The 67,169-nt window shown below is 40.8% G+C and overlaps 1 long non-coding RNA gene across 7 annotated transcripts; it reads left to right on the forward strand.

Moving 5' to 3' along the window:
- The first annotated feature begins 961 nt into the window (after nucleotides 1-961).
- Nucleotides 962-29,750, forward strand: LOC120509395. 7 transcript variants are annotated; one of them, XR_005629248.1, is made up of 6 exons: nucleotides 962-1,095; nucleotides 17,053-17,179; nucleotides 18,764-18,892; nucleotides 21,128-21,153; nucleotides 22,407-22,552; nucleotides 27,084-27,199. It is a non-coding gene; the product is annotated as an uncharacterized LOC120509395 (long non-coding RNA). The 7 variants fall into 7 exon arrangements; XR_005629249.1 differs by lacking the exon at nucleotides 21,128-21,153; XR_005629250.1 differs by lacking the exon at nucleotides 18,764-18,892.
- Nucleotides 29,751-67,169: the final 37,419 nt, after the last annotated feature.

Consider the following 67,169-nt stretch of genomic DNA (forward strand, 5'->3'; position numbering starts at 1 on the left):
CCATGGGTACCTAGTGCAGAAGCCACATACTTTCTGGAGTCAAATAAGATGGGGTTCACCACTGTTTCTCCAAAGACTGGAAAGAGAGAGAGAGGAAAGACTCACTCTTTCAAAGCACGGCTGCAGAAGAGAAGGGTCCTGGTTTTCCATTGCCATCTCTCTTTTCTAAAAATGTGACAGAAAACAACTTGCTGGTGAGGACCAGAAATAACAATTTTACCCATGGGATCTTGTTGATGCTGTTTGTTTATCTGTCTCCACGGACCTGACCTGGCTTTGGTGGGAAGGGTGTGGGCATGCAAGGACACCTGTCCTGGGCTCACATCCATCACCTCCTGCTCTCCTGGGGCACAATGGATCCAGACCATTTGAACCCCAGGGCTCAACTGGAGCTTAAACAGAAAAATGGCACCCTCCTGTGGCAATGGTTAAAAAAAAAGAATAAAATAAATAGCTGTGACTAAATTCAGAGCAGGGTCTAATCCTATCAGCATGTGTTACCCCCGTGTACACCCACCAAAGGAGGCTTTACGAGGAATGAAGGTGCCCCTGTGCTTGTACAAAAACACTGGGATTTGAGAGCCGGGGCAATGCAGGGAGTGCACCAGAGCAGAGCCAAGGCAAAAAATCCTCCAAGGTCAGGCAGGGAGTCCTGCAGCGAGCTCGGAGGCAACTGTTCAGCAGCACGGAGCCACTCTGGATCCCAGAGTCCACATCCGGACAGCTTCAGAGCCTACATCCTTTTTTTGGACTTGGCTCTTTGTCAAAACCATAGGGTACAGTGCCTGCATGGACTTCAAAGGGAGGACACCAAATGTGATTTGGCCCAGGCAGTTACGACCATTTATTGCCAGCATCTTTCTCAGATACTGCTGCCAAGGGTTAAAATGTTTACATGCCCCCTGATTTTAAATGGACCGGGTAGCATGTCAAATGCCAACGAGAGGGACAGCTGGAGTATCTAAACCAAGAGCTTTGATCTTGGTATCTGTAAAAAAGAGGTCATTTAGTCTCCCCAGGAAGCACAGACATTTAGAAGGTCCCCGTACAACTCATGCAAGTATTTTATTAACAACAATTTCTGTTCACATTTAGGTAGGTTGTATTACTACTTACTTAAATTCCTCTTATATATACATGTATATGCATATATATGTATGAATATCTGCATTTTTTGTGTGTGTGTATGCATATATGTTCACACACATCTCATATACACGAATTTGTGTGCTTGTGTGGTTATCTGTGTGCTTTCTAACATCCAGCATTTCTATGCAGATGTACTGATCTAAGTTACTTGCAAACAAACTACAGTGATTTAAGCATTATATTTTATCTCTAAGTCAGTGTTTGCAGAAGTAACCTGAAAAATTTTTCTGCATGAGATGCTTTGAGTAAGCCTGCAATTGTAGCAAGCATGTGTGGTGTTTTCAAGAAGATGCAGGCATGAAACACAGACTTCATTGTGCTGTAATCAGGTCTGACATTGATTCAGAAGAGAAGAATTCTAAAATACAGTATTTCACAGGGGAAATATTTTTTTCTTTAGTGGAGGATTTGGTGGTTAGTTCACAATGCAATTAAAATAGCCACCAGATGTTTATGACTTCAGGCAGCAGTTAACTTTACTGTCTCTGATTGCTGTCCTTCGCTTCTTTGTCAGAATAAATAAGTATTTTTCTGCACTGGAGGAAAAAATCCTTAATTTTTAAACATACGGCAGGGGGGTGGGTATGTATTTCCATTTGGCAGAGCTCATGTTGTTCTGTGACAGACTTCTAAGAAATTATAATTTTGAAGTTAAAATAAAATCTCTCTCCAGGATGAAATAAACATATTTACTCAAATGTGAGATGAAATGTACAGTAACGTCATTATACTGAAGTGATTTGTGAGAAGCAGCATTGTAAAAGGCTGTGGCTTTCCAGAGCATATAATAAATAGAAAGATACTATTTTTTTTTCCATTGAATAATAGGATTATTAGTATGCAATTTTTTAAAAGACACATTTAAACAGACCCTGCTGTGCTCCTATTCTGGTAATTTTTTTAGAGTCTGTTATTCTTATTTGTTTCGGGGCTATTAATTTTGAGGCCACATTATGTTCAAATTATATTTGATTACCAGGCTCAGTAAGCGATCACAGTTTGTGTTCCATCACCCAAAGGAAAGTTAATAAATTAAGCTGCACACTAACATTTTAAGAAATAAATTATTGAAGTTCTGCAAAATAAATTTAAAAAAAAAAAGAAGTGAAAAAAGTTATAGCAACCTGCTGGGCACCGTTACTAAAGGAGAAGGAGAGCCCAGACAGGGGTTAAAGAGCCCTGAAGTGTCCTAATTTTAAATGTGTATTTCAGCTATTCAGTCACATCTGAGATGTTGTGTTGACAAAGTAATTAATAATTTAAGATTTTAAACTTATGAATACCTCAGATAATATGGAAATAGATAAGAGATTTGTATTCATGGGTACAAACCAATTCTAAACAGTTAAATAACAGTGTGATTTTCAGAAACAAAATTATGGCATTAGAAAAACCCCACAAAGTGGAAAGAAAATAATAGATAGTAAGAGAATATCTAATTTTTGGAATGTTGATTAGGTCTTGAAGGTCTATGCCCATGCACAGAAACTGGCAGTTTCTCACCTAAACCAGGCAGTGCCTTGGATCTGTGCTAATGGGGAACCCTCCAAACAAAGAAATGAAAGGATTTGAATTTGCTTGGCTCTGCTGAGCCCCGATTACTCAAAGATTTGATGTTCAGTCCCTTGGGGCATCCAGACGTGATCCCCAGAGCATGGAGCCACCAAGATTGCTGCTCCCCCTGGAAAGAAACCTCACAAGATTGCAGTGGGCTCGTTTGGGCCGTTCTGCACAAACACATCAGTGGCTGTCTGGGGTCAGAAGAGAGGTGAAGTCGATCCCCCCAGACTCCCTCACACTTCCCTGTCGAAGCCTGAAAGCTGCTGCAAAGCATTTCAGCTGGACACACAGGCGTTTTCCCCTCTGGAAGACTGTTGCTCTCCCTGTTCCCATCTCGCTGGGTTTCTCTGGCAATTGCTGATGCCAGGAGCTGAGATTTTGCTTGTGCTCATCAGCTCCAGCCCCAGAGGCTCTCAAATGGGGGACTCAGAAACACCAAAGTGACACAGGATGGGATATAGAAGGCTCTGACACCATCCAGAGCCACATTCAGCATTAACTCCTCAGTGTCTGTATTATGCCAATCATTCAGATTGAAAGAGAAAGTGTGGGTTTTTAATTTAAATTAAACTACACTGTGGTTTTAGGATATGCAAGTCACAGGGTGCTGGGTTTGCTGACGGTGTTCCAGCAAATTTCCAGTTCATGCCTCCTGCCACCCTGGAGTGTGGGACTGAGGGTGAGTAGGAAGGACTGCAGCAGGACAAACAGTTAATCACCCAACGACCAGAAACTGTATTTTTGTAGAATACAAGTGAGTCACTCAAATCAGGGCATCACGCCAAAATCGAGACCAGCAGGTCAAAAGCAAGTCACCCTTGTATTTCACTGCAGGCTGCCCGAGGTAATGGAAGGGTTTATTTTGCTCTGTCTCTGACCTTGGAAACTCAAATTAGACTCTGAATGAGCAACAGTACTCCTGAACATGCAGGTCTTCAACAGCATTATTTACAAAAAATTGATTTTATTTTTTTTTAACCAGCTTTTCATGACTTAATATTTCTTGGTAATACGGTTCAGGTGCAGATATATATCACAACAAAAATCCCTGTCCCAAACTGCTTTCCAGCCTCGTGTGTACAAACTGCTGTGTTTCAACTGCTGCTGTTCTCCCTCCAAAACCCAAACTTTGTAATATTTTATTTTTAACCTGCTGTAGGTGGTAGCGGGTGTCTAAAATCAGTGTCGACCAGTTTAGCAACATCTTCAGGTCAATGCTGCAGAATTGTCCCATTATCATGACTATTTTTTTTCCTTGCTTAGTTCCCTTGTTGCATTTTTATTAATTTCCACCACAGATTACTTATTGCAATCACGAAAGAATTATGTAATTTGATTCAAGGCTGGTATTTCCTTCTGTCTTTTCTCTTACCTGTTCTGCAAAAAGTTCCTTACTGTTTTATTAAAAGAATTTAAATAGCCACACTAGATTTCACAGACTGAACTTGTTCACTACTTACTGTGTTTTGTCCTGCCCTTCCTTCTCTCTGAGCCCTTTTTGCTGGTGCTTTTCAACCTCACTTCAGCTTTAGGGTCTGGGGCTTGCAGACGCTCAGACATTCCCCCTGTGTCAGTGGCACTGCTCAGATGTGCAGAGTAACTCAAGTACTAGAGCTCGTGGGGAGCAGGATGTGAACCAGCAGTGATCTGAGTGTAAACCAACCAAGCAGGCTCCAGAAAAGCTTTTCTGAGCCACAATGATTTCAATGTGCTAAAATTCACAAAATGCAAGGCAGATGTGCAGTGGTTGGGAAATTATGTTGGCCATGAGATAAGAGCTGTGATAACTTCTGACTCTCCTTTTGATGTTCTCCACTCAATGCCACACTGCTAGCAGGGTCACCTAATGCAAAACAATAAATAACCAGGGAGGCAAAATGCAATTGGGAGCCATTCAGCAATGGTTTGAAAAAGCCTGTTTTCAGCCCACTGGAAGTTGTAGCAAGGTTGTTTGTGTAACAGCCTCCCTGTTGCCCAGAAACAGCACATGAGACTACTGAGTGTCTGTAGAAACTCAGATCTGGTTTGTTTAGCTTGGATGTGCAGGAAAACTGATTTTTAAATGTTACTTCAGCTTTGAGTCAGTGATTACTTTGGTACTTTTACAAGTCTTGCCTGGAAATGGGATGTTAATTGTTGTTAATGAGTCTGTCAACCTGAGTAAGCTCTGCAGGGCAGAACTCACAGAACATAATTCCTCTACCATGTCTCCAGAGTCTGCACTGCAGACCCTGGTGTCTCCAGCATTTAAGAGCAACGGCACCAAATCTGCTCCTTCAGACCTCAGGGCTTTCTTCTCAGTCCAGGACAGTAGCCAGTTTCTGCTCCTCTCTCAGTCCCATGGGACTTTTGGAATGGAGCAAAGCCAAGGTTCAGCTCTTGCTGACATCTTTGGCACAGGGAGAGGACACTGGTGGGTATGGGGCTGTGGTATGCTGAATAGGGAAAGAAGAGTATGGGTGTGGAGCTGAGATCCATATTTCTATCTTGCTTAATCCATGGTGTATCAGTAAGTAAAGATGTACTGAGCTGCTTTATCCGGATGGCAGGGGTTTTTTTTCTGCATTGACATCTTCTGTTCCCGTTGCTTCAGTTAAATTTCGGGACTGTGGGATACTGAACAGGGAAAGTAGAGTTTGGATAGGGAGCTGGAGATCCATATTTCTATCCAGCTTAATCCATGGTGTATCAGTAAGTAAAGATGTACTGAGCTGCTTTATCCGGATGGCAGGGGTTTTTTTCTGCATTGACATCTTCTGTTCCCGTTGCTTCAGTTAAATTTTCATTGAACTTTCCTCTGCTACAGTACCTTAGGACCTATTTTTGCAGCATTTCTTTTCAATCCATCAATCATGTTTGCCTGTGGGGGATGTTTTGTAGTACTTCCCTTTGGAGCTCGCAGGTAAATTTAAAAAAAAAAACCCTAAAAACTACATTAAAATATTCCTATTTGGGATAGACAGAAGACAAAGTTTGAAAGCTAGTGAAGCTTTATATTTTGCTTAAGTGGGTGATACCTGCCTGAACATGTTATGGCCTTGTTCACATGGAAATAAAACAACTTCAAGACCAAGTTTTGTGTCATAGCTGATAACCCCATTTATCTGCCTCTCTCTCACCAGGCTTCTTGTGCAAAGTGTAAAGTCAAAATTGTCACACATGGCATTATTCCCCAAGTCACTCCAGCTATCCATCCAGCCACCACAAGGCTGTATTATGCCATGAATTTCTTAATCTCATCCTCCACTGGAAGAGCCAAGTAACGGGTGGGGTTTTTCAACCAGCAGTAAATGTCACTGGGGCTTGGCTGCTTCAGAACCAAAGGAAGGGCTAACGAGCTCAGAGACAAGAGCCCTCTTGGAAAATTCCCTGTGAGCAGCTGCTCAGCCACGGGAACATCGGATCTGGAGATCAAAGCTGGCAGGACATCCCATGAGGAGGAGGGCAGTGATTCAGCCAAGCACCCTTTTGGTCAGCAGCCCCTGCAGAGGAGCCCTGTCCATACTGCCCGTGCCCTGGGGAACAGTTCAGCTGGGCAACGTTGCATTCCTCACACAGAAATATTCTTTTAGTGTTATTCTAGATCAATTTTTTCATTCTGCACATAGTGTCCATATGTCTACGTGTATCCAAACTGATTTCTGCAAGAAGTCAAAGTTTTTTCTGATGGCAGTAAGGTTTGCCCACTCTTGGGCTGATGAAGCCTCATGTTCCCAGGGCTTCACCTTCATCTCACTGGTGGAGCATTTACTTCAGCTCAGTCATCCTCCAGAACTGGAGACTGAGGTGTCTTTTCATTGACCTACTGTATCATTTTCACTGTGCTTCTCCCTCATTTTGGGGTGGGATTTATCTTGTCTATCTGCTGTCTTCTCTAGGCTGAATTAGTCCCCAGCCCTGCTGGATGCAAAGACCTCTTTCCAGACTAAGGGTGATCTTGGCATCCAAGTTGGGCCAGGCATGTGCTGCTCTTTCTGGCCATATCCAAGTCTTCAAATAAAAAAAAAAAAAATTAAGCAGAGGGGTGAAAAATCAAAACACAAAATTCCTCATTATTTACAGTGAAGAAATATAATGTTGCATGTTATTGAAGCTGTAGTTAAAATCACCTGGGTTATTGCTCTTTGCACAGGTAACTCCTGCTCAGAATTTGTTTGCTCATTCCCCAGAAATTTTGGCCTCAGACACACAAAGACCCATTGTCAATTTGTCCCCTTTCAGTTCATTTGACATTGTCTTCGCAAAATAAAAAGACAGTTGAAAGGCACCTTTATCTCCTGTCACTGCTGCTATTAAGGGACACGTTCTGTGCAGTGTCCAGCCCACATTTTAAAGCTTTTAAAATATTCTTTGTCATTACGGTGCTACTATCGGGTTCAAAGCAAATTCAGCTAAGGTGGGATTTAAGAATTACAGAATTAATTAACAAGAGATCCATTTTGTAAAGAAAACATGGTAGAGGTGAAAAATTAATATGGCTTTTATTTTAAAAAGCACACTATTTACAGAGGAAGAATGTGTACTTATTTGCAAATCAGAGTTGCAGTACTGGTAATTCATATTATTTATTTCTTGCGGTGAAATTAATATTTTTCCCCTTAACAAATGCTACTAAAAATTGCAAATCAAGTGGCCAAACAACTTTTAAAATTCTGATAAAGATTTTTTTTTAAGTTATTAACTTTAAAGAAGCAAATCTTTTGAATCTCTAGATAAGAGATTTTTCCAGAAAAAAAAAATTACAAAAACTGATATCTGATTATGGTCAGATTTTACTCTTACAGTCATGATTAATCTATTTCTTCTGTCTTCATTGGCACTAAAATCTAGAAACAGCAACAAAAGTTACAATATCTGCCCCTGTGAATGGAAATCTTTGCTCTACAGAGGTTTTGTAGATCAGACTGGAATAATTTTCTACTTAAATTCATTTAACTACCTAGCAATTAAGGAATAGCTTTTCAAATGTGCTTTTTATATTTAATTTTATTTATATATTTTTAGATATGTAAAATTTTTAGACATGTGGAACAAGCAAAGTGAAAAATGGTCACAGTAAAGATTCACATGTTGAACTGTTGAATGTATTAATTATTTTGTGCCTTACTTTCATGTTAAAGTTATTTCTGTGGAAGATAAAAATATTTCAGGATTCTCATAAAGGTTGAACCTGGTCTAAATTAATAAAAGTTAGGTGAAAATTATAAATTATAATCTGATACAGGATAGTTTTATTTTCACTTGACTTTTAATAAGCAGGAAAAGAATTAAACTACACCAAAATTTTATACAGCCTTATAATAATTGCCAGAAAGGTGGGAGTGCCAAATGTAGAATTTATTCCTACATTCAATTGCTAACAATTTTATATATAATGTATGTAGTGTTATGTTATGCAAAAATGTTATAATTTAAAATTAGCAATATAGAACTACTCAAATAAAATTATTCTTATATACTTGTTCCAATATTTCTAAAGTATATAATTGATGTATTATTACAATTATTCTATTAATATGTAATAAAAAGACTTATTATATTACTATATTATATCAGAAGAAGAGTATTATTAAATTTATATTATCACACCAACATGTTATATAAATAAAATGTAACCACATAATTATGTTTAAATTGCTTATTACTTTTCAGTATTTTTCTACTTTTAATATCTATATTTTCAATATTATTTTAACTTATATTTTCACATTATTATTGTTATTGTTATTGTTATTATTATTATTATCCTCTTCAATTCTGAAGAATAGGTTAATTTTTTTTGTGGCCTGTGCTTACTATAAGCTTCTATGTCCAGATCACATAGCATCAATATTTTTTTCCATTCTATAATTCTATAATTTTAGGAAGGAACTTTTCTTTATTTTGTCACATAATCTTACCTTGACTGAATATATGTTGTACCCCAAATGGACTGGTTGTGTGCCATGTCGAGGTTTCCTGAACTTGCATAAAAGAAAAATATACTCTACACAGCTTTAGCCTTTTTCAGATTTTAATTTTTTTTTTACATTTGTTACAAATTATTTCAATATTATGGAGGAATGTACACACACCTTTCTATTATTTCACACTTACTCAGACAAAGAAAGATTTAACAGAAAACAAAATAAATCAGGAAAGGTTAATTTAAAAATCAAGAGGATTGAGCTATGTCTGCTTTCTTTTACATTCTTTAGTTAACCCTTACAAAGTCAGAAAGTATTTTAAAAATTGTGATAAATGGTCTTACTATCTCTGGAGAAATGAAAACAATTATGCACAGAGTTCTTAATTTCAATTTTTTTTCTCTGTGTTATTTTCCTTCTAAATTTTTGTGCAGAACATCAGTAAATTCAGTAACATCACAAATTTTTGCTTCTGAAAAAGAAAACCCATACCTCATTCTTAACACATTATTTAAGATCCTCTGCATTCTGTCTCCCTTTCCTGGAGGTATTCATGAATATATGACCAGCTATTAATGAGAATTGAAAATCCTCTGGCTCATCTTTGGTGAGCCCAAAGGCCAGTGATCACCTTAAAAGAAAAGTCCTAAAAATAGAAGCTTTCACTAGAAAAAAACATCAAAGCTCTTGATTAAATGATGGCTTTGAGTCTATTGAGGAAAGGAAATAGTGGCTTTGTCCTTCCTCTCTGAGGTCAGTCGCAACCATGGCAGGGTTCTCATTTTATCCCCATTTCCAGTGATCTGGACCACTCTGCCTGGACTTCATCCAGTGTCCTTTCAAGCCTGACCAGTATAAGGTGAATATCAATGCAAATAAATTCAAGGGCAAAAGCATGGGGCAGTGACATGTCCGCAAAACAAAAAATAAGGCTCTACAACAGCTGTGTGGTATCAGTTTTGCTCGATGCTGCAAAGACCTGGGGCATTACGCAAGCTGACAAGAAAAGATTTGATGCATTTGATAGCAGGTGTTTAGGAGGGATCAGTAATGTCAAGTGGCATCACTGTGTCAGGAACATCGAGTTTCAGGACAGAACAAGAAAGGAGAAGATTGTGGACTTCCTAACAAGGCAGGGACTTCCATGGTCCCACCACTCCATGAGCATGCAGTGAGGCTGGAGGGTAGGGGAAGGTCTTGGGAGCTGGGTTTGCTCCTCGTGGCTTCCCAACCCAACCTGAGACTCATCAAAGGCTGGGAAAGACAGTAGAAATCTCTTGTAGATTTTGACTTAACTTGTCTGCTGAGGATGAAAAAGCCTTGGGGGAGCAAGGACTGTTCTTCTGCTTCTCCAGGGTGTAGCATGTGGTCCTACAGGGAAAGAGGTGAATGGGGAAAGGAAAATAAAAGACATCTTTCTGCAGGACTGCTCTTCAGCAGGAAAATTCACATGAATCAACGATTTCCAAACCAGGTCTCTAGAGTTTTGTAATGAAAACTTAGGCCACACAGACAAAATGGGCTTTAACAGACTCTGCAGAGCCAAAATCTACAGCAGTAGGCTCAGTCGACTCCAATGAGCTCCCACAGATGTGAGAGCAGAAAAGTCCCCTGTTGTTCACATTTTCTCTCAGAAACAGCCTTTCTGCATGTGGCTGAAGAGCATCTCTCAGTAAAACCAGGCCCAAAGAAGATAACTTAAAACAGATGGGAGCAAGAAATACTGAAGCCAGCCCATATGGGTAGAGTGGACCTGTTTGAAGCAAGTGCAGCCAAATGGATTATGATGTAGTAATGTGTGAAAGAGGTTGCACTATTGTATGGACTATCTGTAAGTGGAATTTTTTCATGATTGAATCAAGAAAAGGAAATGTACTCTATCCAAATGTTAATGAGAACCATACTTCAAAAATATCCATGTTGAGTTCTTGTATCAAATAATGTCAAAAATAACTCACTGTCCAAACTAGGATCTTTTTTGTTATTTATTTTTAAAACCCTTACTGAGGTTTTAAATATTCTCCTTAAATCTGCAGGTGGTGAAGTTTTTTCTTTTTCCTTTTTTTTTTAAATTTACAATGTCTTTAGGTTTCAGAAAATGTAGGTAGCAACTAAAATAGGTCATTAAGATAAAAAAAGAAATCAAATCCATATTAGTGGTGTATATCTCTGGTTTTGAGCTAGAATGTTTTGCTTTACTTTTCCATGAGCAGTTTCGGATAGCCTTCCAAAAATAGACACAACTAAAATATAATACTTCTAGTGGTAAAAATGTTATTTCTCTGCAATATTCTGAGCTGTGTTTTAAAAGCCAGCACAGGAACACTAATCAATGATTCTACAAACAGAATCTATTACAAAATTAATTTTAAACCAACAATACTTACCCCAAGCTATTTTCAGTTGAATGTTTGGCTCCAGAGTTGACTAAAAGAAAGTGAAAATATTTACTCAGGCAGCTAACTGGCCTATCAAACATCCAGCATTTGGGAGATCTCATGACAGAGCAAACACTCACACGAGTGCGAGGACAGCACCACATTTCAGCAGCACCACAGCGTGCCAGGGCTCTGCAGAATGAGACCTGGGTAACACCAATGACATTTAGCAAATTACTGCAGAAAACTGATAAGGGCATGATCCTTTTTTGTGGTGAAGATCATGCATAATGCCTGCTGTGCCTCAGCACCTTTTCATAAATATAGAATGAAAGCTTGTGGCAATATGCTGACAGATGCCACAGGGCAAGCAGTGAGTCCCCCTGCCCTAGACATATAGGAGCTGTACCTGGAAGCCCTGTGGTGTAACCCTGTGGCTGATCCCACAGCTCAGGAAGTCACATAGCAATTGTGCAGGAACAGAAAGTTGGATGAAGTGCTGAATTTTGAAGGATGAGATTAACTCTTACTGTATTATGTGGTGAAAACACATCACGGCCTTGTTTAGGCAGTGTGTGGTCTAATTCTGCATGTAATTGTGTGTGTATGTGCATGCAAATATACATGGAGAGAGGCGGCTAAAGAGAAAGTGTGCTAAGAAGCTGGTTTTGACAAGTTTATAGAGCAAACTTTGGCATCAGGAGATGATAATTACTATTAAAATATCTTCCATGTGTGTCAAATGAGGGACTACGCCTGAAACAAGAGGAATTGAGAGAAGCCTCTTTCTTACACTAAGATTGGATCCTGACCGAGGTCATTTGGGGCCTTTCCCACCAAAAGACCCTGGAGACAGGACTCCAGCCAATGGCAGCTAGATAATGGCATGTGATTAATGCAGGGATGGACAGCGGCACGTGGATAATCTTCCAGAGAAAGCACACGGATCTGCTGCTGAAAGATGGGATGGGAAGGGTACCACCTTCCCTTTGCGTGTCAGCCCCAGGGGATTTGAGAGTTTCAAGATCTAAGAGATAATTGTCTAAAGAACTGTCAGACTCATGGAGGTGTTTCAGGGTCCCCCTGGCCTGGTCACACCATGATTGACCCTTTGGCTAAGTGTGTGTGACAGGGGTTGGCCTGCAGGGTTCACCACCAGGGGTCCATTTTCCAGGGGAACACCTAGCACAGCACAGAGGTATCACTTCAGCACCCTACAAACTCCAGGGTTATCAGTGGGAAAAGCACATGGATGCATCAGGGTCAAGAACACTTTTCCCTATCTGTTCAAGAGCTGCCTAATATTTGACCTGAATGTCCTGGAAAAATTTCATGATTATGGCTAGTAGAGGATTTCTTAAATATCTTTTTCTTTAGAAAAATTATCTAGATCTTCTCCTCCCTTTTGGTTAGGATAAAGCCTTCTGTCTCAACTCTAGGAGCAAAAAGGCCAAACCATTGTGCTAATACATTATGATCTGGATATATTTCAGATGTGTATTCAGAGGTGAAGTATACCAATACAAAAATCAGTGGTAATTGCAGTTTTGCAATTTTAGTATGTTGTTCATGTTATTTACTGTTATCCCATTTGAAAATTATAAGTGCGGGGCTGTGCAATTGTTTCATGCCATGGCCTCTGTTTTTCCTGACCACTCTTCTCCTCCACTCATGGGAGGGCAGGGGCAAGAGTGCCTCTGGGATTCAAAAAAAACCCCTGACTGTGCTTCTGCACAGAATGACAGCAGCCCTTTCTGGGAAGTGATTGCACAGCATTTCTTACAGAAGAGGCAACACAGCACTTTGTCTGGGTTTTTGTGGTATTCCAGATCATAGGATGGATGTAGCATGGCAGACTAAGTGCAGTGTCAAGTGCTAGAATTTCAAGTTAAGGTGCAATTGTCTAGGTAAGAAAGTCTGAGCATCTTGGCCACAGCCAGCTGTTTCCCAAACACTACAAACCCCTTTGACTGGGAACAGCTCTCTATGGACTCTGTTTTTGCTGGGGCAGAGAGTTAAGATCAAATCAATGAATGGCCTCATTTACAGCAAAAGATTTTTGTGGCAAAAGATTTTGCTGAGGGAAAAAAATCTTCAGAAAGAAGAGTGTGGGTCTCCTCCATGTCTATGTGTTCTCATGAACTTGGCAGAAGGAAGTAAAGACTAGACTTAGATTATGACTTATATTTATATAACTTATAACTGTTATAACTAGTAACTTTTCTTTTGTTAGAATAATACTGTTCTGTCAAAACAAAAATTCTTCTGATAAATTTAACTTGTTTAAGAAGATCATAGAAACTTATAAAACTATTTTATCTGTTATAGAAAGATGAAATAAAAGCAGTTCAGCAGAAATATTTCAGCTATACTTAAATGTGGTTGGCACAGGTGATGGGGAACAGGGGTGAAGGTTTTTTTCCCCAAGTTCAATTTCTAAACACATTCTTTTATTTCTGATTGAGAATGGAAACAGAATCTGAAATGGCAGAATTTTCCACGGGATAGAAACCCCGGTTTTAACTTAGCACTAAGACTAGAAATGATGATGAAAAGTTATAGCAAAACAGAATTTAAACACTCATAAAGAATAAATCCAGGCACTTCAGACCTCAAATAATTTTTAGGTGTAAGAGGAAACCTAAGAGTTATTCAAGTCTCTTTCAAGGGTGTATGTCCTAGAAGGTGCCATTTTTCTCTCTTGTACTGTCTATCCCTGCTGCTGGCTCAGAGGGACCATGGGGACTCTTTGGTACTGCATCATTTTCAGAGAGTACTTGTGAACATAAATTCCATGGAGCTTATGGAAAACGAGCAAGTTTATCAGTCCTCATGCACACAATGTGCTCAGGTAAAGAAGGATCTGACCTGTTGTGTCTGATTTCCATGGGGAATTAACAGACCTTGGTGTATAAATTGTTCAAACAACACCTGGCTCACCATCAAAGGTAGCTGAGGAGGGGACAGGAAGGGCAGGAGTGGCAACGTTAGACAGCAGAGTAACTTATAAAGGTTTCAAAGGGGGAATTTCCTTGTTGCAAAGAAAAATCTGGCTGGTCATGCAGGTCCTATGAATTTACAGTAGATGGAGGTTCATGCCTCTCCTGCACCAACACAAGTTTTATTCAAGGTGATCAGCAGAAAATCCCCCATGGTTGCTCCTTCACACTTTGGGTTATGTTGGCAGCCCAGTGGTGTGGCAGTGGTCAGTTTGTTGATTGACCCAACCCACCAGTGCTTGGTGGCAAAGGAAGCAATGTGGGTGAACATTCTCTACAACCTACTTCATAGGATCACAGAATGTTTTTTGTTGGAAGGGACCTTCAAGACTATCTAGTTCCACACCCCCAGCCACACCTTGCATCAGATCAGTTTGCTCAAAGCCCCTTCCAACCTGGCTTTGAACACTTCCAGGGTGGGCTTTGCAGCCAAATGCTACTTTCTGTTGTGTCCTGGCAATCAGAGACTGTTCCACAGGAGCTTAGGTTTTGGGTTTACAGTTCATCTTCCAGATACTGGTGTTTGGCATATGGTAGGAAAAGAAACCTTGTTCTTTCTCTTCTGGCTTCCCCAGTAACATTGACAATTTTGCTGCTTAGAAATTAATCACTCTAATTTGTGTTCAAAACCTCTGTATTTTTCAAGTTTGGAAATTTTCAGTCCTCTTTAGGACATTCACCATAGGACCTGAAGTGTTTCTCTCTACCTCCGAACCATTGACATTTTGGGGTCCTTCTTACATATATTTTGGACCTTTTCAAACTGAAAAATTCTACTTTACTTTCCATGAGACAGTTTTATAGCAGACCTGATCCTCTTCATCTTCAAAGCAAAACTGAAGAGGAAGAAGTAATTCCAAATCAGTCTATACAAAAAGAGCCATGTTATTTTTCTGATGTAGGGTTATTCATGTTGATTTTCACTGAAATACTGTGCATGGCTTTCAGTCCATTGTTATCGATGGCACTGTGATGAGATACCCTTTTTAGAGCAAGAATAACTTGCATGGTTTTATTCCTAAAACATGCATTCTAAAAAAAAAAAGTCTTCCAGGGTCAAAACTTCAGTGCTCCTAAACTACTTAGGAGCTTAGCTGATCTCATTGCTGTTCCCTCTGAAAGCTCAAAAAAATATTGGAAAAAAAAAAAAAATATATATATATATATATATATATATATTCCATAAACAACAACTGGGACCTGGGTCTTTATTGCCTTGCTGGGTCTTTATTGTCTTTCAAACACAGAGAGAACCCAAAACTCATGTTCAGATTTGCATTGCAGCAACACAAAGTGTACCTATGTCTGTGCCCTGGTGGGAGAAGGGATTGTGAGCCCTGGAGGATCACCAGGTTCAAAATAAAGGTTGCCTGTCCTGAGGATTCACAGTCTAAATAGTTCAGCAGTTGTAAAGGAGAGGGGGGTGCTGTTTTTAGTGAAATCCAAGGTGACAGCATCCTTGGAACGCGGCTCTTGTTTGTACAATGGAGCTTTTACACCAACATTTGCAGGGCTCAGCTTCTCCTCTTAAGCTTTTAAGACCTTGACCCGCTTTGCAGCGATCTAAAGGGCATTGGTGATTTTACTCCCTGAGTGTCTCCTGCCACGTGAAGCAAATCCCAAATGGAGTGTGCAAGTGCCTGTCTGGGACGTGGGTAAGGAGCACACGGCAGGGGGGAGAGGGTTTTGTCAGATGAATGTTGGGCTGGGCACATAACAAGTGCTGTGAATTATGCAGACAGCCAGAGGAGTGCCATGAGACCCGCACCGCCCTGTCACACCCTCTGCTGGTGCCCCTTCCCTTGCAGAAAGGGCTATTTTAGGAATGTTTAGGAGAGCTGAAAAATATTTAATTAGGACTATTTTTTACCATCCTGTTAATAAAGTAAGGGGCCCTAATTGCTTTGGTCTACCACGTGCCTCCATTCTGACCAAAAATAGCCTACTCTGTTCACAAGAACATTACAACTGTAAATTCTGATAACTTGAGAACCAGGAATGAGCATTGATATCTAAAAATGTCCCTTTTCGACAGCACGGAGAGACAGGGGCTAAATCTGGATATGAAGCTATGGCATTTTTTACTATAAACAAATGCTGTCAATGACTGAGTACTTTGATCTGATAGACCACGAGCCAGAGTAGATTTGTGGGGAAAGAATTCCAATGACAAAGCACTTGTGAGAGGGGAAGGGACAGGGCTCAGCTGGGAGCCTGTATGTTGCCAGATCAAGAAATTAGAGGGTGGATTGCAGATTAAGCTAGGAAAGAATGTGTTCTGAAGACATTCATCATAGCCTACCTAGAACTCAAGCTTTTTTTATATTTATTCACACCCTCAAAAATATATTTATTTATTTGTACATATATATCTACATATATTTATGTGAAAACATGTGATACCCTCCTGCCTGTATTGCCATGAAAGAGATTTTTGAAATATTTATAAATAAATATATGCTATTAATATCATATATATAAATAAATATATATATGATTGGTTTTATTTACTAGATCTGGGAGGGAAACCATCCCTACCAAGGCATACACCAGTAGCACAGTGGCACAATGGCACCCTCTGTTGCCCTGCATGATTCTTTTGATGGCTGCTCCCATGTGGATTTATTAACTCCTGAAAACATCTGTGCATCACCTTCTCCAAATCTGACTCCTTCCTGCCCAACTTCCTTGTTTGTTTGGAGTTTTCCTCTGTTATTTCACATCTTAACAAAATCCAGTTTGTTCTTCAAGCCTGTGCTGGAGGAGATGGCAAATCTTGAGATTAATGGGCAAGAGGAAGCTGTGAGAGGTTGTATTGTCACACTCACTTCGCGAATAGCAACCTTCTGTCCCCATTTTGTCCTCCCTGACACAGCTAATGACGGTTTCCTTCAACAGTGGCATTAAACACGGAGCTCAGTCCTGCAGAATAGTGATCATTTCTGGGAGATGCTGTGCGAGACGGCGCCCGGCGCTTCCTGGAAAGTGATTAGTCCTAATGAGATCGGGTTGTCCAACTCTCATGCCACTAATTAAATCACAACTTCTTCTTTTTTGCAGTTACACAAAAGCTTGATTCATGAATTAAAATACGTAGTGAATCTGATTGTGACTCTGATCCTCTATGTGTTCATAATTAAACAACCAGTTCCTTTATGAATTGAAACAAAATTCTTTCTGGGGCATGGTAAGTTTTCACTCCTAATCATACTCATTTACATCCATGTGACTACACTTTAATTGCTCGTTAATGGGATGACATGCAACCACCTTGTTCTTGCTGGACTTTCCTAATTATGACATTTTTGAACTTTAAGGACACCAAACTCTTCTCATATAGTCATTTTTTCTGTCCTTTAGCTTCCCACACTCTGTCATGTTACTAAGAATAATAAAACTATCTTGGTCTAACATTATAATTAATGACTGATTTTATTGTGTTAGTATAAGAAAAATTAGATATGTGCTTTCCACTATTGCTGATATGACTGCCTACTTTCCCCAGTGGAGTCTGAAAAAATTATCAAATGCTTTAATTACAACTGATCAGTTAGGAATGATCAGTCAGAAGTCATCAAATGTTGTCAACATCAGCAGATTTTAATTTTAAAAACCCCATGTTTTCTTTGATAGGAGTTTTCTAGATGAAATCTTTTACACTGAAAATCTACAAATCTTGATATAAAAGGGGAAGAAAAGAGACATTCATAGAGAAAGCAAAAATATGACATAAAAATCAGTTTGGGTTTTGCATGCACATAGTAATTTTTCAGAAAACATTCACTTGCTTTGATACAAAGAAGATGTTATCGAGAAGTCAAACTGAGTTTTATCCCAGGCCTCATAAAAACAAGCATGTTTGACAGTTGTGGGAAAGAAGGGGGCTCAAGATGGATCTATTGTTCATGCAGAAAGATCTCATTTCAAAAGTTAAATTACTCGTAATGATTCCATGTTAATTTGTTATTTGAATCCCCTGCAGTCCCACTTTCCCCAGACAGAGCTGGATGATGGGAGATGGTCAGGATGTTAGTTAAGCTTTTTGGCTTAGAGTAGATCTCTGCTGAAACAAGTTCTGATTGCTGCTGAACTAGATATGTGTTATTTTCTTTCAAAATTAAACCTGCATGTTTCAGAATTCAACAAAACCATTTCTTTTCTGATTTTTACTTCAATTTTGTTAAAAGAACACCCAACAACACAATGTTAAAATGCCAAAGAAAAGTTTCTCAGAAACAAAACCAAGCCCAAAATAGCAGTATTTCAAAAACAGCACATTTCAACAGGACGGAAATTCTTTCCCCTTCTTATTTTCTTAAACTAAAGTGCTGACAAATTCAATACATTTTCTGAAGTGTTTCATTTTGACCAAATTTGCATGTACTCGTAGAATAATGGATCCACTAAACTGATTATGAGTGGTTGAGGCTGAATGTTTTTCTTTTTTGGGTTAAGGCCCCTACAAGTCTACTGAGACTGACTTAGTCTGTCCTGAATAGAGAAATTATTCTAATAAAGACAAAAACTCCAAACCAAACAACACCCAGAATTGTTGTGACTCTCATCCAGAAAGGTGAGAGGTGTCTGGAAAAAATACAATACAGAGCCAGATACTAATGGGTACAGACAACTTTGAGCAGTGTTTGGAATTCCAAAGCACCATATTAAGGGAGATACATATGAAGAATAAGACTTCTGACTGATTGGAAGCTGGTGAAAGAAAGGCAAGAAAGGAACCCCAGTATCTACATGCCTGTTTGTGTCACTTCAGTGCCTGGTAAAGTTATGGAGAACATTATTCTGGGAGACACCAGAAGGACAATGCAATCATTGGTCACAGCCAGCACAACTTCATGAGAGGGAAGTTCTACTTGTCAACCTGAGTGCCTTTCATGAAAAGGTAACACATCTGGTTAAACAAGAGAACTCAGTCAATGTAAAATTTTGGATTTCAGTAAAGCTTTTAATACTATCTCTCATAGTGTCCTTCTGGAAAAAATGCCATAGATAGATAATAGATGCCATAGATAGATAAACTCACCATTTTGCTGGCAATCACCAACCATGTGAGGTTCAACAGGGAAAGTGCTGGATTCTGCACCTGGGATGGAGCAACCCTGGCTGTAGGGACAGATGGGGGAATGAGGGGCTGCAGAGCAGTGCCAGGGAAAGCAACTCTGTGAAAACCCTAACACAATAGGCCAGGAAACCAAAGCAGGCCACAGAGTGCTGTCTGTCCTTAAATAAAGACAGATTCATGACAGGTGACTCCTGTTTTCCCACTAGTTCACAAATATTTTGTTTAGCTACAGAGATTCCCTGGAAGTGGGGGGCATGTTGTCAGGTCAGAGGACCTGCTGTTGGGTTATATCATTGTTATGAAAGTCATGCTGCTAAGGAGCTTTGAGTTGTACCCCATACTGAGAATAGTCTAAATAATCTGTGACTCAAAGTATCTCTCATCAGGGATCAGTGTGAACACGAGCAATTTCAGCTGACCCAACAAGCTAAACACAAACATGTCAAGATCTCAATAGCACCAGAACATTTGTTTTCAATATCCTGAGTGTGAATTCAGGGCCAATGGGCAACATTTATTTGGTAATGGTTTTGTTTGCCAGATGTTTTTAAATCTAATTTTACTACAGAGCACATGTGAGTATGTACTGGAATTAAAATGATGATAGGAAAGAACCCAGTAGCCAACTCCTGGTTTATTGCAGCAGCATAAACTGATTTCCAAGACAAAAGCCATTATTCCACATTTGCAGGGTGTGAGATATGAACCCAGCCCATTCCCTTAAGGGAACATCTCTTGTAAACAAATAAATTAAACTTTGAGCCATTGAAATTATGTTTTGAGAGTGGTAGGGCAAGAGAGAGCACAGACTGTAAACCTCTGCTCTTTTGAGCTGAAGGTTGCTCCTTCCAGAGGGAAAAAACAAAGTGCACCTCACTACCCACTGCCCCTGGTGTTGAGGCTGACCATAACTGATCCTTCTGCAGCTGCCAGGAGCCCAGAGGGAATCATAGTCTGCAGGAGACACACAAAGCAAGGAACACAAACAGGTAAAACTGCAGGTGAGATCAGGCATGGAGATGCTTTGCCTGGGACTCTGGCAAGGCTCCCCAGCCATACTTACAATGCACAGCAGCAATGTGTTCTTTGATGTAAACCATTTTTTCAACAAGTAACTTCACTTTTTAATTATATTTTCATTTTGGACAGCAGTAATTGTCAGGGTGGACACATTAATATGGAAGCTGAATAATGCAGGGACCAGAGAAAGGCTTCTGACTTTAAATGAGCTGCACTTACTAAGTTCTATGTCCACATCAAAATTACTTTGCAAGGAAATAGAGCTGACACACTGTTATACTTCTATCAAAGTATCACATGCAATTTTATAGATAATTGCTGCTGCAACATATTCTGTGAAGAAACTAGATCAGGAATACTGAGACACAGCTCAAAATGATAATGTGTCTTTTCCCCCAGGTTGTGAATAGATTCAGAGCAGGAACAGTGCCAGGTTAAAGCAGAGCAAATATTTGCAGTGCAGTATTTTATTCACCAGAAAATTCCTCAAGTTTCTTATAGATAATTCTGGCTGAGAAAACATTTCTTTAACTGCAAAGTTTTATTTGAGTGCATTTTGAAGCACTACTGAGTGTGAGCACAGGAGGACAGATTGGGGTTATTTTTAGAATGCTAAGTCCTAGATAAAACCAGAGCATTCCTTTTTGCAATATATATTTTGTAAATCTTTGTAGATTATTTGTTAGTTGGTTCTGGAGATTGTATATGGAATGATTTGTCCATGATAGAAAAGTGCTTAAGCCAAAATCTCAGGTCCTGGAACTTTGCATACAGCTCTCCCCTTTTTCCTTTAATTGGTCATAACCCTGGGAGATCAATTCCCCAGAGTCTGGAGGGAATTTGGGTTTGAATTAAAGTAAGGTTCATCCACTGAATACATACTCTTATTTACCAAAGGGAGCCAAGCTCAAACCACATCATGTTGAACTTTGGCCATATATTTTATAAGATATGACTTCAAATGCAAGAAGTCATGCCAGCTTAAGAAAATACCACTCTTTCCTCCTTTCAAACAGATTTTCTTTGCTTTTCTAGGGTTTGCCCTCTTCGCTGCTCAAAGAGTAAGTATTCAGTTGATAAATGGGAGACCTCTTCCAGATAGAGTCCATCTTGGCTACACTCACACTATTAAAAAAGTGTAAATACAATTTGTAAGGGAATCCAAAATTTTCTAGGAACGCTTAAACCTTACAGGAGTGTCAAATTCTTCAGACTGAGCAGGGTCTGTCCAGATGGCTTAGTTGGGATATGCCTGCTCACCTCACCAGAGGAAACCCAAACTAGAACTTAGGAGGGTTTATTAGCAAATCCCACACACACTGAGTTATCCTTATAAATACCTAAGGAATTAATTTATAGGTTAGCCCAGAGTACAAAAAGAGGAATGCACTGGTTTTTCCACAGATGGTTATGTGAAAAAATATTTCTCCACCAGTTGTTATTACTTTGAGATAATATAAATTACTCCTGGCTTCTACAAATGGATTCAGTGGCAGATGTAGTCAATCAAGAAGGGCCTTGCTCTGGATTTTAGCAGCACTTTAGGACAACAAGCATAAATGCTTCACTGATATTTAAGATGGGATTCATTGATGTGGCCGTGCTATTTCATACACATAACTTAAAAGCATCTTTTTAAAAATAGACATTCAATAAGCTTTCTAGATGCAGAGGATCCTGCATAACCCCTTAAAGAACACAAACATGAAAACTCCACCAGAAAAAGCTCCTTTCTATTCCTTCCTGATATTATTTCACACTGAAGCTTGTTTAAATAATGCAGATTTTTTTTTCTTTTCTTAAAACAGTTATTTTCTTCAAACAAAAGATAGCACTTGGTTCTGTAACTCCCTGTAAGCTCCCTGAAGGTTGTACAATGCAGGTCTCTGATAATTCCTATGGAAAGTTATGGATGACAGAGAATCCACATTTGTAGTTCACAGCTTGCTGCCCAAATGTCTGTAGAAACAGTAAATTTACTTTTTCTACATTATTAAATGTGATTGTTGTATTTCTATTAAAAATGATGATATTGCAAAAAGTGCAAGGGGAAAAGAATCTCTTTACCACATTGGAGGTATTGTAGCAGGTTGATGTTTTGGGAAAAGGGGGATGAATTGCACCTTTCCTGGGAGCAAGAGCCCACCTCTATGAGGAGGCTGCCACAGACAGCTCTGTTGCCTTGGGTAGGAGAGGCAGGAAACTGGACTGCAACACCAGTGAATTGGAAGGTCTTAGCAGAGTCACAATCTAGACACTTGCTAAAAATATTGAGATTTTAGTCCCCAGAATTACTGAACAAGTTCTTCCTCAGTTTTCACAGCTGAGACTCATTTCAGGGGTCTGTGTCCCTGGCAAAGGAATATGGACAAATGGATGACCAGACCTGCACCCTGAAAATAATCTGCTCATGGAGACTGTCCTGGAATATGGGACTGGACCAGCTCTGTGATGGTCATGGTAAGATTTCACAGTTATACTCCAAACCAGCTGAAGCCGCTTCAGTCAAGTTCTGATAGCCAACATCAGCCCTTTGATGTGAACCACGGGGTGAGAATTGAGTGCCCAAACATTCACTGTTTAGTGAACATTTCAAAGTCAGCATTTTGCTAGAGCTGTTCCACAAGCTAAGATTTTTTAATAAAAATATGATCACCCCCTGTGCTAAAGTCTCCTGCAGCTGCCAGAGTGGGCAGTGGTGAGGGTGGCTCCTCAAGGGAAACCTGTGCAGCCTCCAGTATTTTCTGACTTTTATGCTTCTGCAAGGCAATTCTGTGACTACATGAATGTCATTTTTGTCATTTAATACTGTTGCCAACCCACAAAATTGTTAAGGGACTACACAGTGCAATTTAGCATAATTAAGACAATTACACAGTTAAGCACCATGAGCAGTCAGTAGCCAAAGTTTTTGCCCTAGTGTAAGGAAACCCAAAGGCTCCATGTATTGCTCCTGTGCACCCTTGGAGTTTTGATTGCTGATGAGCATGAGGATGATCATGGGGCACTTTCAGTCCTTTTTACCAAGGGGATGCTGTTGATTAAGGAAAAGGGGGATCTGAGCCCATTCCCATCACCCCATAGGTTACCACGTGGGAACTTGACCTCCGAGCGTGTTATTTGAGCCACGCTCAAGATCTCACCAAGAGAAGATACTTAACACATTTCCTGTGCATTTTACATCCATCTGAAATGTATTTAGCTAACTTTTGAGGTACCTTGCATGTTAAACCTTGAACCGCAGTTGTAACCTCTCCAGTTTCCCTTATTCACACAGTATTTGATTTGGATGACATATTTTTATAATATTTATTTTTCAGCCCATTTTGAGACTCTCATGTTAATGCCACAATAACTTCAGTCTACTGTATAATATTTCAGACATGGAGAGGAAAAAAAAAGAAGAAATAAAGAAAAAGAAAAACCAGCCGTCTGCATCCACTTAAACTACATTACAATAAAGCTCAGTAGAGATCTGATCAGCAGTTTTTTAGCCTGCCCTGATTTAATATGAAATAAATTAGTGGAAAACTTAAAGGCTGAAAGGAAATTTTTTGCCACTGTTTAAAACAGGACATGAATCCTTTAACATAATATTTACACACACTATATTAAATACTTTCTGCAAAGGTAAAATTTAGCACTGCCAGCTTCAGACAGACTGGGAACGAAATTTGTTTACACTTAATAAATCTGATTTTGAGAAGAAAAAGTTTTGTTCTTTTTTCCTTTTTTTCCCCCTCCTGTGTATACACTAGCATTGACAGAAAATCCTTATTTCAAAATATATAAATATACTGATTAAAAAACTGCTGAACACTTAAAGGAAAAGACACAATTTGTATTGTATTTAGTAGTATTTTCATCTTGGCCTTCAGACTTGCTATAATCTGTTATCTCTGGTGGTCCACAAAGCTTTTGAGATTCTTGAAGCACCATGGCTTTCAGTGATCTCTATATCCCAGCATAGCTTTTATTTGTGGTCATTGCTAGTAGATTTAGCATGAATTTTCTGACAATATACTCTAATATTTGGGAAGGAAGGTGTCTGTCAAGAAATATTAAATTGTCAGATGTGACATTTTCATCAGAAAGAACTGTCCAGTTTCTCCAGGGAAAATTTCGTGATCCAGGATTGAACTGTTATTCAAAACAAGAAGATGGATTTTTCCAGGGAAGACCCTATAGTCCCCAGCCCAGCTCTTTCAGAACATCTCAGAAGACAATATACAAATCTCCTGCTCTGCTGACCCAGAACAAGGACATGGCATTATAATCTCAGAGTCTTAAACCTTCAGCTTTATGTTGGGAGGGGGTGTGAGGTGGGTACGATTTAGCCATGTGGAGATGAGAACATTTTGAAAAATCAATAGCACTTTCATGAAATAGAAAAACAGTTTCCTACAGAGCTGCAATTAAAGTCATGCCCAATCCCTTGAAAACACATACCGTTTATTAAGGAAGTTACTAAGATGTGCCATAGCTCCCAGGCAGAGGTGAGAAAGAAGTTTTAACTCACCATCTACTTCTTTCATCTGAGATTTATCATCTAGCCAGACAACTTGGATCATTAGCACATCAAAGATCTTAAAACATCCCAGATGAAAAAAAGAAAAACTTCTTTAAAACCATGGTATTTCACAGATCAGCCATGTATTTGCAGATTTTAAGATCATATGGAAACTTTGCAGTCACCTTCTCTGACATCTGCAGAGCATAGCCCAGAGGAGGCTGCCCAGCAATTCCTAAATTATTTCCAATAAATTGTGGTTGAATCAGGGCATCTTTCTCGGAAAGACATTCAGTCTGATTTAAAGACTATAAGCAACTGAGAATCCACCACATTCTTTGGCAAGCTGCTAGTTACAAATAGGGCAAAATCTCACCAACAGGAATGGGAGTTTTGTCTGGACTCATATTTAATCTGCAGATTAAATATTCACAAAATGTAGAATTATTAAATATTCACAGGAGAAGTGGGTTGTAGTTTACTCCTTCCAGAAATCATGAGACTGTAATGATAAGTAAAGTAAGAAACTGGGGAAAGTATTAACAGGTCTGAAACTATTTTTTTAAGTCTGATTAAGGTGCACAAAATCCCTACAAGAGCATGAGAATGTTCATCCAAGACACATTCTTTATGGTTTTGAAGTCTAAAATCTTAGTGCTCAGAGATAGCATCTATTTAAAATACATGAGCAAACTAAGGCATAAAAAGTCTGTTCCTCTGACTTTGCTCCCAGGACAGGTCTTCTGATGCCAGTAAGAGTCCTAGAAAAACATGAGCAACACTCATTCCACTAGTCAGAAATTGTTTGTGTGGCAGGATTTCCAATAGAAAGCTGATTTTATCTTGCCATGACCCCAGTTTGGGCAAATAGTTTTGCTGTACTAACAGGCAGAAGTCCTCAGTTAGCCCTATGAAAAGCAGACAGCCATAATGTAAATAGAGTTTCTATTTACTCTGAAGTTCAGAAAATTCATTCCAAGAGAACAATAAATGTGGGACCACATGCATTGTTTACTTATCTTTAGGAACATTGTTATTCCCCAAACAGGCTGACTACTTCTCACTACTCTTGGTCAGCTCCTTTTGCAAATGCATCTCATCAGCTTCAGCTAATTCATCACTGTGGTTTGACAATAATTACTGACTCTCTTTCTAAAGATAATCTGTGTTTAAAGGCTCTGTTATATAATATGCTATAAGCCAAGAATATCTTGCAACATTTGGAAAGGTAGGGCAGTAATGTTCTGCCAGATTCCTCTCAGCATTTAAACATCATATTTTACATGCCAAAAGTTCCTTCAATTAATAATGACTTGTGAGTTTTAAGATGGATAATTTATATCTGAAAACAATTAGGGAAGGCAGTTTAGAAAAACTTATCTGTGTTTGGGGAGATGTTACGACAAAAAATGTCACTGAAAGAGAGAGAAATAAATGGACTGAAATTCAAGGATATATCCTGGCCCCTTGGGAAAAGTCAGTGATAGTTCAGAGCCAGTTTGCTTCAAAGATAATGCTGGAGAAAGAAAGATTTTTCAGAGACATTCCAGTAACAAATAAGTGAGTGAGTCCTTGTGGGATTGAAGAAGCAACAGAGAATAGCAGAGGGAAAGAAGAGGTTTTCAGATCAGTGAAAAAGAGCATCCTAAAAAAGGGAAAAGACATAAAGCTGAAAATCTGGGACAAAAATAAGTGGAAGTATATCTAAAATATACACAGGAGAGAGGAGAGAGGTTAGAGAAGAAGTTTAGAGCCTCAAGAGCATTAAGGGTGCCACCAGAGCTGTCAAGGAACTGGAGGCAAAACACCATCCTCCATATTTCTGTAGCTGAGCAAAATATGTCTGTTCAGATTGGACAGAAAACAAGGGTCAGGATTACAGAGATTCACCATGACAAGGACGTGTCAGGTAAAAGCACAGAACCCATCAGCTGCAGGGACAGAGAGCCTGTTTGGGGCCATTGGGCAGGGATGTGCAGCATCCCAGGTCATGCTGACCCCAGTGAGCACTGTCAGCAGACACCCCACACACCTGGTGGGAAGGCACACCACACATTTTCTGTAAAATCAAGGATCTGCCAAGGATCAGCAGACAGCTGTCCAAGCCCTCAGGTCAGCACAGAGATGTAGAGCTTCATATAATTCCTATTGCCATTAGAAAATAAACCATATATTATTTTTATTCTTGCTGGCATATGACAAAACACTATTGAGGGAGCACCCCTGGTTTCCCTACCTCACAGACAGTCACATTTTCACTAAAGGAAAGGTGTAACTTCAAATTTCTAAACTTCCCCAGTTGTTCATTTAATGACGCTGTTGTTCTCCTGTTGCCTGGCTAAATTAACTAATTCCTCTTTGATAGCTGCATAATTATCTGGCATATCCTGAACAGAGCAGTCCTGTTCATTATGGAAGCGGGGGGAAGACATGCAAGGACCAGTACCCAAAACCTGATTTCTTCAAATATTTCTCTTTCAGATGAATGGACAAACAGATTTCCCACAAGCTCAATTGAGGAAAGATTTGAAGGCTCAGAAAGAAGAGGCCACCACTGAAGTTTGCAGTGTCTCCTCCAGCTCAAATAAAATGAAGGGAAAAAAAAAAGGGTTATATTTGCTTATAACATAAAAGGTGGGACTGTCACCATTCTGATTAATTAATTTAGTTTTGCAGTTTGGATTAATTACAGTGAAATACCCAAATACACTTCATAGACACTAATATCTGTAGTTTTATGACTGCTGAATAATTAAGTACTACTTTTTCAGTTTCTCCAAGTGGGAAAAATCAGGTATATTAAGCCTTGGGCACTATCAGCCACCCAATAGGTCTGTATAAAGGCTTGTGATGGAATCAAAATATTTCATTATTTAGCTGAAAGATTCAGTCTCAAAGGGTACTACTATCTTTGGTATATGGATATTTCCAAACCTCTCTGAAGATGATGAGTTTGTAGCAACATTTTATTTAAGATAAAGGGAGAGGGGGAAAAAAAGCTCTTTTCTTTAAAAGTTCTTTTGTTTAACAACAGAAGTTACTGCTTGTGTAACTGATCTACATGTCTTATAGATCTGTCTTTGGTGGTTTGGCTGGGAACTGAATTAACACTTTAAAATTTTGCTAATGGCATGGCAGACCTGGATGTGTCTACAAAAGTGACAGAAACAACCAGTGGCAGGCAGAAAACACCACAAAGAAGACATATAAAATAAAACCACCAAAAAGGGGTGGAATTAGGAATTACTCAAGAAAGAATGTGGCTTTGTGAACAAAGACAGTGACTCCTACATCATTGCTGCAGGTCTCTGCAAACATTCTCCACAAGGAAACATGATTGCATTGAAGAAATGCAGGTCACCAATCTCTCCTTCCAGTGAAAACAATCTAGCACACCAGAAGTATTGGCTATGAGGCAGGCAAATATCACCAGAGGAATCAAGTTTCCCAGAAGAGAAAAGATAAGCTGATATCTGCAATCAAACTGGAACAAACAATGGAGGTACTCACACAGCTCAACAATGGCCAGAAAATAATTAAAACAAGATCTAAACAATTGCTGGAGCCCTCTATAAAGAATCTGAGTCAAAATTCCATAGTTTCCCAGAAAAGGCAGAAATATGACCATGTCTTTGGGGGCAGAATGAGTGTGTCTGAGCAGATTGAAAAACTGCTAACATAAATACAATTTTATCTGCACATGAAAAAAAAAAAATCCTGCAGAAAACTGCACTAAGATGAAATAATAATTAATGTGAAATTGTATCCTTTTTTTAACTACAGCCAGTATTAGAAGTTTAGGACAGAAGAGTGAAAAAAAAAGCCCTGTAAGATGATTCTTTCACCTCTGCTGCCATACATTCTGGTACTCAGCTGTGGAGGGACTTTCAACTTGACATAACACTGAGCAACAACAGATGATGTATCACAAAACTTCTAATTCCACACATTTTCTGTATTTATAATTGGGAGACCTTTTTTCACTGGAATCTATAATGCACTTCAGCTGACCTTCCAGTGCTCACAGAACTGGAAATAAACAACAAAAAAATAAAAAAACCAGCTTTCTAAATAAGTGAAAGATGGACTCATATTATCTAAAGGAATTTCACTCAGAGGGTGCTGGTGGCTCTTCCTACTCCAGTGTGAAGATCTTCTGTTTGTGAAGATCAAATGGGACAGAAGGCATGTGTCAGCTCTGGGTCAGGCTTTTCTGGAGGCACACACACCTCAGCCAGCCTCACATCCCAAAAGACTGGTTGGGGTTTATGTCTGAACAGAATCACCCTGAGCACTGTGAAAGCTGCTGCACACAGCGACTTTTTACCTGTAAATTCATCTGAGTCTGTTTGAGGTAAAAGATAGGTAAGGAGTTACAGCTGGGTGGGGAACATGAGAGAAGACCTTGACTAACAGGATGGATGTCCAAGGAGTCTTGTGCAATCTCAGTTTACACAGGCTTGGATTCAGACTAAGATACAAAACACTGACATAGGGATGCTTGCCCGAACTCAAACATCTCTCTTAAATCAGGAAAAAGGCCCAGGATAGCTCAGGACATGGAATAAGTTGCTGTGGTGCTCCTGCTTTCCAGTCAACAGTCCCTCAGTGGGAGGAGAAAGCAGAGAGGCTGGAAGATGGTATCCATGAGCCCTGATGCTCCATCCCTGGAATGTCTGCAGCAAAGGGATCAAACTTGGCTCACAGCTCTTCTGAGCTAACAGGGAAACAATGAAACTCCATTCTGCTCAGTTCTGGCGGTTTTTTTTCTTTTTCGTTTCTTAAGTGAGAGAGAGAAGGAGAGGAGAGAAGAGAAGAGAAAAACTGGCAAGTGCAGCAAATTTTAGAGAATGGACCAGATAAAAGTTATTGTTGTAAAATTTCTTTGTTTCATGGCCAAGACCATTATCTATCTCTGGCTGGCCAGACGAAGCATCATGTGTCTTCAGCAGAAGCTTCTCTTCTACCCAGGGAGCTGGACAGAGGAAAACAAAATTTCAGGAAGGAGCTGGCTTGAAAGGGCATCAGAGTTCAACTCAGCCTGAAGGACAGACAGTCCCTCTAAGGGACTCCTGTTCATGTTTAGGAGCATGGGACACCCTGTCTGTTGTATTGTGTTGGTCTTAAAAATAGAAAATGCCCCAAACATGGGGAAAATACATTAGAATAAGACCTGCAGTGAAATAAAGTGACAACTTTTAATGCTTGGGGAAGGAGCATGTCCCATCTGTGAGACCCATGGATCAGGTTTGGGTAACTAAGCCTGCCAGAGTTAGGATATTTTCTTGAAATCTAGATAACACCACAAAGCTTTCTAATGTCTTTGAGAAGAACTTGTATCTTCATTGTTGCTCTCTGATGGCCAAGCAAGTGTGCTGTCAATAGGAAAGTGAGAGCAAAGAAGCATGAGTTAGGTTAAACAGGTATTTGCTAAGAAATCCAATGGGAAGAAAAAAAATCTCCTCTTAGAGAAAGAAAACAAAGGTTCTACGGAAGATTCAGCTCTGCAAATGTTTTTCAACACACAGTTTTCTGTGGAGATTTTGACTTTACATACAAATCATAGAGAAAATGTGACTTTGGCACTGCCTGGTAAAGTAAACAAGCTCTCCTTGAGAAATTTATTCCCAGAAAAAAAAAATCAAATTCTGCTCCCAGTCCTTTCTGTTCATATCTTAACGCTGTCCTCTCACTGTGAGCACTAGCATGTGTACTTCTGCAAAGAAACAGGCAAACATAGGTACACTAATATTGGAGATGGCCCCTGAGCCTTTTAAACTTTGAATTCGAAGTGTTTCATCGGGTTTATTAAATTCTGTGTATCTAGAATTTCCGTGCTTGCCTCTGTACCAGCAAGCTGATCATGTAATAGTAAGGTTCAATAGCAGTTCATCTGGTTACGTGCATCAAGCCTCCCAAAAAAGACTAGGAACAGTATATTCCATTCCTTTGAATGGAAAAAAAAAACAACAAAATAACACTCTAAAAAGACAGTAAAATAAATCACAACACTTTCCAAAGTGCTGGGTAAACTCAGGTCCTTCATAAATTCTCATATGTGGTTCCTGAAAAGAAACACAAAAATGTGGATCTTGAACAAGCCTTCTAAATGACAAAACTGAAAAAATGCTCATTTCTGCTGAAGAAGAAATTTTCAGTTTATAGAAGGTTTCTCACACATGCAAACAGTGAACTTTTAGAAGAGGTATTTTGCTTGGTGTGGGCAGAGTTATGAGGAAGAACAGGCTGAATAAAGTTTGGAAGATGGCTCTGAATGCTGTGGGGTCACCCAAAAAAGTGTCACAGCACTATTTCAGGTTTCTGCCACAAGAGCCAAGAGCATCATTTCAGAGACTGAAACAGTTTTACTGGAAAGAAACTAGCTCCAGGAACCAAAATGAGCAGATTTTGGAGAAACAAAGGAGATCCACCAGAGACAGAAAGACCCATTCCACATGGTGAAAAGATAATCAGTCAAGAGGAAAGTCTGAATGATATTTGGCCAGATCAGTGGAAGCTAGAACAACCTTGGGGGGCAGAGGTGTGTCTGAGTAAATCCTATTTTAAATATTTAAATCTCTATCATTCCTAAATTACAGAGGGAACATGCTGTGATATGGACATGAGCAGCCAGGGCCAGTAACAGACTGGTCTCCAAAAGCTGCAGAGCATCAAAAAGGCCGTAGGTGAGGAAGCCCTTGCAGCACACCTGGACAGATATCAAGGGCACATTTTGGGATGGAAAAAGGCCTGGCAAGGACTTGAAACCACTGACTTCTGTTTTGTTATTGCTGCATCCAGAGTAATTCTTTCTGTCAAAGAAATACTAGGTTGTCATCTGGTTTTCCTGAGGTAAATAACCTTCAAGGCCCCCACTTGGGCCAGCTGTGTAGACCAGGATGCAGCAATGCTCATTGGAATTACACCCTCACCTGAAGGCCACGTTTGTAGCTGTCAGCACACAGAGATAGTAAGGAGAAATTAATCTTTGTGCCCAAAGCAGTCCATAGTATTAATAGTTCCAGGAGATTTGTAGCAAAAGTCCCAGAGGAGTTAAGCCCATGCACAGAGGGAGAAGCAAATCCAAAATCCTGCTTTCAGCCCACTGCTGTGTTTGATTCTGCCTCTCCCAAACAGACTCCCAAACCTACCCCACAAAGACCGAGTGGCTCACTGGTGAAAGTAAACACTCTGTTTGCACAAGCTTTTACATTTCACACTTTGGATTGAGTGTAAAAACTCACCCCTGAGAAACTCATAAACAGATGCACATTTGGAATCAACGAGCTCTGTGCTCACATTTCACTTCTTCATTAGACACTCACACTCAACTGCTCCGTCTCAAACCGATGGAATCCAGCCTTTGTGGTGTGAAGAATTTGCAATGAAATGCAGTCTGGGCCCACAGAGCATGACTCCAAGCTGAAGACAATTTGATAGATGGTGCATTGACCACACAAACGGGTTCAAAAGAAATCAGTTTGGCATTCTGGAGAATTTTGAAAGTATTTTTGATCAATGGTGTTTGGAAGCCTCAGGAACATTAATTCCACATCCAGTTTGCCAAAATGTCTACCTTAGGTAGAATTTATAAGCATACATGTCAAGATATATTTAAAATCCTTTGAGACTTCCAAGTACACGAATAACACACGTATCATTACTACCTTTTTTTAACATAACATCATATAAATCAAATGAAAGCGCCAGGCTTTCTCAACTAAGGAAAACCACTTCACTTAAAATCACAAAGGTAATACTTATTTATTAATGTACAATGTCCAAAATTCCTATTAAAATCTGTCAAGAACAGTTTAATGCAGCACACTTTCAGGAACTGAAATTAACACATTAACAACTTGCTCAGAGGTTAAATCCACCACTTTGCTATAACCGTATTTTTCATTTCAGAGGTTAGGAAGTTCCTGTTTAGTCCTTTGAAAAAGTGCAAAATTACCATGTTGAAAAATGGAAACAGCATCTGAAAGTGCCCACTGTCATTTATCAACTGTCTTGTGTCTAGGTACCATTAGGTGTTCATCAACAACGCATTTGAGGAGGAAAATTTATCAGAAGCATTTCCTCACACTCTCTGGGATGGTGCCTGTGAATGAGGAGATTATGAAATAGCTCATTAGCCAGTTATTGCTACCTGATGGGGACTGTTCTCAGCAACTGCAAATGGAATTCCCCCTGCATGGCAGATTATGGTAGTAGAGGACACAGGGAAAAAAAAAGGTCAGCATTGCCATTTCCATGCTTCCAGCCAGTGGCAGACTTACATGGCCAAAGGCTTGGCACAAGCAATTTCATTCTAAGTCAGTTGTTCTGAGCATATATTTGAGCATGCAGAGCGTCTAGAATGGTCACAGTTGAATTAAGTCAGGACTGAATTACTTTTTTTCCCACAACCTTATAAATTTACAGGAGTAATTCTGTGTTGATTGAGTCTTAGGAAACAGAAGAAATCTTGACTGTTGCTCCTTAGATAACCATCCAAACAACACAATCATAACTTCAGAGTCCATAAGAAGAAGATAAAAGATCTTGTTATTTCCTTGGCTGATGATAATGTCCTGAATGATAAGGAGCAGCACGTCATTCTGCAATTCATTCAAAATTGTTTCCTTGAGGCTGGACAACTGCAGTTGGATCCTGGTGCAATTCTTCATAACAATAACTGCATTTACCTTTCCTGTCAGGGGCACTCATTCAACACTTCTGAAAGGTCCCCTGACCACCCTGGGCAGCAGGCAAAGACCAGTTTTGTTGAAGAACACTGCTCATATCTGTTCATATGGAGGAGACATTCTCAGAGTAGGGACAGCACATCTCCTTCAGTTCTGCTATGGATGGCACCATATTGTCCCCAAAGGAGTATGGACTGTCCCTAGTACATGATAGGAGCATTCTCTTTTAATTTGGTACAAGAACCTTTGGCTTGGCCAAGGCTCTATCTGCTTCTGGGACAACTCTTCCAAATCTTCAGGCAAAATGACCTTTCCCTAACTCTAGCTCCTTCCTTTACTTCTTCCCATTGGGTTTCTTTATTTTGTCTTCCAAGTGCAAAATTCTAATATTTGGTACTCTTCCTCAGGCTCTCTGTTTGCTCTCCCATCTCTGAAAAAAACCACATTTCACCTTCTTCCTCTTGCTCATACTTTTGTCCACCCCCCATGTTACTCAGTTGTCTTACTCTTCTCATTTTCTACATCATTCAGTAATTCAAATCCTTGCTTAAGCATAAAAATCCCATTTCAGGCGTTTCCACTGTTGTGGTGGATCAATTAAAAAAGACCAAGGATAAACCAGAATATTTGTCAAGAGATATGAGCAAACCAGGAACTCAGCAACCTCTCCACTTCCTGCATGTGTAAATGAGATGAAGAATGTAAAAAGCTGTCTTGAGCTGAAGAGATGCATTGCAGATATTCAAGTAAGGCAAAATATTGTTAATAATCACATCTTCCCTATGAAAGCAGTAAAGAGCCTTTGTACAAAGTACAATCTGAATACTGTTATCTTGCTTTCTGAACTACTTCTGCACAGTTTTAGTCTGAATCTTCCTTTAGTATCACAGTGAGTTTGCCAAATTCAAAGACTCAAATTTAAGTGAGGATCCTGGGATCTGTGACATCTCAGAACCTGAGATCAAGCAGGAGAAAACACCATGAGAAAGAATTCCACGCCCCAAAACCATTAGCCCATCAGGTGAGGCACACTTAGTGGCATATTTAATTTTGACTTAAATTTTACATTAAGTCACAGAACAGCCCAGGCTTTGAAGGACTGCCAAGGCAAAAGGGACAGTTCTGCCTGAGCCATATTGTGCATGTCAAACAATGTTAACACTGAAAAGCTCATTGTTAGAGCCTTGCTGAGGACGTTAGCAAGAGGAAGGAAAATTGGATATAGAAGGAGATTACATAATTCTTTTGAGTTTGCAAAAGGAATTTGATTTGGCAAGTCTGAGCAGAAGAGATGTTCTCTGAATTGGAGGTTAGTTTCAACTAGTGGAAAATGTCAGTTTTGAAACAACAAAAATATTGTAATATGCTGTAAGTCTGTAAAGACATGTCACAAGTGAGAACTGGCAACAAGCAGAGTGATTCCCTGCTATATGTTACTTGGTGGCATTTAAAACAATTAAAATTATGTACCTCTGGAACCTTACTTCATCTTAAAAGAAATATAAATTAACTCTATCTATAGCATTCATATCTCCAAACCATTCTATGATTCTATAAATGTTTCTTCTCCTGTTTTGGTGTAATCAGGAACTATTTTTGGTGTTGTTTTGGTTTTGGTTTTTTTTTTTTTTTCATAAATATTGCACAGAAAATGGTAGTGGTAACTGCAAAGAGACAGTGTTTTACCTGTCACTGAGTAAATAATTCCAAAGTTTTCCATTTCCCCCAAAGATTTAAGGGCTGTTGGGGAAAAGGATATGGGAAGGAAGGTGACGGTAAGAATTTTCCAGTTAAGTTTTCTACTAGGTCATATTCCAGTGGGCAGAAGCACTGAGGTCTCTGCAAGGGAAATCTCTGCCTGGAGCTGATCACTGTGAAACACTCCAGGGGTGCATGGCACTTCCAGCCTTCTCTGACCGGCTTTATGGTCATGTCATTGAAGGCCCTTGAGGTTTTCAGACTGTGTAGAATGGCTTGGCTCACAAACACACATATTCCAGTTGATTTTTGGGGTAGTCATTTCCACAAAAGTTATATTCACACTTCCAGCAGAAGCAAGAAGGTTGGGGCTAAGCCAGGATAATCTATAAGAAAAACAGAATGAAGGATTTCTGGCTTCTCTGAAGAGGGAGGGTAATGCAAGTAAGGTGAGGATCTTCCCTGGTCTTGTGTCCTCTTAACATGTAGAGGAAGCTGGAATAAGATTCAAGGGCACTGTGTGGTTGGGGCAGAGGAGGACAGTAGTGTTAGAGATGGCAAATCATGTGTAGCAGTATGTTTTAATTTCTCTGCACTTCCAGTGAGCCTGCACTGCTTTTATCCATCACAAATCACACTTTGATCTATAGGAGTTTGGCTTGCTTTTCAATGTTTTAGGAACATTGCTCTAACACATAAATTATGGTTTTGTTTGTGAAGGAGCAGCAACTCAGATTGCTGTTGGGAATGGGCAAATCCTCTGGAACCAGTTTCAGAAGAAACTAATCCTAAGAAAAGCTTATCTAAAAGTTCAGCATTAAACTCTGTACAGGAGTTAGAAAGAGCTGACAGCCAATTAAATATACTGGAAACTGAAGGGAAATGTGGGGGTGGAAGAAAAATGGAGATATTTTGCTGTTCCCTGATTGTTGCCCCTGGAAAGTCATTCCATCCTGAATTTCTCCAATGCCATATCCTTTGTAAGGTTTCAAAACCAACATTCAAAATATATTTTTAAGGATAACCATGTCTGAAAGTTAAAGCCCTTTGGGGAAGAATAAAAGAGGGACTTCAAAGTAACAAAATGCTAAATCTGGCAACTTGTTTTTAATGGAAGCAAAAACCTGCACCATTTAATACTTTAAAGTGTAATAAGAAGAGAAATGTCACACGTAGAGTTCAATTTCTACCCATGGAATTGTGCCCCTGATTTAACAAATTCCAACTTAAATGCTTCTACCACAACTGAAAAATGTTTTACTGACCTCAAGCTCATTGTACAGCAGAGGTCCAACAGTATTGCTCGGACTGGGATCAAAGAAAATGATTTTTGATTTTCAAAGCAGCCAGCCCAAAGTGAGCTAAATCCAGCTGGCGAACGTTTTGCAGTTCAGCAAGTGTTGAACCCCCTTTTTTGTGGAGTTTTGTTCAGCATGGGTTTCAACATGCTGCATCAAGAGTCTATTTTAGCTTCAGAGGAGTCCCTGGTCTCTCCCTCACTGAAGAATATTGCTGCACATGGTGCTGCAGTGACCTGAGCTGGCTTAGATCAGACTTCAGCCTCGCAGGAGGACCAGGCTGAGCATTGATATTCAGCTACATTCACCCTTCTGGTGTTACAGCTTTCCTCTGGTCCTGAGCAACAACTTTCCACATGTAAGAATGCATGAAATCATGTAATCAGTGTGTTATTCCTAGTTAAATTAAGAGCAATATCTATTCTACCTGTATAGTTTTTTAAAAATATCTCTTTTTTCATTATTGTCTTCTCACCATTCAGCTTTTACATCCTCAAGCACCTGGTTTCAATAATCTGGACATGAAACATAATTCTGGATGCTGACACCAAACTGATGCATGTCCTAAGATATTGGTCAGGATCTGTCTCATAAAGTAACACTGATATAAAACACATATTACAACTATGTGCCAGGTTGTTTTCAGCTCTTCACAGTGGGAAACTGCTGTCTTGGATAACAGAATGTCTGCAAGTTATTACATTTTGATCATTGGACCTAATGGTACTTAACAGGGATGTTATGATTAATGCTCATTATGTGTTTTGGAGATGAAAGAGGCACCAAAATGTGATTTCTGATATGGTTGTTGAGCCAGCAGGGCAGACTGGTGAGAGCAGACTGAGCTGCAGTCAGGCATGAGGACTGATCAGCCCTGCCCAGCCTCTGGTTCTTCTTAGAGTGCAATTGCAGAAGAGTGCCAAGGACCCAAACTAAGAGCCAGGACACACAGCTGAATATTTCTGTTCTGGTTTAGCTGGCATCAGTGTCAGCTGAAATGCAATGTTTGGGCAAGGGAAGCACAGGCTGCAGTGACAAAAACACAGCTCAGAGCACCTGCGTGGGCACCTGAGCAGAACAGGCATTATGACACGAGCTTGCATGGCAGACCAGGGGTATCAAAACTCAAACTTGGATAATGGAAACCCTATTAATAAACAATGGGGTGTCACTGATCAGTTCCAAGTAAAATCATTGGTGTCTTTGGATTTAGGACCCCACAAGACCGACATGCAGAGCAGAAAGAAACCTAGGAGGTGTTTAATACACTCACATGTTTGAGCTCCTGTCACTCCCTGCTTGCAGAAGATCTGGGTGATCTCTGCTGACTTAAGATTCAAAGTTATGTGCACAACTCCAGGTGAGCACCTGAACATGTCTAAGAAAAAGCCAACACCCAGCCGATGCGTGCTTTATTGTATGAAGTTTAGTTTTCTCACTAAACTTATTAACTCAAACCCTCATTTATTTTCCTTTTGACAGAAGCTGTCAAGACACAGAATAGCCTGGCTGATAGGAAAAAAGAGACCATGCTCTATCTGTCCTGTTGAACCTGTGCTGCAATAAAGCCTGTCAGGCAAGAGTTATATGGCCAAAGGAGAGAATGAGGTCTGGAGACCAGGTCTTGCCTATCCCATGTGAGTACCCTGCTGTAGGTTACTGCCCACCTTCCTTAGTCATTCTCCCAGACATATGTCAACCCACTAATGGCTTTGGTCAAAACATTCACTTGAGACATGGCTTGCTAGTGCAGAACTCTTCACACAGGCTAAAGCCAAGACACCCAGACTGATTGACTGAACCAATGTGCTGCTAACACAGCACTGACAACTCAACACACTTAGAAAACAAATAGCAAAATAAGCTTGGCTTTCACCAAACTTCCTTTGTCCAGATGCCCTGGAGTCATGAAAAAAAGATCCACACAGAGCCTTTCCCCTCAAGAAACAGCTTATTGAGGCTTTAATGAGGAGAAAAGTCTCTCTAATTGAGGAGAGGAATAGAGGACGAATCAGGCAAATTCCCATCTGGCATTTACAGACATATCCACTTTTTGCTGCTCATAACAATTAGCATATCTGTGCCAATGACGATTTGCAAGTCTCTGTCTGTGCTGACTTTGGATGTGTCTCAGCTGCAGGGAGGGTGAGCTCCACAGCATTTTGCCATACTGAGTTCCCTAGTTATCCATTTTACTCTCATCCAGAAACCTGGGCAGACAATCAGGCATGTCTCTTTTTAGTGCATAATGAGGATGTGGTAACTGCAGCCTAAGATCCAGAGGTTGGGAAAGGATCCCACCGTTTGGGTGTATCCATTCAGTTTCTGGGTTTTGGTGAAAAGCTTGGCAAAAACTATGAAACTACAACATAGCAACACTACATACATGATGGATGTGGATTATGACACCTCTCAAGATGTTTCCCTCTCTCTTGCAGTGTCCCAGATAACTTAGCCAAGCAGATGTTCACCATTAATTTGAGCCATGGAAAAATGCAAGTTTCACACTAAAAGAAAAAATATGGAACATGGAAGACATCTGAACTATTCTCTGTTTGCTTTGTCTTGCAAGCAATGAAGAATTTGTTTTTTCTGAGTCAGAGCTGGAACTGAAACAAAGACACCTCACGTTCTGGAAGGGTCTCACTATCCAGAATCTCCAGGCACAAGGGAGGACAAGGCCTGTGTCCCTCCCTCAAAGAAATGTCCTGCTTTTCTGTATAAAAGAATCACTTTTCTGTGAAACAGTAAGAGAAAGAAAGATCTTTCTGATGATATTCCACTCATTCTCTCGTTCAAGCACATTATTTTACCCAGTGATTGAAGGAGAAAAGACAGACCCAGCTGCCTTCAAGGTGCAACAGCTTCTGGCTCCATTGTCTTTCTGGGGATAATGACTGTTCCATAATTATAACCCCCAATTCCCTCACAGCCACAAATCTTTCAATTTCTATAACACTTCAACACTCATTTCTATCTAGGATGAAATACATCCCTTGAAGTTTTCTGGGAAAAGTATTGGCGATAAAAATTCACTATTGTCCTTTGTTGGCACTGAAGAAGGGCTGCTGGAACATGGCCTGTAGCCATTCCCTCCCACCTTTCCTTCCCAGAGTTAGCATTATCACTGCTGACCCAAATAAATGCATTGTTCCCCGAGGCAGGGAGAATGAAGTTATTCTGAACTGATAAGGCTCCTCCCTGACTATTCACTGCTTGGACTGCGTCACCAGAAAGATGGTCCCCATCTTTCCTCTTGGAACAGCCCCAGATCTTCTCTATACTCCAAGCAGTTTAACCTTTTTCCTTCACTCTACAGCAGATTCAGCCATGGAGCACCAAAGAATCCCAGAACCATAGAACATCCCAAGCTGGAAGGGACAAAATGATCAATTCCAACTCCTGGCCCTGCACAGGAAAATCCCAAAAATCCCACCATGTGCCTGAAAGTATTGTTGAAATACTCCTGGTGCTCTCTCAGGCTGTGAGCACTGCCCTGGGGAGCCTGTTCAGTGCCCAGCTACCCTCTGGGCAAAGAACCTTTTCCTGATATCCAACCTAAACCTCCCCTGACACAGCTTCACACCATCCCTCAGGTCCTGTTGCTACTCATGCCAGTTTGCAACATGGTTTAAATATTGCAGAGGATCATTAACAGGACATCATGCCACGATCAATATGATCAAGTGAAGCTGATTTATTACAAAAAGCAAGCTATATTTATACTGTTTTCTATTGTTCACGCCTCAAGCTAATACATGATTGGTTAAATCCTTTTAAGCATGCGTTTTAATATATCAATTAATTTTAGTTAGTCTTCCTTCTTCAAGCATCTCCCTGTTTTTTTGTCTGCCTTTGCATCCTGAACTGTCTCCTTTCATGTCCTTCAAGGGCATGGTGACCTTATTCTGTTTCTATGAAGGCTGGATTGTGCATATGTTGTACGTGTCCATTGCCCTGCAAAAAACTCTCAACATTCAAAGGCACTCTCCCTGCGGTTTTCTTGTCTGCCTTTGCATCCTGAACTGTCTCCTTTCATGTCCTTCAAGGGCATGGTGACCTTACTCTGTTTCTATGAAGGCTGGATTGTGCATATGTTGTACGTGTCCATTGCCCTGCAAAAAACTCTCAACATTCAAAGGCAACACAGCTTCTGGAATTGTTGCTCTTTCCAGCTGCCACGTGAAAGGCAATATTACTGCAGCTCCTCCTTCCGCTCCCAACCAAGCCAAACAGTGCTCAGGTGATGTGGCGGGGTCAGGCACTCACTGACCCCTCAGCTTTTCCCTGGGGCCTGGGGAAGGCAGCTCTGGGGCACTGCCAGTGTTTGGCTCCATCTCTCTGTCCTGAGAACAGGACGCTTTGTGCACTCTCAGGAAATGGCAGTTCTGCCGAAGGTCAGGGTTGGTGAAACAGACACCTTTTTTTTTCTTTTCCTTCTTTTCCCTTTACTGGGGAGTGTTTTACTCCGTTCTCCCTCCTCACCCCACACTTTCCCTGGGCTGGTTCCAAGAACAACCCTCGTGCCATTCTCTCCCACCAAAGGCACAAAGAGCTTCTTTTAAAGACCCACTGGCTGTTCAGGATACAAAGAAGTTAAACTAACAATGTGGCGATGCAACAGCCCATTACAGGCAGGTCTGGATGAGTCACAGAAGTAAAGAGTAGGAAGGGATTTAAGGGGCCACCTTCCCCTCTCTCCCAAGGCAGCCCATGTATTTTCTCCTACTACATTTTCCAGTGACCTGCTATTTCTGTTCCTTTGGAGTACAGCAAGGTCTTGGTTTCTCCTCAGGAATGGTATTTATTGCCAAGATTTATCACTCCTTGGAACAAGTTTGTCCAGTCTTTATGCTTATTTAGAGAATACGCCACATTTAACGGTGGAGTTCAACCCCAGAAAAAAAATACCATCTGAAAACAGCATTTTAAGTGCACATTTAATCTTGGAAAGAGGCTAATATTCTTCTCTGAAAGTGTTTCTAAGATCTGGGTTGCAGAATCTGATGGAGTGAATGCTACATATATTGCATGGTGACTGGCACCATTTTCAGGTACTTGCTGCAGTTTGCAGAAATTTAGAAAGCAATCTTGAAGGTTCAGAAGGAAAACTAGAGTTACTGCATTCAACTGCTTTGAAAAAACATAAAAAACTAACCCAAAACACAAGAAAGCAAATGCTGGTTCCACATTTGGTTTTGTACTCAGCCATGGTTAGATGTAACATCATCTCATCTTCACCACCAGGGATTTTTATCCTTTCAGCCAACCATATCAGAGACCTAGTTATCTTCATCTGGTTATCCTGGTTATCCACCTGGTTATCCTCATCTTGCACAAAATAAGAGGGAGTTTATCCATTCATCTCTGGACACATATCCAAGCCATGCACAGTATCTTCCACTATCCCTTGTGCCTCATTTGCAGACTGTTTTAATTATTTTACCCTGACTAGAAGGGTATTCTTGTTGCTCTGATGATCAGGAAAGGTCTTCAGCTTCCTTTGGACTGAACACAACAGGTTGCTACCATCTCTCCACATGTCTCTGAGAACACACAACATTTGCAGCACTGCAATGCTGCCTTAGGCCCCAGTGAATGAACAGCCCCAGGAGTGTGGTAGGACAGTCCCCGAGGGCATGGTGCTGTGCTGGGACCAGGAGCACGGTCCCCCTTGCTGTGGGAGCTCACAGTTTTGGTAGGAGCCCCTTGCTGGGCATGGAGGCTGCAGAATTGCCTGATGGTGATACTCTCGCTCTCCTCCAACTCATGCACAAAGCCCAGCTAGTTCTGCTTTTTATGGGAAGGTGAGGCACTTCCAAGAGTAATAAAACAACCTGAAAGAACACACAGCACACATAAAAATGCCAAATTCAGTTTGTCTTCTGCACCTCAAAACACAGAGGCCACTGGGGACCTACCTGGGGTTTTCTCTGCTGTGGCACAACGTGGTCTCACCTGGAGGCCAGCTGAGAATGTTCTTGCTAACAGACAAATAACATTCCTCAAAAGAGTCCATTAAATTAAAGCCTGCTACTGTGATCCAAGCAGGTTTGCAGCCTGCAGCTGCAAAGCATCTGCCTGTGGCCGTCCCTGGATTCCTGATCCCTCACACAGAGCCTGATGCTCTCCAGGACAAGTCAGACCCTGTCACCCTCAGCATGTCACCCTGCCAGGCACCAGCTCAGTAAAAGGGCACCTGTGTTATGTCCCTGTGCCAGCACCATTAACCAAATATCACCCCCATTATTCCCAGTGAGGTCAGAATAATTTTCATATCAAGGTCTGCAAACAAAGGAAGACTGTCTTCTACAAGGTAAATATTAACAACCCTTGGACTATTTGCAACTTAATTAAATACTTTTATAGAATATTTCCCCTGCATGTGTAAATGGATGCTATTTCTATTGGGTACAAATCTGGGGGTGTATTATCTACAGTTAGATAAAATAAAACAAAGAAAAAAAAAACTAACCCAAAATAACTTGTTCTTTAATATTTTATTTCAAGGACATAATTTCAGTGCTGTATAGATTAAACTGTCTGACTGAGTTTAGTTCATAACATTAGTTATGACCTCATCTACAGTTTCATAACACTAGATGGAAATAATTGTTGACTGATAGCACTAAAATTACTAGTAAGGGTTTTTTTGTCTTTTAGGGATGTGAGTTGTTTGAAAAAGTTTCAATCTCTAATTCCTTTTTTTTTTTTTTTCTCCTTAACTAAAACCATTATTATGAAGTTCTCTTCAATTCATCCTGGAACAGCTTCAGTCATGGCTCAATTCAAGTGGAAACTGAACTGAAAAATGCATCGGTTCCTCTTTCTGGGCTTTACTCAGTAATTTTGTAATAAAGCAGAATGGAAACAGAAGTGCCAAACTTCCACTTTGTGAAGCAGTTTGGAAATTCCAGACATGCTTCTGCCCAAATCAGAGCAAACCCGCAAATATTGCAGATTTTACATGAGTAAAAAATTATCTCAAAAATTACTTTTCTTTTTGACCAAAGTATTTTTTAGAAAACTTCATTTAATTTCAACTTTTAAAGGCTACCTGTACACAAAGAAAAAAAAATTAGATATCTGAGGATTGTTCAAAATAGAAGGAAAGTGGGCTCAATTTCTCAATGTACAAATGGAAAGTTTTAATTATTTTGTAATGTTTAATGGGGTTTTTTTGATAGGCAAATAATTGACCAGCCTTCATGAAATGTACTATTTTTTTGCATCTTTTTCAACCTAATTTTTTCCCTCCAAATTTCTCAGACCAATCATTTTATAATAAAGGGAACACTGATTACGGGCATGTGGAAAGCGTTTTACATTAAAAAAGCTTTTTATTGATGGTGAGGATATCTGTGAGCATCACAGGGTAAAAATAATTAACAGCACAGCTAAAGACCTGTTTCCATTAGGGACAGCATTAGATATGGCCCTTGGCTCACTTCAAACAGAGAACTTCACAGAGTTAATGGAACTAACAGGACCCTCTTCCACCACCAAAGGAGGCAGCTCGTGTCAACTGCTTTATTGAGCTGCAACATAAGAACCCAGCCTCAGAAGATCTGATCTGTGCTCCTGCCTTGGCCATAAATGAGACAGGTGGCTTTTTGTACCTGTGGGTGTTGCAGAGACAAACAGCGTCAAATGAAGCTCAATAGTATGAACAATAACCAAGATTTGGAATTCCTAAGTGTTCCTAATGCAAGTAGCTCTCCAGACAGAACAGATTCCAGGATCCACATACAAGGCATATTAACACCCTGAATAGTGTTGGGTTAGCTAAAGCTGCTTGCTGACTTGTTAATCAGAAGTGAGTATTATCCAGGAAATAATGGGCCCAAACAATGATCATGTTCTGAGCCTCAGTCAGTACAGAAATTTGTATTTTCTTTTATTTTTTTACAGTAAGCTCCAGATTTTAACTAGCAATAAAAATAACTAAACTTCCAGTGGGTTTAGTAGGCACAGACTGATACAACAAAAGCAGGGGAAGTGAAATCCTGGCATGATCTGTATGAGACTCTTTTTAGCATACATTTTCCATACACAGGCTTATATTACAGAACAGCTAATCAATGGAAACATTGTGCTGACATCTGTGAGTAAAATCAAGACCTTGATGTTGACACCTTTCAAATATTTATAGTAGTTATTGTACCAACACCTTCGTGATCTTTCAGCCAAGTTATACACACGTGCCCACGTTTTCAAAGAGTCTCTCAAGCTCTGTATTTTTTTGCTGTGGGCTTCAGTGCATATCAAATTTGTAATAAGAATATATTTGTGCAACTTTCCACCCCAAACTCAGGATCACTGAACATGAATAACACCGATGTGCACAGTATTTGAATGCCAACATCAAAAGCTCAGGTGCTAATTCCATAAAGTATCTCAAATTAAAATGACAGGACTTTTAAGGACTCGTGAGATTTTAAGGCAACTTAACTGGGTGCTTTGCCTCCTCCACACCATGTCAGAGCAAATGCAGGCTGAGTCTAGATCACAGGGCAACACCTCCAAGCTATCCCTGCTCCAGAACACCTTTCAGTGATAACATGACTTGTCCCAACCATTTCTCAGTGTCATACCAGCTCAGCTGTCAAGGCACACCCTCCTCCACACCATGTCAGAGCAAATGAGTCTAGATCACAGGGCAACACCTCCAAGCTATCCCTGCTCCAGAACACCTTTCAGTGATAACATGACTTGTCCCAACCATTTCTCAGTGTCATACCAGCTCAGCTGTCAAGGCACAGTCAATGCTAACTCTGTGTGGATCCATGCAAACCTTCTCCTGCCCTGGAGCTCCACGGTGTGCAGCACTGCACCATGGACACCCCGTGATTATGGCCCCAGCAAATGCTAAATATGACGTAAGAGAAGGCAGTGGATGAAGTCCACCTTAATCCCTCACACTGGGTGAGCTGCCCACTGTCACTATAAGACACAAAAAAAACTACAGGGACACGCTGCTGTTCTCAAGGTAAAAGGGCAATTTATTTTCTGACTACAACATTTATAGATTTCCAAAAGTGACAGTGGTTTGGAGGGTGAAAGTGCCACCTCTCTAATGACACTGGACAAACCAACAGTCCATCAAATTTCTCCTCCTCCATAAAAGAATGCAAAACAATATGTTATTTACATAAAGTCTGTGAGGAAGTTCGTTACAAGAATGCAAACATCAGAAGGCTTAGAAAATCTAAACAAATCAGGGCGACAGCCCACCTCTAGTGGTGGGGTTGGACGAGAGGAGGGGAGAAGAATGACAGACCTTACACAACAAACCTCAGCAACACTTTCACACATTCAGAGATGGAGCCTGCAGGAAGACAAGGCTAGAAGCCTACGAGGCTCACACTGCAGGCACACAGCTCTGGTTTGTGTTTGAATCCCAGATTGGTGACACCCTTTTGCCATCACCTGGGACAAACCATTCTCAGTGCCTCAGTTCTCACTCATAAAACACAAAGTTAGCACTTCTCTCCAAACAGCTTGTCTTACCTTTTAATTTGAAAATCCAACTTAGCAACTGAACATTTTGGTGTCTTGCTGGTGCACTTGTAGTACAAGCAATATGTTCTTCTAGAGCCAAGAAGGTTCTGTTGATCTGAGACTGGAACATGGAAAAGGAGATATTACAGCTCCCTTGAGAAGATCTCATTTGTCATTTAAAAGTCTTCTCCAGATTATAAAATATTTTTTTTCAGCAGAGGGGAAAGTGAATAAGGATCTAGTTTTCAGCATTCTTTGTTTGCTTGACATTGTGAAGTCTAGAAACATCCCAGGCAGACACATGGAAAACTGCTTGTGTGACACTGACCCAACACTTTTCAAAGTACTATAAATATTTAAATAAAATAGGCACTTGCAAAGTTCAGACACTTACATGGATGTTTTCCTTCTGAGCTATAGTTACTCTCTATTCATATGTAGAAATTGGATGGGTATCATACTCATTGCACACGCAATTTCTCTGGTCAGATCTCACAGCCAAAATAACAGTCTTATTTAGGAGCTGCATTGGTGTTTTAACAGACTAATAAAAGGCAGCCCTGTGTCCCATCTCTAAATATTGGCACTCAAGCTGTTTGGTTGGAAGCAGTTGCCTTGTATACGTGTATTCTTACAAAGATTTTCTGTTTCTGTTGCAGACAGAATGAAACTACTGTTCTTCTACTGAACAAACAGGTCATTATGGATTTCTCTCTTCCATTGCCTCAGCCACTGCAGAAGTCCTTAGGTCAAGAATTAAGTAATATTCCTTGGGTGTGGGGGATGCTCTTGGTCAGTAAAGAGGTGACAAATGAAATGCAGCACCTTTGCCCCGTGTTGAAGTTAATCCATAAATGCATGAAGGAGTGGGATACATGTGTAAGTTTTGCATTCAGAAAAGTTCTCTTGAGATCCGTTTGGTCTCCATATTAAAACGTTGGATTCCACTGCAGTGATGAAACACATGCAGCTCCTCCCGAAAGGGAAAGAGCCTAGACCTCTGCTGGGTTTGACACTGGAGTCACCCTCATGACTTGAAATTGTTGGATCTCTGCAGAGGCAGAAAGTTTGCAGTTCATTTTTCATTTGTGGGCTTTGAGAGCAGAACACTGTTGCATCAGTGTGTCCATATGACACAAACACTTGCTCTCTTGTCCCATAGATGGGTCCAGTGACGTCTTTGCTCACTGCAGGTCTTCCAGCAGGCACTGGCTTCAGTCACTTCGCAGAAATGGCAGGAGGTGGAGAAAGTAGTCATTTTGCATGGGAAATTTGCACAAAAGTTAATTGTTCTTCTGTAAAAAAATGTCTGCCTGCAACTGGGCATGTCTCTGCCCATAAGAGTGGAAGTATGATTGGTCTCAGTACTTTTCTGTGTGAAAGAACATAGAGACTGAAATTACTTCATCTCTTGACCTTTGTTTTCAGACTTCTTCTGATAACCTAAGAACTGGCTTCATAAATCTCTCATTACAAATTATTTTCTTTGGCTGTGAAAAACATTTCGCTGCAATAAAACTTTTCTATTTTTTCCCCTTGACCTCTCTCCCATCTCTACTAAAACATGGATAGTACAGACACAGCATTCCAGGGTCTGTCTAATTAAAGCATTTAATGGAGGTAAAGTCACATCCCCCACTCAGTCTTTCTGCTCCTGTTTGCCAAGGAGAATCACATCTCTTATAGCTCTGTATAGAAAAAATCACTTTCACCTTGACATGCCCTTAGTAGGGATAAGATTTTACACATGCTGAAATGTCTCTGTGTGCAATATTATAGAGCCACCATACCCTGAAAAATTATTAGAAGCTGCATATTTAATCACTTTTAGCTGCAGTTAAATCATCAATGATGTCCCAGTGACACTGTGAGTAAATGCTTGTCAGCATTGCCATTATATTTGTCTGAGGTTTGGAATGCTTTGGATTACATTAAGGAGAAAAATGCAGCTTTTTTTTTTTTTTTTTTTTGCCAGACAGGATGTAAATGGCTTTGCAATTTTCAGTAATGTTCTAACCCGAATTGTATGTACGAAACAGAGTAATGTTCCCACACATGGGGCTAGCTCACTGCCATGAGGACAGTTTTATGGCCCTCTTTATTTCTTTGAAATGCAATGCGAAAATGTGAGGATTTTACTTCTGTTATTTAAATGCTGCTTAATCAGCAGTCTGACTCCTGTTTCTGTGGCCTTCTCCTGGGAACTGCAGAGGACTCCAGCAGGCAGGTGCCCAGCTCTTCAGGAAAACATTACCTTGTAAAATATTTCACAGTGGCCCATTTTCTCCCAACTGTTTGTCAGCCATTTGAATAAAACATTGATTATACCACAAGCTGCCAAAACATCATTTAAGCAAATTACTTGGGGGGAAAAAGAGTGGAAAGATGCAAGTCATAAAACATCAAAACTTTTGTGGGAAAAGAATGTGACAAAAGTATTGCTTTCTTTATTTCTTTAAAAATGAACAGTGCCTGATGCCTTTTTTGTCCAGCACTACAAAATTTAGGTGGGAGAAAAAAATCTCCTAAGATTAAAGTGTTAATCTACAATAGGCACAAAGATGGTCCTTTCATCTTCGTGTGCCTAACACATATTGAATCTTAGCTTCCTGTTTTTCTACATATGCATGTACAGAAACACAATTATTGTACAAAATGTAATACCAAATCTTGAATATGTTTTCAACACCACACACAAAAATTCAGAGCATAGATGCACACACAAGTCTGGATGGTTGGAGAGCTGGGAAAATGTGCCTTGCAGAGAAATGTCAGACACTCACTCTTCTGAAGTCCTCAAAAAGATCAAGGGTGGGATGTGATTTCAGTGTCAGAAAGACGACATTTTTTTTTTCAAAGACAGTATATATCAGATATCAAAAGACCTTTTAACATAACACAGAATGACTGAAAATTAAAGACAAAGGCATCTCAACAAGAAATATGTCACAATTATTGAACAGTGGGTGAGTCTGAGGAAAAGAATTACAAAAGTAAGTGGTGGGCTCCCAACTCCTGAAGAGTTCCCCAGATGTTGCAATCTTCATGGAAACAAGGCACTTGGATGTGTGTAGAAGTTACTCAGTCTAATATTGTGGCTCTATCAAGACAAAGGGCAGAAGAGAAACAAATCTGGATCCTTTTCCATTTCTGGATACTTTCCTTTTCTGGATCCTTAAAATACATAACTGCAAGGCTGATCAGTCTCTGTTCTCCACCCTCCTTCTCCAAAATACCCCAGGAAACTGGCAATGCTGATTTACCAAACTCTATGCTGCTGTTTCTTCTTATTATTATTATTATTTTATTATGATAGTGCAGGACACAATATGCTAACCTTCACACAACCAAATTTCTTGTGTCCATGGGCCCCTGTGTTCACATCCAGGAGAAAAGCCCTCTTCCCCCTCTTCCAATGTTTTACTTGTCTCTGGATGGGACGTCACCTCATGGAATGCCACAGAGAATCTGAGTGTCCCACATGCAAATCCCAAGCAGAAATAAGTGTTCAGGAAAGCAGGCAAATAAAATAAATATAACCATCACACACAGAGCTAATTGAAGAATTTGCATCCCACCCTCCTTTTACCCTAAGGACTATTTTCTGTATTTAATGTGAACCTGTCCCCCTGTTATATGTAGAATAGGGGAGATCCAAAGCCTCAATAACTGATTGTCCTTAGCATCCTGGCCTTAAAAATATCCATTGTGACCAAATATGTGCAGACAGCAAAAGCCTCAGTCTCCACTGGACACTGCAGCTCCTGAAGCCAGCTGAAGCTTTCCAGGGAAGGGAGCTAAAAATCCCATTCTTCTTATCTGCCACAAAACAGACCCTAACCAGAGCACACCCTCCAAAAACTCATCTCAGCTACCGAGCTCAGGATCACAAGAGACAGCCTGCTAGACTGAACTGTTAACATTTGCCAGAGTTTGGCTTTGGGGTGCTCATATACTCCTACTGCAGGCCTCCTTCTCTGGTTTTCATTTACAGCCTTTCCCCTCTTTCAAATCTGTTACATTTTATTGCCTCTATTTCAAGATTTTAGCAATTTGGATATTCTGAGGCATATTTTTTAGCATATTACTTGACTTCATGAGATAGATACCTATTTCTAACTATGTTTAATAGGAGTGAAATGCTGTAATTTTTTATTCTGTTACGAAAACACAACCTGCAAAGTCCGGCTTTCTAAGGAACAAATTGTTGCTAATATGGTTTTACTACACAGTGAAATAGAGGTGAAACTACATATGGGTCATTAAAACATCAAACAAAAAAAACCACAAGTCATCTTTCACAGAGATAAAGCAATATATATAATTTCATCTTGTTTCGAATGTTGACTTTTTAAAAGGAAATTTACTTGCCTCCTGAAAAGTATAAAGTTTCTGTCATCTGTTTCTTTTATGTTACCTTTCAGTAATTTATAATGGCCCTATCTCCGTTGCTTTTGTTGCTACTGCTCCAGGGTGCACAAGGTTTTTGTACTGAATTTATGGGTTTGTGGAGAGCATCAGCACTGGTGATCACAGGCAGGCTCAGGCTGGTGGGACCAAGGTTCTGGAAGCAGCATTGCTGATGCTTCCAGCAGGGAAATGTTTCAGAGCAGAAACAAAAACTCTGGGCAAAACTGAGAGCAGAGGGATCCAAGCAGGAGGTTGTGATGGCACTTTCTAGTTGTAGCTTTAACAAAGCTCAGGAAGTCATGACAAATTACAAACATTGCTCTGAGGGAGAAATACGGGGATTTTTGCACTGCCAACTTTGTTTCCAACCATCTTAGGTACCTCCTTGGTTCGGTTGTGCTTGAAAAGAAAGGTGCTTAAACCCACTGCACCACTTCTCATACTTGAGGTCACTTAATGGAGAAATCCAGTGTGGGAAAGCACAGCCTGCCAGAGGAAGAAAGCTACTTATATTCAGGTGCAGGGCAGGACAGGGGAAAAAAGAATGCTTGTGTTTTGTTGAGAAGGGTTGGCCCTGAGTTCACCCCACTCTGTGGTTATTCTCTGAGCTGCCCACACTCTGTACACAGCCAGCACTGAGACAGACACTGCCAAAAGAGGACTTCCTTACAAAAAATGTCTATGTCACACCTGGAGGCATCTTTCTCTGCACTGTGCACAGAGGATGCTCTGGTAGCTAAAATCCATGAAGAGTCACCCAGTTCACCCAGACAGCACCCAGTGATGCTCCTCATCACACCCAGGGCAGAGCTCTGGCAAGGTCATCAGCTTCTCTGAGCATTGTCCTTTGAATTCCAGTCCTCTGTGAGCTCTTGTAGACTGGTCTATAAAATGGAAGGGTTGTGTCTCACACACCACACCAAATGAACTCCCAGAAAGCAATTACCTTTGGAAAATTGATAGATTCCCATTGGTTTCTCAGGGTGAGAGCTACTAAAGATGACACTGGAGAACTGAAAACAAGATGAGAGGGCACCTGTGAAACTCCATTAGCAGCTCACTCACGAGCTCCTGTTTTGCTGGTCTGAACCCCTGGCAGGGAGATTCCTAATGATATGAATCACAATGACACAACAAATGAATTAAACCAGCAAAGTCCCGTTTCATTTGCACTGCTCAGTTTTCATTATTTCCCATTGCAAAGGAAGTGCAGGACTAAAACATCTGGTCCTGTCGATGGGCTCTCAGCCAAAGCTTCAACGTCTGCCACTGAGCTGAAACAACAGCAGCCTAATCTCAGTATTGTCTTTAGCCTCCTCAAAAACTTCTCCTCCCCAGCAAGAAAGCAGAAAGAAATCTTCCCTCGGTGTTTTATTTCAGGCATAGCATGTTCAGCTGTAACCAACAGCAGATACTTTCCTTCCACAATCCTCCCACTTCCTAAAGACAATGAATGTTCAGACCAGGAGGTTCATCAGGGATAAGCAATTAATTTTTCTCAAAAGATATTTTTTACCAAGGTCAGTTTTGCAGGAAATGGTACCTTATTTCTGAACTGCTGGGAAATGATTCCAGGGAATGTGGGAGAGCAGCGAGAAGTCCCAGTAGAAATGAAGGAATTTTATGTCTGAGATCCTGATAAGATTATGGGGAAAATATATTTCAGACCAGATTCTCACACCCATGTTTCTCCAAAGTGCCTGAATGCAGATAGCCTTATAAATATATTAAATTTTACACTTTCAAAATGTCTGCCATGTCACTAGTGTGAATCATAACTGATTTTAGCACAACAAAGGTCAAAAGTCTGTTATAAAGTAAAGAGTTGAACAAGTTTGGTGGTTTGCTGAACAATATACACTTAGGCCATTTTGTTAGCAAAAAATATAAAAATGCTCTAAAGTCTCACAAGTTTAATCTAAGAAAGTACTGGCTGTTTCAGGAGAGGAAAAAACCTCTTGCAATAAGCAGATCACCTGTGTGCAATAAGACATCAAAAAAACCTAATTCTATAAATACATCAGCAAGAAAAGAAGAGTTAAGAAGAATCTCCATCCTTTATTGGATGGGGGGGTGGTCACAGTGAAACAGGATGAAGAAAATATGAGATATTTAATGCCTTCTTTGCCTCAGTCTTTAACAGTAAGAGCAGTTGTTCTCTGGATGCTCAGCCCCTTGAGGTGGAAGACAGGGATGGGGAGCAGAATGAAGCCCCCATAATCCAGGGGGAAGTGGTCAGAGACCTGCTACTTCACTTTGACCCACACAGGTCTGTGGGGCTGGATGGGATCCACCCAGGAGGACTGAGGGAGTCATGGATGGGCTCACTGAGCCCCTCTGTCATTTACCAGCAGTCCTGGCTCCCTGGGCAGGTCCCAGGTGACTGGAGGTCACCAAATGTGGCACTCATCTACCAGAAGGGCCAGGAGGAGCATCTGGGAGCCACAGCCCTGTCAGTGTGACCTCGATGTGCCAAGAAAGGTCATGGGGCAGATCATCTGGATGTGATCCCACAGCATGTGCAGGACAGCCAGGGCATCAGGCCCAGCCAGCACGGGTCAGTGACAGGCAAGTCTCACTTGAATAACCTGATATTTCCTGCTTTGTTTCTTCCTCCTTTGAAATAACTGTGTTTCTACAGGATAGAATGTTTAAAATATTGCTTGCACATTGAGAAAGATGGCTATAACTCTTGTCCTGCAAAGAAGAGAATTAAAAATAAACTGATGTTGTTGGTTCCCAGCTCTGCCTGTGGCTTTGCCAGCAGAGTCTGTAAGGAATGCCCAGGATCTCTAGGAAAAATCACATTGGTGCTTTCTTGGGTATTTGGGTTTTAAATCTCTGTGAGTGATCTTGCAGAGAGGACAAGGTGATGGAAAGCAACCTGAAGCAACTACTCATAAAAACCAGCCAGCTCCCCAAGAATCACACTAATACCCAGGAAAGTGCTGCTTAAGCTCCAGTAGCAATCACTTTTCCATGTCATACAAATGCTGCAGCACTGAAGAGAATTTGCTTTCTGTCTGAAACTGACATCACAGCTTCCTTTAAACAGCCATTACTGCTCCAGAGGCTGGCAAGTATTCCTTAAGTCAAACATGCCTCAGCAGATGTGGTATCTCACCCTTTTGGTACTCACATTTTTGGTTAAGCTTTCAGCAGACACTTTACATCTTGTCCCCCCTTTCCTCTTCCCTCTCAGCAGGCAAACAAAGCTAAGCAGCACCAGAGACTGAATTTAGCTCATCCTGAAGTGAGAAAGTTCCAGATGACTCGATCCAATTTTCCTTCCTTCCTTCCTTCCTTCCTTCCTTCCTTCCTTCCTTCCTTCCTTCCTTCCTTCCTTCCTTCCTTCCTTCCTTCCTTCCTTCCTTCCTTCCTTCCTTCCTTCCTTCCTTCCTTCCTTCCTTCCTTCCTTCCTTCCTTCCTTCCTTCCTTCCTTCCTTCCTTCCTTCCTTCCTTCCTTCCTTCCTTCCTTCCTTCCTTCCTTCCTTCCTTCCTTCCTTCCTTCCTTCCTTCCTTCTTATTGCTCAGAGAATATAAAATACACAGAACAGATGAAAAATGCATTAGCAGGCTCTTTGTTTTTCTTTGGATGACAATACCTAATAAGTTAAGCTTAGCCTATAGCAAAGCAGTCCCAGATGGCCAGGTCTGTTCTAAATAAGCTGCTTTTATGAGACCAGGATGTCTAAAAGAAACACACTTCATAAAAGGAGAAAATGTGCAAGACAGAAAAAGTCTGGTAAAAGAAAATCTCACTTACAAAACTACTACTGTTCAGACTCTGTATAAACACGATTATCAAAGACATACTTGGGTTTTGTGGGAATTTTTTAATTTTTTTTTCCCCAAGACTAGAAAGGAAATATTTTAGTCAGATATTTATATACATTTCCATTCTCCTGAAAAAGAAAAACCTCAAAAGTTCCCCTCACTGGATGTGAAAGCTTACCTGATAAAGAGTCATCTGAAACCCTTAGCAGTGAGATATGCACTATTAATATATTAATGCTGAAATTGCACCATTTTTCTAGAGAGAAAGGTATCAAGGATATGCTCATCAACTTCCTGCTTACAAGGAGGAACACATCTCCTTTAATCCATGCAGACCTCCAACCCAGATTGTACTGTGGCTTTGTAACATGGAGATTTAATCTGATTTTCCTTGCCTTTTACTTTCATGGAGATGCCAGACTATTCTGAAACCATCCTTTAAAAAACAAATAAGAAAACAGGTAAGGATTTAAAGATTTATCATCACCAGGGGATAGCATAATCAATGAACCATTCTCCATCATTCAAGTGTTGCCAATCTCCAAGAATCAAGCAAAACACACTAATTTGTTCCAAATCTTATTTAAGTAACACATTCCATGAGCAGCACAACTCTTGTAATCTGCTTTCCCATTGTTTTGTGCCTTGGAGTTGGATTTTCAATATTCAAGCAGGATTCAAAATCTTGCTGACACTTTGTGGTGAGTTTTTTCTCAAAATGTGTTAACCCTGTTGTGTAAAATGTAAAAGAACATGCTCCCATTGCAGCCTGTCCCTCTGTCACATCCCCTCCTGGAACAGCTATTTTCATGACACAGAGGACTCTGTTTCTACTGCTTTTGGTTCTAGACAAATGACTTTGAGGACTAAATGCCCACATTCTCACACAGTCCTGGATGATCTCTGAACCTTTGTTTCTTCAATAAACAAACAAAAGAGCAAAATGGCAGCATGTTATTATTCATACACAGAATAACCAGAGATTACACTAATTCCTTTTCTTTTGATCAATTGAACAAGAATACTATTTCTAGGGAGCATAGAAACGTTCAGGTTTCTTAAATGTATGTCTCACCAATTGCTCAAACAGGCAATTGCAGACTAAAAAAAATTCCATTCTGAATGGATTTCTTCTGTTTAGGCTGGAGGTACTTTGTTTTAGCAGGGGTGCAGCAGGCACAGTGGTTGGTTTCTTTTCCATGAGAAAAATTAATATGTTTTCATTTCAGGTCAGACTGGGACAATTTTCCTTTTTAATTTCCACTTCAGGCAGCAAATTGAAAAATCAATACTCATCATAGGTTTAATTGCACTGTCTGTGTTCTTTTAACCGACACTCCAGAACACAGCACAGAAATTGGGGTATAAAAATAGAAAATAGAGAGTGGAAAATCTGCTACCCAATAACTTATGCTGCAAATCTACAGCCCTGTGACTTATTCATGGAATCACAGAATGGTTCGGCTTGGAAGGGACTTCAAACATCATCCAGCTCCAACCCTTCTGCCATGGGCAGGGATGCCACCCACTAGACCAGATTGCTCAAAGCCTCATCCAACCTGACCTTGAACACTTCCAGGGCTGGAGCATCCACAGCTTCTGTTACAGGGCCTCACAGTAAAAAAATTCTTCCTAATATCCAATCCACATCTACATTCTTTCAGTTTAAACCCATTCCCCCTTGCCTTTGTCAAAAGCCCATCTCTGTCTCTCTTTCAGGTTTTTGAAGGTTTTCATTCACTCACTTTTCATTTCAGTGGGTGCTGAGTACAACCACCAGGTGAGGGTACAGAGTGCAGCTGCTACTGACCTAGCGTAAAGGAGAACTGCTCAGCAAATGGATTTAAACACTGGGAGATGACAAATGTTAAAGGCACAAATTACCCAGCCCATTACTTCACCATGTTTTGTTGAGAGTAATCACTGATTAAATGCTGGGTCATCAATTGCCAAGCAGTGTTTAGCTTTGTATCATCCCAAAGTATCCCTTATCATGGCAGTGTTTGAATGTTCTCAGTTGGCAGCAGAAACAAGACAGTTGCATTAAGTTAAACCTCAGGATTAAGTCTGGTCTCCAGGGCAAAGGCAGAGTGATTAGTACTCCTGTTTATAAACAGAGTTGCTCTAATCTTTTACTTATAAATTTCCTCCTTCATCTGTTATCCATCAGGGAAGTGAAGCTTTAAGAAATTGTGCAGATGGCTTTAAGGCACTGTAGTTCTGCTAAGCAATGCCTTGGCCTGCTGGATGTGTACCTTGGAAATGGGACTTTATTTGCCAAAACTGCCCCTTTTCTAACCCAAGATCCTGCACTGAAGCCCAGTGCAAAGCATTTTTCACTGCCTCTTCTCCATAGAAAATCAGCTCCATTGTGTTGAAAGATGCAATGTGCAGAACCTGGGCCAAAGGATTAAACTTTCATCATCTGGGTTTGATACTTGGATTCTTGAGAGGAAATGAGTGTTAAGCATCCACTGCATGCCCGAATATATTGAAAGATTCCTTTAGCAATACATGCCAGTATTTTAAAAATAGGGCACATTAGGGGTTTTTTATGTGCTAGAGAACATTATCTCTTCTTAGAGCAAAATTTTTGTGCCATGCTTGGTTTTTTTAGTGGAATGAGGCAATTCTCCACAGTTTTTATAGCTACAGCAGTAGAACAGACAAAGCAGGAAAGCAACCAAGGGAAGAGTGACAAAGGGAGTGATAAATAGCAACTCAACAAGAATGCAGGTCTGGGTAGCTTTGGGCTGCCCACACATGCACATATAACACAGATATCAATCACATCATTGACTGAACCATAAATAGTATTGGGGAAATTATTGAGAGTCCTGGGACCAAAAGAAAAACCAAAAAAACCAACCAACCAATAAAACAAAACAAAACCAAAACAAAACAAAACAAACAAACAAAAAAAGCCCAAAAAACCAACAACAGCAACAAAAAAAACAACCGGTCTGACCAAAACCAATGGTCTTCTGACACTGACTTTTGTAAACCCCAGGTTTAACATCAGAATTCACAAATAATTAGGGTTAAGTCTGTTACAGTAAATTCCAGATTTGGAAAAGACTTCCAGTCTTAGCCAGGTAGTTTCTGTAATTGCAGATCTCTTCCCAGTGTGTTTCTGTACATAAATACAACCTGGTGAGCAAAGTACTGAAACATCCTTTAAGATATCATAGAAAGTCTGTGCCCTTTGATGGGAAACTCCATGATCTCACAAGACTGAAAGTTTCTTACTCAGACTCAGCAGAGTAGAGCTTGTAGGATTAAAGAGATAGGTTTTCTGATGCCTCAGATATCACAAGAAATTCACATGAATTCAAATGAATAGCACCACAAAATTCATCAGCACCTCAAGGAACAGGGCCTGACTATCTACTGCAATAAATGGATATTAACCTAGTACACTTTCAAGGTCACCTTTTCACATAATATTCAAAAACCTCAGGTCAGCATGTGTACAGCATCCTGCCAGAACCATCACAAAAGATTTCCAGGGCATGTTCTTTGAGGTTAGTAGCTGCATATAATCTTTCTATCATGGAATACCATGGCACGGCACATGGCCAAACCCTTCTTCATTCAATCTAAACCATTCAGTTGAAACCCAGGCTCAAATAAATGTAACTTCTGCACAATTTTTCATTTTCCATATTTCACATAATACCATTAAAGTAAATATCTCTTTTGTTACTAATCTATTCTTAGAAGCCTAACATGGGTGGTTGAATATCATTTGTAGAGAACATGCATTTACTCACATAAGATTTATATGCAGATTTTGCTTTAAGAAATCTGTTCTTTGAAGAAAAGAAAATACATTTTTGAGATTAAAACATAGAATCAAAGATAGGAAATCCAGGTGAAGTTTTCAGTTCTGACCAAAGTTTTCTATGTCACTCTAGGCAAATCACTTCACAGGTCTCTTTCAACTCTGAGTCTCTAGGATGAAGACTAAAATGGTTCCTCATTTTTCTTGGGTGTGCAAATGTTAATAAAAATGTATTAGAGCTTTTGTTTAGATGATGAAAATACTCATTTTTTATTTGTGGGAGCCCCTGTAAAACGAAGCTTTCTTGGCTGGGCTGCTAAGTGTCTCTACAGTGCAAATATAAATTACACACTTGATCCATTAGTACTCCAATTTTTCATAAAGTGTGATTCATTTCACCAGCCTAAAAGCTGGAAGTCTAATCTAAGCTGGCCTTCTAAACTCTGGCCAACAGAGAGAGGCATCTCCAGAGTATAATTTTTCCTGCTGACAGTAGACACCTGGCACTCCATTCCACTGCCAAACTTCAGCATTGGTGTCACCCGAGATGCTCCTGCAGGGCCCTGCTGGTCTCCAGGACATCCCTCACCACCTCCACTGGTCCTGCTGGTCTCAGCACCCCATTGCACTGCAAAAATCCTTCACTGAAACAAATAATGCCACTAAGGCCCCTGCAGGGCCCTGCTGGTCTCCAGGACATCCCTCACCACCTCCACGGGTCCTGCGTGGTCTCAGTGCCCCATTGCACTGCAAAAATCCTTCACTGAAACAAATAATGCCACTAAGGGAGAGTCCAGCTGTGGTACCTAATTTGGGTGGGCAGTGAAGGTGTCTGTGAGTGAATCAAGAGTCCAGGCAGAGGTGCCACCAGCACAGTCAAAGGAGCAGGCAAGAGATTCAGCTGCCCTGGAGCAGATGGCTACATCTGCCAGCTGAAAAGCTCTGCAGGCTCCTCCAGCCACACAGACCTTAGATCATCTAATGCTTTGGACTCAGAAGAGTTTTTTGCCCCATTTAGAACAGCACAGAATTTACTTAAGAAATTAATTTAATTTATTTATTTAAGAAATTACAAGCAGTTATTGGCAAGCCAACTCCTCTATTAAACAGTGTTCCAAAATACAAAAATGACAGAGTCCCTAATGTGTAAAACTTTCAGCAGAAAGAATGTACAGAGCAAGCAGATACTTACTAATTACAGAAGAATGCCAGCAACACCACTATTTGTTTTAAGAGAAAGGAAGCCCTGAGTGCTAATTCCTCATAAGAGAAACATCTGTCTCACTGGTATTCAGAAATTAAATTCATGTCCCTCCTTAAGACTTGCACTTATTTGGTAATGTGGCAACCTTAATGGAAAATAGGATTTATATGTCTGGCAATTCAACTACAAAGTTAATGATAGTAAATGGGGGATGGAAAGCAGGGTGGGAAGGTTGAAACTGAAGAAGCAGCATCTGACAAGTTTTAAGAAGCATAGAACAAAAAGTGGCCTCCAAAACCATCTGCCAAAGTGTCAAGGTGATGGATTTTTAAACATAAATAGATTTTTTTTTTTTTTACACTATAGACTCCCATACATGTCAGAGCAACACAGCAGGCACAAAAAATAGAGACCACTGAAGCACAAGGCACTTGCAGTCACCAACATTCCCATCTTGGCTCATTTACTTTTGTGCAAAAAGGCTGAAGGCACCACCAGGTGATTGTCTGAGAGCACCCATCTTGCAGAGGCCATGCTGGATGCAAACCATTTTCACTGGATAATCTCAGGATGGAAAAGGACACCCTGAAGTACGACAGAATCATAGAATGATTTGGTTTGAGAGGGACCCTAAAGTTCTTCTTGATCCAACCTCCCTGCCATGGACAGGGTTATCTCCCACTTGCTCAGAGCCCTGTCCAACCTTGAGAACTCTGAGGGATGGGGCTTCTCTGGCAACCTGTGCCAGGGCTTCCCCACCCTCACAGGAAACCAATATCTAATCTAAACCTACTCTGACAGAAAGTAGCTCAGAGAGAAAGTTGCATAGAGAACATTGCTGTGACATCCACAGCCCCATGAAGGAAATCTCTCTCTGGATGTGAATTTCTCCTGTGCCTACTTCAGGTCATATTTAGCACCCAAATCAGTTTTTCTGAGGTCTTTGTTAGAGATGGATGAAAGGCCAAAGCCTGCAAAGCAGGATATTGCTGTTCCCACCCACTTGATGACCTTGAACTTGTTCACTCTCTCAGTTTCAGAGAAATGCGTTTTTGTGTTCCAGTTCAGAAAGGTATTTAACTGCACCTCATTTCAGTAAGTGAACAAGGGTCTCAAGTTACGGGTAAAGGTCCTTTTACAGGTAAATTACAGCAACGGGTAATTGTCAAGTGTTTCAGAAAACAAAAAGAAAGCTTTCTATTTTGAAGTAATGCACTAAACTGACTTCAGCCTTTCATCGTGTGGGGAAGAGCAGAACAAATTCTCATTCTTGTATCACTTCCTTTGTGAAGAAAAACACAACATCCTCTTTGATATCTATTCAAAGAAAGAATTCCTTAGAGGTACCAGAGGTAGAGAAAGAAATATCTACAAAAAAAGTTTGTAATAGTTGTACAGATACAACTTGGAGTGTGAACAAGTGGTGTTTCAGCAGTGATTTTTTTTGCATTTTCAGCTTCTTGCAAGATTCAGAGAGGAAAGGCAGAAAAATATATTCAAAATACTACAGTCAGTTCTGATAACCCAGGTTACCCACACTTCTGTTCTTCACTAGTTGAACCATGTGAGACTTTTGTGACACCAGCTGCATGCATCCACTGCATTGCTGCTGACTTGTCTTTCTTGGCCACGGAGCAACCCCTCAGGAAAGACACCAAAGTACAATTAAGAAGCAGAACAGCAAGACTGCAAGCTCCCTGCTGTGGTGGCATTCCCAGGACACCTGAGCTACTCCAAAGCCTCCCCACATACATCTCTGCCTGCTGTGACCAGAGCAGGGCGGCTGGTGCTGAGTTTATGCTCCAAATTCACAGTTCCTTCTGCTTCCCCATGGCTGCTAAGAAGACGATGAGATCAGTTGTGGGACTGTGTCCTGGGCTGGGATATGGGGAGCCAAAGGGTGCCAGCATCCCTCACAGCAGCTCTTCCAGTGAATGCCCAGCCTGCACTCAGTCAAGGAACTCAAGAGACCTCCACAACCACTACAGGAGCTGGTGATTCAAAGATCAGCCTTGACAGAATCAAGACATGCCCTGCCCACCCCATTCCTGAGGCTCCCTAATAACTCTGTCATTTTAGCTAACTGGGGCTACTTCTCCCAGCCAAAACAATGCCACGTTCAAAGACGCTCATCTTGACTATCAGAGTGTTAACTTTTCCCTTTCTCATAGATAAGCTGAAGCAGGAAAACAGATTGTGGCTGCTGCATCCCCTGGCCCCCACACACAATGGGAATGTCATTACAGCCCCGCCGTGCCCCCGAGGGCAGAATAAAAAACCTCTTTCTACTCTGTCTTACAGGGTAGGACATCATTATTCCGTGAAACATAATAGCTCAACACCTACACCTGAAACACAATCCACTCCCTCCTCCCTTTATTCTCAGCGGAGCTACTACAGCTCCCTTGTTATGTAAGATATTACTTTCCCTGTCTGAGAGCAGCAGGGAAGACATCAGCTGTTATCTTTCAGCCGATAAAGATCTTTATTCACACCTGATGGATTGCAATTTAAGGGAAAAAACCCTCTACCTCCTCCCTTGGGCTCTGTGAATGGCAGTGCAATAACATTGTGTTAATAGCTCCCAGTCTAGATAAGGCTGTTCCTTCTGACAGTAGGAAACGGGGCTTGATAGCCACTGAGATGTTTTGATCACCTGTCAGGGAAACATTATATCTAAGTTTTGCTTCAGTGGAAATATGTCATTAGCATCTGCAGCACATTCCTTGTCTTGCTTAAGAGCTGGCACCATGCACAAGCACAGGCTTTGGGCATAAATCCACATTATAACAATGAAGGGCTGTGGACCTTGATACCCCTTTATGTTTGACTGTGATTTCCAAAAGAGCATTTTCCATTTCTTCAAAGCTTCTGAAAAATCTTTTGCACCTCAGACACCCTGTTGTGCCTCCTAATTTCCCCTCATGTCATTAGAAGTTAAGAGCATTATTTTAAGAGGGTCTCTGCAGCTCTTTTTTGATGCTTACTCCCAAATTTACCACCTCACTCAAAGAGGGAAAAAAATCAGAGCATCTCTGGTAAAAGTTCCTTTGACAAAGCTCTATTTTAGGTCCACTGATATTTCAGGTGTTACAGCTTTTGGGAGTATTTGAGTTAATACTGCGAGCTGTAACAACTTTCATTTTTTCTAATGTGTGGTCATAGGGAATTTAAGGTTCCATCCTCCTCATCCTTGAACCCATTTCTTATCTCCATGTTTCTCAACACAAAAAGTGTCCCTAGGCTCTGAGATGCTGTAGGAATTATGATACTGACAGACATTGTGAGGAAGGCTGCAGCAGCCAGGGCAGTGCTGCTCCGCTCCCCATCGCTGAGATGGGCTCTAAAAGCAAGCTGTGATGATCTGCCCAAAGCCAGAAGGGTGGAAGAGACTGATTTTTCAGCTGCGAGCTGAGTTTTGCTTGCCTTGCCCACCAGGATATAGTTGTGGATATAACTGCACAGCATGGGCAGGCTTGTGTGCTCCCAGGTATCTCCCCCTGCCCAGTGGGTGCTGTCACACATGAAGATGAAGCATTGCACAATAAATTAGTCCTGATGTGGGGCTGCAGCTGCCTCAGAAACCCCAGCCAGTTGTGCTCAGGGCTGAACCCACGAGAGGGAGCTGACCATCCTCTGGCTGAGTCTGACAGCCACAAGGCTGCTAACAACCCATTGGGTCTGGCTTTCTTTTGTCCCCCCATTTTAGAAATAGCCAAAACATGTTTTTCATAAAACTGGGGTAGAATAGACAATGTGAGGCACGTGAAAACAAATCAATTAAAAAAAAAAAACAAACCGAACTTATGCCTGAATTCTTCTATATGGACTTGAGATTGACAGTAAGCAGTCTGGAAAAAAGCAACATTTTAAAAATAATGATTGTGGCTTTTTGCTGCATTGTTTGAGTTCCTGAAGGGCTCCAGCTTTGTGAGGTGAGTCCAGAATAAAGTCTGGCATTAAGTTCAACCTGGAGTCTGTGCTGAGGGTGTCTGACAACAGTTTTATCACCATGTGGTACTTTGTGCTTGAACCAGAACAAGGTGCAGCACAATTTTAGCTGGTGACACATGAACTGTGCTGCAGCTCGTGGTGCTGCAGGGAATCTCAGCAGAGACAGCCTGGGCTGCTGCTTACCAAGAGGAATCTAAAGCTGCTTGGTAAAGCTGGTTCACAGCAGTGCCCTGCAGAGCATGTGGAGATCCTCCCTGCCACCCTGTTCCTGGAAAACAAGATGTTCTCTTGCTGCCTTTTCCCACCAGGTTCCCAGACAATGATGTTCATCACAGCAGTTTCTAGCCCAGGGGACAGTACTGCACCATGCTCCCATCCAGGTTAAGCAGGTGATGAAGGACCAAGCAAATCCTGCCTGAGGAGCAGCTTGTGGTGACCCTTCTCCCTGGGGAAAGGCAGCTGTAAGCAGAGGGTCAGGAAATTGTCCAAAGCTAGAATCAGGAGTGAAAAAATACTTTGGAAACACTGAAAATGGCTCAAGGGACAGCAGCACAGCAGGAGTGGTGTGAAAACACCCCATGGATGGAAGATTTCTTCTCTTGGAGCTTAAATCTGGCCCTTCTTTTAGTTAAACAATTTTTTTTGGCAAGGCTGATTGTCCCCTTCCCATTCCATAGCAGTTTGGCCACTGGGACCTGGAAAGGCTTGAGCTGCATTCGTTTCTCAAGCACAGTTCCCAGAGACACCAGGGCTCAAAGAGGTAAGCAGAAACAGCCTTCAAATGAAAAATATACTAAATTTTAAGATGAGAAGAGCATCCAGCACTATTTTCTTACATGAAGATACTCTCTAGTTCTCCACATAGCTGTCAACCAGAATAAAATGAGAATATCCCAAAATAAAATAAAAAAAATCCCCAACCCCTGAGTTTATAAGACTTGACAAGTGATAAAACACAATGAAGTGTATTTCCACTGCATGTGCTCCCTTGACCTGTCATGAATCATTGCAACAGGAAAGGTATTGTAGCTGTGTGAGCAGCAGAGCAGGCTGCCATTTAAATTCCCCTGCAGATTAATAACTCTGTGATTTAGTGCTCCCCCAGCAGCAGACCACTGTAAATAACACCTAAAATGCTCAGGAACTCCCATGATGTCTCTCTTAGGCCTTCTACCAGAGCTGACTGAGGCAGGAGAAGCTCCTCATTGATTCCAACAGGCTTTGGTTCAGGCCATTGAAGCAGATGCTCAGCACAGTAAATTTACTATTAGAGGGAGGGTTTGGGGGTAAATCATCTGTAAAAACCCAAATATCAGAGCCCTCTCACAGCCTGCACTTTGCAAAGAACAGGAGACTACTCAGGAACTACTGCAAGATGTGTTTTGCTTTCAAAGCCATAACTGAGCCTAATTTAAATGGTGTTTTCTGACACATTTTTTTACAATTGCTGTGACTGTATTACATTTCAGGCAAGGCAGCCCTCTGGGAATCCAGCGAGAGCAGTGTGCAGAAATTAGTTCTCCTGTTCACAATCCATCAGCTGGGCATTTTCAGCTCAGGAACACTGGTCCCATCCCCTCCTTCCTCACTTATTTCAGAAATTGAATAAATAGTTGCTGCCCAGAGAAGAGAGCCCACAGGCTACAAAGATGAAAATGGTCCCCAGGAGGGTCCTCATGGTCAAACCCAGTCTGCTGCAGACTGAATTATGAATTGCAATCTGAAAACTGTCTTTATCCCCAAGGCAACAAGACTTTGTTTCATGAAAAAGAATTCAATTTTCACTGTGAAAGCTAGTTATAGATGGGAGAAAATTCACACAAATGTGTTTAGTCAGAGAAATCCTTGCTCCCAGTGTATTTTCCACATTTAGCCAGGCATAGCAATGGGAAAGCAGAGCCAAGGCACTCTGAAATCTCGCAGACAGTCACAACACTGTTGAGGAGTTTACATTAAATAAATTCTAGAAAAGTTAAAGAATTCTGTATTAACAAAGTTCCTTTGCCTGTTCCCCCATTACTTAAAGATTTCTGGGCATTTCTACTAATTTTTCAGTTTAAAATACCTCTATCAGTTTAACTAAAAAATTCTCCAGGTTTTTTGCTGAGTGTTCATTTTGTTCTTGCTCTTCAAATTGTCTACTGAGACCTCTCACAGGGATTGCAGGTGTATTCCCTTTGTTTTAGCCACTACTCCAAGTCCCCACTGAAAATGATAACTATCATGCCAAAAAATTGACTGAGCAACACTTAAACTCAGTCCACCAAGGAAACAAGATCCAACACTCATTAAAAAGTGTTCTCAGATTTCTCACCTGTCCCCCAAACCCCTCCATGCTCAGCCTTTGCTGTGAGGAATGTCAGGAATACCACACTGTGTGCACATCCCCATTTCTCCACACGCCTTGCCTCCAAGGCTGAAGCACAAGTGCTTCCATAACAGACTTTGTAGGAGCTTTTGCTATCAGGCTGCTTCTTTTGAGGTTCAACAAAAAAAAAATAAAACACTTGAATTTAAAGAGAGCACTCTGAAGAGGGATACCCTGTACTGACCCATTGATCAACCTGAAATTTTAGTAGGAACTGTGCAGCTCTCATTCTGACGAGCTCCTGGATGGTTTTCTCCAAACCCAAACAAGGCAGTGTCCATATGGAGCTTGATGAATGTTTCAGCTGGAGGGGAGCCATTTCCATTGAGCTCAGAGCAATGGGTTCATCTTCATACAGTAAATTTGAAAATAACCCAATCAAAACTGGAAAATTGTTCCCTCTCTGTTTACTGGCATAGTTAGTCACCACTTGCATAACAAGTTTTCAGGATAAATCATGGACAAACTGATATGATGTCTCTGAAATTTCACTTTTCCTCTAAAGAACACAGTCAAATTTAATTGTTGTTTTTAAGAACAGACCAACAGGCAGCTTATATCCAAAAAATATTCAATGAAGCACGAGGACACTGACACCCAAGATTTTACCAGTTATGATAAAATTTCAAGGAATAAACAGTTGTGACTTATAATTAACACTGCAAAAATCAGGGTATCTTCTCTTGGTTATTTCAGTAGGTGAAGCCCAAATCCCACAGCCTTCTGGAGTCAGTGGAAAAGTTTGTATCTTCAAAAGCAAAAGGATGTGAGTATTTCAAAGCCATCAAGAAGACCCAGTGGCCCATTAGGTGCTCTTCTCTGGCACCAGCTGTTTCAAAAATAATAACAATGCAGTAAAGTTGATGTGAATGGCATGAACTGACTTCCACAGCTTCCAGCCATGGACAAATGGAGATAACAACACTTACCTCCTGTGCAGTTTGATACCAAGATCACAGAATATCTGAATTGGAAGGGACTCACAAGGAAATTCAAGTCCAACCCCTTGCAGGATGGAGGTGGGGTGAACCTAAACTCTTGGTCTTTGGCAAGAACCCTCACCACTGTGGTTTCAAGGGACATTCTGTGTTTTGAAGAGAAGTGGGCTGGCCCTCTCCCTTTCTGTAAGTGTTGGCCACGTTAGAGGAGTGTTTTGGTTTGGAACAATGTGCGCTTCAGAAGCGATCCACCATGGCTCCCTCACCACAGAGTTCACAGAGGTTGCTCAGTTCACACAGCAGTCTTGGGTTCCTTTTGTGGGAGACAAAATCCAACCCTCTGTTACAGCACTCCCCAGATGTTCTCCTGCAGGGATGTGAGGCTCCCAAACTACATCCTCTGGACACTACTCCACTCATGTTCCTGATGGCACCTTCTGTGCAGGAAACCACTCTACATATCAGTGGAAATAACCCCCCTGAGCCACCTCAGGACCTCAGCAGCAACCCCTTGCAGATACTAATCCAACCCATTTCTGCTAAGTTATTGTAGGAAAAATCTTGCAGAATCTTAATTAAGGATTTTTTCACTTTGCATTAGTCACAGACTACTGTGGGCAGGCCTGAAGCTCTAGCTCTGTCCTCAGCACCTTCTTCTGGCAGAAGTTTTACTTCATTTTGTTTCTGGCTCCTGTGACCCAGCTCTCAGCTCCCTGCAGGTCCCTGTGCCTCAGTTAGGCCAGGACTCACCTGAAGCAGCAAAAGCACCCGATGTTCAGCTGCTGTAAATCCATGTGTTACTGCATTGCTGTCCACAGCTGAGCACAGCTGGGGCACAGGAGGCCAGGCACTGGAATTGAATGATCCAGGGGACAGATACTGGGCATGAGCTGGTCACACCCTGTGACACAAATGGTTTCACTCTCAGCATCACCATTAGATAAT

This window comes from Passer montanus, unplaced genomic scaffold, assembly GCF_014805655.1.
Source record: "Passer montanus isolate IOZ18808 unplaced genomic scaffold, ASM1480565v1 scaffold51, whole genome shotgun sequence".
NCBI classification, from domain to species: domain Eukaryota; kingdom Metazoa; phylum Chordata; class Aves; order Passeriformes; family Passeridae; genus Passer; species Passer montanus.